Here is a 72,089-nt window from a genome sequence, read left to right as displayed (position 1 = left end):
AAGGGTTGCAAAGGGCCAGCAGTGCTGTGAGAAGGCGTCTTGCGTCGTTGACACGTGGTGCATGACCGAGCGTACTGGCGAACGTGCCGATACATGCCGCGCCAGTAGTATCTTAGACGAAGGCGAGAGTAAGTCTTAAATACTCCAGCGTGGCCACATTGGGGGTCATCGTGAAAGGCAGTGTAGATGTCCGAACGTAAATGACGAGGGATGACAAGGAGCCACCTACGGCCGTCCGTCACGTAATTGCGGCGACACAACAAGCCTTCACGGACAGCAAAGTGTCTTGCTTGATGAGAGAGGGAGCGTGAAGTCGTTTCTGACGAACTGTGAGAGAGGACGTCGAGCAAAGAATTGATCCAGGGATCCTTGCGCTGTTCGCATGGCATGTCAGTGATGCTCAACGATGACGAATCGCAAATAGCAGTTGATAAGCAGGCAAGGTCAGGTGGCAGTGGAGAACGGGATAGTGCATCAGCGTCTGAATGTCTGCGTCCTGAGCGATAAACAACACGGATATCGTATTCCTGAAGGCGTAAAGCCCAACGAGCGAGGCGGCCAGTAGGATCTTTCATGAACGCTAACCAGCATAAGGCATGGTGATCTGTGACGACATCAAACTGGCGTCCGTAAAGGTAGGTGCGAAATTTTCCTATAGCCCAAATGATAGCCAAGCACTCCTTTTCCGTGACGGAATAGTTGGACTCTGCCTTCGTTAGTGTACGGCTGGCATAGGCGACAACGTACTCGTCGCAGCCATCCTTGCGTTGAGCGAGAGTGGCACCGAGGCCCACACCGTTTGCATCCGTGTGAATTTCAGTGGGTGCATTGGGATCGAAGTGGCGGAGAACTGGCGGAGAGGTGAGTAGCCGGCGTAGCGCCGTGAATGCCTCATCGCAGTAGGAATTCCAGCCAGAGAGGTCCGCGCTACGGGAGAAAAGCTGAGTCAGAGGGGAAATTATAGAGGCAAAATTGCGAATGAAACGCCGAAAATAGGAACACAAGCCTACGAAACTACGAAGCTCCTTTAGGGTAGTAGGCTTGGGGTACTCGGCAACGGCACGCAGTTTGGCAGGGTCTGGTGATATTCCTTCTTTTGAAACGACGTGGCCGAGAATTGTGAGTTTGTGGGCGCCAAAACGACATTTCTTGATGTTTAGTTGCAACCCGGCTGCCGTAAGGCACTGGAGAACTTGTTCCAGACGGGAAAGATGAGTTTCGAAATTCGCCGAGAATACAACTATGTCGTCTAAATAGCAAAGACAGATGTGCCATTTAAGTCCCCTGAGGACACTGTCCATCATTCTTTCAAAAGTCGCAGGCGCATTTCAAAGACCGAAGGGCATTACATTAAATTCATATAAGCCGTCAGGGGTCACAAACGCCGTTTTTGGACGGTCTGGTTCAGCCATTGGCACTTGCCAATATCCAGAGCGCAGGTCCAGTGAAAAGAAAAACTCCGCACCTTGAAGGCAATCCAAGGCGTCATCAATGCGTGGCAGGGAATAAACATCCTTGCGTGTGATGTTGTTTAATCGACGATAATCCAAGCAAAACCTGATGGAGCCATCCTTTTTTCGCACGAGGACCACTGGCGAAGCCCAAGGACTGTATGAGTGCTGAATCACACCACGTTGCAGCATCTCGTCGACGTGTTGAGTGATGACGTCACGCTCAGCCTGCGAGACGCGGTAGGGGCGCTGACGAAGTGGAGTATGATGACCGGTGTCGACATGGCGAGCGACAACTGACGTGCGTCCCAAGGGAGGTTGTCCGTGGTCGAAGGAGGCGCGGAAACGGTCAAGTAGTTGAATGAGCTGATTGCGCTGGTCTTGCGTAAGGCCGGTGTCTACGCTGCGCAACAGAACGTCTTCGTCAGGTAGTGAGGGCACGGTGCCAGCTGTGACAGCATCCACGGATATCGGTGTCGTATCAGAACGGGCATCGAAAAGAAAGATGTCATCATAAGTGTCAAGACTCCCAATGCATTCGCCATGCAATAAGGTAGCGGGACAAGGGAACGGATTGCACACGTACACGGCACTGGAGCCATCGGCAAGTGTTATGACGGCAAACGGGACGACAAGGTTCCGGCGACGAGCGCATTCTTGTGACGGCATAAATAGGGCAGTTGAATCGGAAACGGAGTTGCACAAAAGAGATACCGCGGCATCCGAAAAAGCAGAAATGACGACGTCAGCGGCGACGACCACCTTTTTGAGTGAGCGAGGGAGATCTATGAATGTCGTGCTGAATGGATACAAAACGAGTTGAGCACGAGCGCAGTCAACAACCGCATGATTAGCGGAAAGAAAGTTCCATCCCAGGATGATTTCATGAGACACATGCTGAAGGACGACAAATTCAACGATGTAAAGCACTCCTTGAATCACAACACGAGCAGTGCATGTGGCAGAAGGTTGGACGTGTTGCGAACTCGCTGTGCGTAAAGAAATTTCAACCAGTGGGGTCGTCACTTTGTTCAGTTTGTGGCATAACACTTCACTGATTATACAAATAGCGGCACCTGTGACGACAAGAGCAGTTGTGGCGAAACCGTCCACAAACACGGCAATCTCGTTAGGGGGCGAAGGATGAGGCCTTGGAAATTTCGTCGGTGGCACAGCTCTTGCCTCAGGAACTGCGACTGTTAGTTTTCCTCCTGGGCGTGGTTGGAACGGCGAAGCATGGGGGAAGGAGACCGAAGACGGGGTGAAGGAGATCGACGTCGGCTGAAGTCTGATCGACGTGAGCGGGGGTCATGTGAATCAGGTGTCACATGCGATTCTGATTGCCGAGGTACGTTGCCATAATGCTGCACATCATTAAAATAGAATCCACGGCGACGACAGTAGCACGCAACATGTCCTGGGATACCACAGTTGTAGCGGACGGGCCGGTTATCCGGAGTACGCCAAGAGTTTACAGGTGCTCGAGGTGGTGGAAAGGGCCGATTAACCGGATAAACTGAAACTGGTGACCTGTAGTAGTTGGTGGCTGGACTGTATGAAGGAAGCAGCGGTTGGGCAGGAGGTCGGCGGACGGCTTCTGCATAAGTCAGCGGTGCAGCCACTGATATTGGGGATGCGGTCGAAGGGAGAGCTTCGGCAACTTGCGTCTGAATAGCACGGCGAAGTGAGTGGTCCAGTGTTGTGGGCGTCTCGTTGATGGTGGCGACAAGAGAGAGCTGTCGAGCAACTTCCTCCCGGATGTACTGTTGAATTTGAGGCATTAACACGCTGTAGTCGGGGTCACTGCTTTTGCACTCCAAGGCCGAAATATCAGCTGTTTGCGTATTAGCGCGACGTGTAGAAACTCGTTGCTTGCGCAGCTCATCGAAACTTTGACATAACTGAATCACGGCCGTGACGGTCTGTGGGTCTTTGGCCACAAGCATATGAAAAGCATCGTCATCAATGCCTTTCATTATATTCTTTATTCTGTCAGCCTCCGTCATCCTGGCATCAACTCGCCTACAGAGGCTGATCACATCCTCAATGTAGCTCGTGAAGCTCTCACCATTTCGCTGAAATCGTCCCCGCAGTCCCAGTTCAGCACGAAGCTTACGCATGGCTGGACGACCGAAAAACGTGGTGACGGCCTCTTTGAAAACCGACCAGGTGGGGATGTCGGCTTGGTGGTTGGTGAACCATAGGTTGGCCAAATCCATCAAGTAGAAGATGACGTGAGTCAGCTTCGCAGGGTCATCCCACTTGTTAATCGCGCTGGCATGCTCGTACTCTGTCAGCCAGTCCTCGACATCTTGATCTTCAGTGCCGTTGTATACTGGGGGGTCACGCAGACGAAGTACACCAGAACACATGACAGGTGGCAGCGTGGAAGAGCCTTGTGGTAGATCGACGCGCTCGGTCATCGCGGACTGAGATGGTAGCTTACGGCTGCGGAGCTCCAGGACGTTACCCAGCACGTTTCCACCAAATGCAACGAGCTAGGTTGCGTGAAAACACAGGTTATTATTCCAGAAACGTTAGCCGCAACAAGCTGGTACAGGCAGGAACCCGGCAAGCACGAGCCACACACGGACGTCAACGTCTTCTTTCACGCTGGCACAGAGCTGGCGCCACTATGCTTCGGTACAATATGTGTGTGTGTGTGTGTGTGTGTGTGTGTGTGTGTGTTTGTGTGTGTGTGTGTGTGTGTGTGTGTGTGTGTGTGTGTGTGTGTGTGTGTGTGTGTGTGTGTGTGTGCGTGCGTGCGTGCGTGCGTGCGTGCGTGCGTGCGTGCGTGCGTGCGTGCGTGCGTGCGTGCGTGTGTGTGTATGTGTATGTGTGTGTGTGTGTGTGTGTGTGTGTGTGTGTGTGTGTGTGTGTGTGTGTGTGTGTGTGTGTGTGTGTGTGTGTGTGTGTGTGTGTGTGTGTGTGTGTGTGTGTGTGTGTGTGTGTGTGTGTGTGTGTGTGTGTGTGTGTGTGTGTGTGTGTGTGTGTGTGTGTGTGTGTGTGTGTGTGTGTGTGTGTGTGTGTGTGTGTGTGTGTGTGTGTGTGTGTGTGTGTGTGTGTGTGTGTGTGTGTGTGTGTGTGTGTGTGTGTGTGTGTGTGTGTGTGTGTGTGTGTGTGTGTGTGTGTGTGTGTGTGTGTGTGTGTGTGTGTGTGTGTGTGTGTGTGTGTGTGTGTGTGTGTGTGTGTGTGTGTGTGTGTGTGTGTGTGTGTGTGTGTGTGTGTGTGTGTGTGTGTGTGTGTGTGTGTGTGTGTGTGTGTGTGTGTGTGTGTGTGTGTGTGTGTGTGGAAAGTTTTGTTGATAGTCCGACTCGTCTATGTGTGCTTGTCCCGATTTTCCACAAAAATCAAGCACGACAAACAGCAGAAACGCGAGGCGAAGGTGCTGGATTGCAGCGGTTGTGGGCGCAAGGTGAGGCGATGTCCACACCTGCGTACGTGTTATACTAGAATTCGCGTCTGCTAGCGTACAACCCGCATTGCCTCTAGCCCGTAAAATAATCTCACTTCAAGTTTCCGCACGTAGAATTGGTCCAGGGCTTTGTGTCTACAGTCGTGCGACTGTAAATGGAGCAGCCATAGAATTAGTCAGAGCAGTCCCATAGGTTGCCTCAAAAAAAAGGGAAAAGGGGGTGTGGGGAGAGGGGGTGCAAAGTATGCCCCATAGATTGTCTTGATAGGGAGGAGGGAGAGGGGTGATGCAATACAACGTTATGTAATCAACCTGCGCACCCCCTGAAGGGTAAACATGCGCATGGCTATGCTGATAGATCCTCTTTTTGGGAATATTATACACAAATTTAGAGGGTGGAACGCATCTTCCCCTACCCAAAGCTTCCGGAAACAAAATGTGTATTTTCATCGATTAAGAACTGATGCGAATAAAGTTGATTCTCCTGCGACTTTTAGTCTCTAAAGTATTAAAAACTAAAAAAAATTGACCCGACGTTTCGGAACCCATTCGGTCCCTTCTTCAGGGATGACTCTTTCTCGGTGGTGTTATATCATCTCCATCGTCCCCTTTCCCGCCGTTCTGCAGCAATTTCTCCCCATGTTCCGTATAGACCGTGCACGCATACACTTGTTGAGGTGAGGTCCCAGTTGACCGGTTAATGTAAGGTCCAGTATATGGTCAAAATGTACGTCAACATGGCAATTCGCTGTGGGAACTTCAATGGTGTCGCCACTTGCATGCTTTATCCGTTTAGAAAGAAAGTGTAACAATTTAGAGTACTTCGTACTCTATATACTATGGTAGAGCAGGAAGCCATCCCGTTATTGGCGTGTCCCGTATGATCAGGTTTTACGAGTTGCCAATTTCGGTGACGGTGGCAACCCGGGGTGGACGAGTGGCCAGACGTGTGGATGACCAAAAACGCGGTCCTCGGAGGTGCGCCGGTGTACATGCATACGTATTGGTGGGCACCTCTCTCGATTGTGGGCTTCGTGGCGATCAGCCATTTCTGATATCGAAACCTGATCTCTTAAGGCCAACTGTCACCCGATATTGTCTCAAGTCGCTGTGTTTGCATCCACGTTGCCCCATTTCATTCGGGTCCGAGTATCAGCGCATGACCACCGTTCTTGCCTGCAGCAACTGCTTGTCTGTAGCAACTGTGGTGTTCAGGGTTGCGTTGTTAAGTACGTGGATTATGGTCAAATTTTTGACATGGAGGAAGGAAAAAGTGAGGAGGGGTCCTTACGTAATCTGAAATAAATAAAGGAAGAAGAAAAAATAAAGTAGGAAAGAAACAAAGCACGACAGGCTCGCACTCTCCATGCTTCCACTATTAAACGGATAGAATGAAAGACAGAAAAGGAGGGCACAATGTGTCCTTTTTGTTGTCTTTTGCGCTACGTTTTATAATGAAACATTACTGAGAAGTGTATCTTGCTGGGCAACTCGTCCAACAAGATACCCTTCCCAACGCTATGCTTCGCTTGCCCTCCACTCTCCCCAATTTTTCTCGTATGAAGAGGGTTCCAGAATTTTTTTCCGGTTCCATCGCGGTTCCATCGCTTACCAGGCGCCTTCTCGTGGCACCAGTCATGGTTAACCATGACTCGTGCCACGGAAGGCATGAGCAATTCGGAAAGAATAATGTACCATAACGTGACGTATAGCCTGTTGTTTCTCTTTGTCGTTCCCGTAATTTCTTCGTTCAACTGCATGATGTGCTTACTGGCGTGCTCCCGGGGGATGATGGACCTTGTGCCTCGTCGCTTCCTACTGGTACACCGGAGCCGGGTGACCCTGCCGAGACGTCGGTGGAAAGTGGGCGTTGAGACCTTCCCCGATTGGTGGCGTGCACGCGGCCGCTAAGGTCTTTGGCGTCGTGACGGTGGAACATGAGTCCTCTTCGGTGGTCTGTCACCGCTACGTGGCGGCTGGTGGTGGTCGTCTCTATGCGTCCAGCGCTTGAGGTTCCAGCTTCGCGCACGGCTGAAGCCAGTAGCATCCAGTTGGAACTGGCGGCGAGACATATGGTGGCGGCCAGCAGGACGGCGCCGACCAAGATCGCGGCGGTACAGGCCCAAAAAAGGGAACGCCCCGTCTTCCGGCCCTGGGCAGAAAAAAAGGGCGAATTTATAATGCACACATTGCTTGAGAACCGTGGCTTGAATAAAAAAAGACCCTCACGGGTTTCCTTATGCATTCGTATAACACAACACGAAGACGAAATGCATTTTAAGAAGCGAAACACCTCTGACTCACGTATGTAACGACATACGTACGTGCGTCCGTATGAACGCCCCGCAACGTGTTCCCCTTAAAAACAACAGTCGATATCCGATATACAGCACTTGAAAACAACAGTCGATCAGTCGATATCCTCAGCTTTTCTGGGCCTAGCCGTATGTCGGATTCAATACGCCTTTTCCATGATGCCAAGGTGCATGTGCCCATGCCTAGAGGAGAAGTCGCGAAACGACTCGTGGTCTCAGAGGCCTTCGTCCTAGCCAGTTCTCCCGGCCCCTACCAAACCATACCAAAACGCCAGAGGGCAGCACAGGAAAATGGAAAACGTGGATTTGTGGTGTCAAACGAGGTGCTTTTTTTAATCAATCTAAGAAATTCTCTTCGGCACTCTGAAGGCACCATGCACTTATAGCCAACAGGAAGGGCGAAAATATCTCAAAATGATCATCCGCGCCGTCTTATCAGCATCCGCCTGGCGTCTGCATGAACGCGTTGGGTGAATAAAACGAGCAGACGGCAACGTCGTAAAACAAAAAAGAACAACATGACGGCACTTATCGTAGCTGGTGCCTTCCACCTCAAAATTTTACGATGTCATCATCGTGCGTTGTGTGACCCGCAACTTCTGAACTGATGATTGCATTTGCATTAAATATATGACCTGATGCTTCGACACAAGTGTGTGCATGACTGCATAGCACTGTTTACAAGCACAGTTACCAAAGTCGCTGCTTGTGAGGGTTAGCAGGCAAGGCTAAACAGTCAACTGATCTTGCCATCGACAAAACGTGAATATATATCGACTCGGCGTGAGATGGAACAAAGCATGACCTCGACAAAGCGATGGCTGAATTTTTGGTTTACTTTTTGTTGATTTAAGCGCGATAGACAAGTAGCAAGCGTACGCTAGCATCGAAACCGGTCGCGTCGCATTTGCAAGGGCGCTGCTACGTTGATATGTAAACACAGTTATCGGTGGGTATACGGCTACGACAACTGATTACACACAACCTACCTGCGAAGAATGGACGTGTCACGTATCGGTGCGACGTGACACGAGCCAGACGTGTGCGGAAATCCGCACTCTGTCAGTGTTAAGGTGTCTGGAGCTATCTTTTGCTGCGCAAACGTGCCACTGGCTTACACTCCGTTGCTTTAGTGCTGAATGGTAGTGGTGAGATGGAGCATAATGGTATCATTTTCAGTAGACGTAGCGTACCGCACGTGAAAAAAAAAGTCAGTGAATGCGTACCTCGGAAGAGGCTCTTGTGTCTGACGACTCCGACGCACCACAGGGCGGCCCGCGAGCCTCGCTCCCCGGGGTCCAGTAGAAGTAACCGGTGTCGGCTACCCAGGGCGCGATGCCCGTCGGAGCGGCTTCTTCGGCGGCGGGAGTAGTCTCGGCTACCCGCAGCAGGAAGCCCAAGGAAGAGTTCTGCGGTGCAGCCATTGTTGCGATCGGGAACGGGCAGCGTCGAAACGGCCACCGTCGGCGAAAGGTCAGGCTTCTCCTCTTCTTTGCACGCGCTACCGGCTCCGTGCAGCACGAGTGGTTCGCGCCGCGCGAGACGACGACGACGATGATGACATAACCATTTCAACAAAATTACCCTTGCAATGATAAAAGTACTATACGACATTTCCCCTCATGAACTCTGTAATATGGTTAATTACTCTTTGAAAAATGCTTGTATACCTGTGGATTGGAAACATTCCAAAATAATTCCAATGCCTAAAAACAGGGACTCGGGTTTACCATTGAGAATGTAAGGCCAATTTCTATTACATTTAATTCGGTTAAACAAATTAAAAAGTTTTGAATGCACGTATAATAAAATACATTGAGGAGAAATCAATACTGGACCCTAGTCAAATTGGCTTTAAATCGGGATGTTCCATCTGGTGTGCGCACGCGGATTTGGAGAGTCGTATACAGTTGGCTCGGCGTAGGAGAGAGTATTGTGCATTTATTACTCTGGATTTGGCCAAGGTGTACGACAAAGTGGAGCATAATATACTAATGCAGCAGATGAAAATGTATCGCTTACCAAACTACGTGACAGCATGGGTAGCAGAGTTTTGAGGGAGAGAGAGTTTTATTGCTTTCAAGGGGGTTGTTTTTCTAACAGATATGGGCAATACCGTGGCGTACCACAGGGGGCAGAGCTCTCACCGGTGTTGTTTAACATCTTCCTCAGTTCGATTCCAACACATAGTGATATTCATTTATATGTGTATGCAGATGACAAGATGACCTGAACATGCAGATAACAGAATTACCTAAACATGATAGAGAAAAGAATTGAAAAAAATTGAATGCCTTTAAACGTAAACAAAAACGTGCTTTTAGCATTCTTGTTTAGGGATCTTGTCAATATTTCCCTGATGTATGACACAGAGCTGATTACCCAAGTGGATTCGCTCAAATACTTAGGCATCCTATATAACAGCTCGAAAATTGAAAAAAAGTCACATTGATCAAATTGGATGCAAGGCAACACGAGCCATGTGGTGGTTACGCAAGCTTAGCAACAGAAAAACGGGGTTGCGAAGAAATACATTGGTAATGATCTATAAAATGTACATGCTTCCTATCATAGAACTTGGCCATGCTTTATTTTCGGACAGTGCGACTTATAAAATGAGACCGCTAATACTATTGGAAAGGGAAGCTTTACGATTGTGCCTTGGACTGCCCAAGTTTGTTGCTAACAATGTGCTATACATGGAAGCTCGTCTAACTTCATTGTTAAATAGATTCAAAATACTCACTATCCAAACATTTTTAAAACTATACAGGTCGCCCCAGAGAAAATCGTTTTATCATTTTATTAAAAGCCAAGCTTATTTTTGAAAAACTCGGTTGTCGTGATTCCACTACCCACAGATCATGTTCGTTCAAGCGTTGCTAGAACCAATGAATGTCAAAATCAAACATATCTTTTCAACAAGTAACTTTAATTTAAACCTTCAGATAGAATTGAAAGATATTCACACCTCTAACGCAAAGCAAATGCCATTTTAATATTTAAATGATCAGTTTCAGGATTATTTGGCACACGTGAACATGAACATCATTGCGACTGATGCATCTGTATCAAATGATAATGCTGGGGAAGGTATCTTTTCACGTTCCCTTGACTGGTCCTTTTCGGTTAGACTCCCAGATTGCACACCGATATTCATAGCAGAAGTATTCGTTATTGTACTGGCACTACGGAAACTTCCCTTGGGCGAATCAGAAGCAGTCGTAATTAAAGATTATATTTCAGTATGTGCTGCTTGGTCTTCGGGAACCAACATTTATGCACATGTTTTGACAACTCATATGGACAAACTTGCAAAAACTTCACCCGTTATGGGTACCAGGCCATCGTGGCTTATATCTCAATGAGATGGCGGATGCACTAGCCACAGTATCTCTTACCGGTCACCTTATCCCGATTTCGCCTGATACAGCTTACGCGACAGTAATACGGTTTTAGAAACCTGTGCTTGCATGAAATCAAGTCCTATATTCTTCTGGATAAATTTCGAGATTTCGCACATCTAGGTTGTAGAATTCCACAAGTGAATTATTATTTACATAAAGCTGGTCAAAAGGCGTCACCTTAATGTCAGGTTTGTGAATAAATGGAAACGATAGATCATTTCTTTTTATTCTCTCTCCGCTATTCTTATCAGCGGAAAAGATACCTGATAGCTCCACTTGAAAAATTAGGATTAGATGTAAATGTTGCAGTCATTTTATCGTTTGGCATCATTAAATACGGCCACAAGGGCATCTGCTCTGTGGTATTTGACTACATAATTGAAACAAAGTGATTGTCATGTTAGAGTGCATATATATATATATATATATATATATATATATATATATATATATATATATATATATATATATATATATATATATATATATATATATATATTCAGTCCAAAATTAGTTTGTGTTTGCAAAACCATAAGCCTTTTACTTAAAGATCCTGTTCCCCTTTGTGGGTGTGCGCCAGAACAACAAGGATCATCATCATCACCACAATTTTCAACCATTGTCCCATGAACTGGAGTGATTATAATTATGCGGCCGCTATTATTAGGAGAACCACTGCTAGTGCGAAGGACAAAATTAACAATGAATGATGTGAGCTCCTTTCAAAGCCGGTCAATAGAAAAGCACTTTTTCGCTTTCCAAAAATAAGAAAGTTCTTCCAGTACTGTTTTGGGTCCCTTACTTTTTTTAATATATATTAATGATTTGCCTCATAACATTTCCTCCTCCATTTGTTTTTTTGCTGACGATTGTGTTATTTACCGTGAAATTTTGACCTCTAACGACACTGACATTCTGCAATCTGACCTGGGCAATATTTCTTCGTTGTGTAATAATTGACTAATGATACTTAACACAAATAAATGCAAGTCAATGAGGATAACTCGTAACCCTTCAAAAGTTGCAACCCCCTCGTACCTACTTAATAACACTCCCCTAAACAACGTTTCTTCTTACAAGTACCTCGGTGTTATCATTTCTAACAACCTCTCATGGCAGGCTCACGTTGACTACATAACATGCAACGCTAATTGAACTCTTGGCCATTTACTTCGAAATTTTTCTCTTGCTCCAATTAACCTAAAGCTTCTCCTGTATAAATCATTAGTGCGGCCAAAACTCGAATATGCGTCCTCTATCTGGGATGCTCGTATTAACATGCTCATAGACAACATTGAATGCATTCAGAATCGCTCAGCACGTTTCATATTGTCCAATTACTTTCGAACTGCAAGTGTCACATTAATGAAGGCTCAACTCAATTTGTAAAACCTCTCAATACGACGCAAAAATTCACGTCTCTGTCTCTTTCATAAGATCTATGATCATAAGATCTCTGTCTCTTTCATACGCTCTCTGATTCACTGCTTTTTCTACCAGCCTACATATCAGCACGCAATGACCATCAATATAAGGTTAGGGTTCCCTTCTGCCATACGAACCAGCACTTCAACTCTTTCATCCCTAGAGCATGTACTGACTGGAACCACCTTCCCGCATCGATCGCTTCTATCACAGACGCCAACGCGTTCAAATCAATCATTTTTGAAAGTGCATTATAATTTATTCTAATCATGCTGTTTTGTTTTACTTCTTATTGATATTTGTTGTCCCACTCCTCTTTGTAATGCCCAGTGCTTTGAGCGTAAATAAATGAAAAGAAATGAAATGTAAAATCTGTAGTATCATCACCAGTTGAGCTGAAGGCCTTTCTCGAAGATATAGCTGAGGGCCTAAAAAGTCGCTTTACGACAATTCTCGCATACCAAGCCCAGTACCCCCATCGGGCTGAGGACTTTGAAGAGGTCACACCTGCACAACTAGTAAACGTAGTCAGAACACTACCCCATTCTGCTCCTGCTCCGGGTGGCATGACGACTTCAGTGTTAATACCAGTACCCAAAATATACCCCCTACTCGAAAATATAATCACTCACTTAGAAGCCCTTGGATTCTACCCGATTGGAGAAGGGCAAAAGTGATTCCATTATTAAAAAATCAAGTCGCTGGGTTCACCTTAGACAATATCAGGCACATTGCACTTACATTGAACCTAGTAAAACTCGTCGAAAGTATTTTATATAGACGTATAAATCGATGGATGTCAGAAAAAGTGACACTGAGCCCATGTCAAATTGGATTCAGACATGGTTGCTCCATTTGGTGGGCGCACGTTGATCTCGAAAGCAGAATTCAGCTTGCTCGATATCAAAAACATTATTCCGCTTTGGTAACCTTATATATCAGAAAAGCTTATGATAGTGTGGAGCATGTGAAACTGGTAGATTCGCTTAAGATCTTAGGACTGTCTGAATACTTTGGGGCCTAGATCAATGCTTTAGGTGATAGAGAATTTTATTGCTCGCAATATGGTGCCAAAACTTCAATACATAGGCAAACGAGAGGTTTACCGCAAGGGTAAGTATTATTGCCCTTATTATTTGATGTACTACTATGTACCAGTACCATACAGCAAGATGTACAGGGCTATGTGTATGCCGATGATAATGCATTTTTTTGCTGTGTCAGCGGACATTCACACAATGTACCTGATTCTGCAGACATACATGAATAGCCTGAAAACGTGGCTAGAGGATATCAACTTATCCCTCAATATTTAACAAAAGCACGATCATAGTTCTCGCACAAAATGCCCCAGTGCGAATTTCACTAATGTACTGGCAAGACGTCATACCTCAGGTCGAGTCAGTTAGGTACTTGGAGTAACCTTCACCGGAACACTTAACTGGAGTCCCCACATAGAAAAATGCCTGCTAAAGGAGCACGCGCCGTAAAGATGCTGCGCAAGCTCACCAACTATTGTTCCGGTTTGCGTAGAGACGCACTCGTAATGATATATTGCATGTACATTCGACCGATATTAGAGTTCGCCTGTTTTTTTTTTTTTTTTTGGCGCTCTGGCTCACAATGTTTGACCACTGCTTCTATTAGAACGCGAATCATTACGCTTATGCCTAGGTCTACCTAAATATGCTGCGAACAATATTCTATATGAAGAATACCGCCTGCCTTCTCTCATCAAAAGAATGCATATTCTAACAGTACGAACATTCCTTAAAATCTATGCATCACCTCAGAGGATGTCACAGTATGTGTTAATTAACCAGCAGACCTCATTTTGCAATCACCAATGGTCTAAATTACTGTGCCCTCACGTTATATTTACACAGAAACTTTTGCACCCCTTAAGAGTTAACCTTTGGGAAATACTTGTACTCAACACTGTAGATGATATTAGTATTGAATATATATACACTAAGAATGCAAAACAATCACCATATCAGTATATAAATACATGGTATTTTGAAAGATCATTTGGCCAATATAGAAAAATCCACTGTGATAGCCACTGATGCTTCCGTTTATGAAGAGAAGGCTGGCGTTGGAATTGTATCATCTTCTCTAGATTGGGCTTTTTCCATTCGATTACCCGACTTTACCCCTATATACCAAGCTTAGTTACTGACGATAGTCCTAGCGTTGCGTAATGTGTCCCAACATCTATCAGTGGTGATTGTTCTAACAGACTGTCTCTCTGCCTGTACTGTCTCTCTGCCTCTACCAACGTTTTCCTTAAAAACTTTCTATTCACTCATTCCTAGACATGTGCGACTCGTTCGACTAGTTTGGTTACTAGGCCATGGAGGTTTCGCTCTGAATGAGCATGCAGATCACTAGCTGTATCTTCTCTTGATTGTCCTGTTTTACCTATTTTGCATACTTCTGAATATATCACAGCAGCACGCTTTGAAAAACGCACAATGGCCAATCACTTCGAAAAAGTTCTCTTGGAAGAACAAGTGGTGTTCATCAAGAAAAAAAGAAATAGTGATTACAAGGCTGCGTTGTCGAGTCCCTTCATTGAACTTTTACCTTCACAGGTCGGGTCTGTCACAGTGACCTTTGTACTTTAACTGTAATGAGAGGAAATCTTTAGAGCACTTCTTTTTGTCATGCAGAAAATTCAAAAATCACTGAAGGAAAAGACTACTAGAAGAACCCCTACGAAAGTTGGGTTTGAACTTGACACTTCCGGCGATTCTTTCATTTGGTGAAATCGCATTTGGTTTCAGCCACAGGAGCGTTTTTACCGCTGTTATAAATTCCTTACGAGAATTTTAAAGAATGGAACGCTATACATAGCTAAATTTGGTTGTTTTATGTATACTTTTTTTTCTTTTTTGCGTGTCTATTATGTTAAACTTCGCTGGTTTTTTGTAGAAATTCAACACATTTAAATTATTACTTATATTACGTACCTTATGAATTCAACCCTTAGTTTCAAGAAGTGAATTAATTCCCCCTAGGTGGGTTGCGTCAAGTTGTTGAAGAACCAACAAACCAACTTTAAGAAATACTCGAAAAAAAAAGGGAGTCGGGAAGTTATTTTTAAAATGTGAATGAATGTGAAACATACATTCCAAATTAATCAGGCTTGGTAAACCCAGCTGTATGGTTGGCTCCAAAAAGCAGATTATCGTTATTATGTTAGCGCTGATTTTCTTGTTTTTTTTTTAATTTCTCACTCTATGGATTTTTATTTTTTTTATAATGTCTTCCTTCTTGTACATCATTTTTTTTGAGCAATCGTGCAGTCACCGTCCATAAGACACTATATGTTTTCTGGACCAAGACTCGTTCGCAAACTTTTGGTAATATGTTTAACAAAGCGTTTTAGAAGAGCAAATGAACAACCAGGCGTCACACAAAGTGAATCACATAAAGAGTGGGGGTCGTCCAATGCTCCGACACACTACAAAAGCTTGTTCTTCATCACCTATTAACTGTGGCACACACCCACTTCAGGCGGAATTCTTCATCGTCTTCAGCCACTGAATACAACACAAAATTCGTTACATGTGTTTAGCGGCTACCACGCTTCTCCGAAGAATGACGAATGATAGTATAGCTATTGCCGGCCTCCTATGCTAAAATTACGAATATTTATCAAGTAGTGGGTACTCAGCAAGTGTGCTTTTAGAATTTATGCGAAGAAAAGGCTCTGAAAGGCCCCTCTTCATGCTTTCGCTGTGACTCTGCTGGGCCCTACGCGCAGGCCTGGCTTTTTTTTTTGTCTACCGAGTTTTTTTTTCTTATTTTGTGCGATAGTGGTTACCGACACGGGCGACAGCGGCGGACAACTACAGCGTGCACGGAAACCGTGTAGTGATTTAAAAATGATTCAGAGTTTTTCGCTGGTGGCGTTATGAATGACAGTCTTATTTTTCGTATTTTGTTGGCATGCTATCTCTATGGCCTGTTCTGAGGGCAGTGCACCCAATTTTCACCGATCATAAACTAAGTATGACCTAATATGCATGCTGTCGAAATCAGACATAACCAAGGCGTTTGTAGCAGAATTTTCGTAGCTTAGTAGAATTTGTTTCACTTTGTGTCCTTTTGAAGCGAGTACAGTTCAACATAATTACTCTATGCAATGAAAGCAAATATACTGATGAACTAAGCTCTATTAGTGGACTACCTCTGGTTTCTACACGACCATTCCAGCGACTATAGGCGGTGCAACGGTACGTCGAAATGGTGGACGAGACGGTGATTTCGCGAGCGTGCACGTCAGCGTCGCAGAGCGTCAAGACGCGTTCATTGGTTCACGACTACCGAGAGACCGTGCCGGACAGACAAGGAAGCTGTTAATTTCTCAAGCAACCAACTGGGACTTGGGTTAAACTTATGAACAAAGTCAATCCTATCGATACTGAAATGCGATGGTTTTCTGCGCATATGGGACAAGTGGACGAAACTCTGGTCAACCTCAACGAGGTGACGAATGACCTGGCACGAGGACTCGCTTGCCGTGCCGGTCAGACCCGATCCGACGCCCACTATCATTCCGGGGGCTATAAAGATAATATAATCACAAAATATTATTACTTGGGGCGTAGGCGATTCCCACTGCCAAACGCAAAATTGAACACGGCTCAGGCAGTCACGCTAGGTTTACTGCAAACCGGAGCTTACCCCACTCCGTATTTTCTACATAAAGTTCTCCCTGACAGTGAAATTCAAGACTAGTGTGACGCGTGCGATGGCATCATTAAGATCAGAGACATGCTGGCGGGCTGTCCCGCGACTCTCGCCGACCCCGAAGAACAATGGCTTTACTGGCAGACGATGGTGCGAAGCGCGTCTTATCAAGACCAACTACGGGCAGTCCAGAAGGTCCATGATGACGCCACAAGGCTCGGCCTGAAGGTAGCGACGTGGACGCGGCCCGCTTCGGCCTGAAAAGACCGCGCTTCAGGACACAGTTTTTTTAATGAATTAATGAAACGCCGTATCCGCCACTATTTATTGCGAGATAGACCATAAATACACAGAAGTTGCCTTAATTGTATATAATTATCACCCACGCTTAAAAATGCGGTACGACTGATCTCGATTGAGACGGTATAAGAAAAAATAATGTTCTAACGAACACAACTATACCACGTGGATACTGAAGGTCACATATACCACCTCGTTCATTGTTTGCAGATTTATATTATCGTTTACGTATACCTATAACGAAAAAAGCACCTCTGTTATCAACTACGACAACTACTAGCCTGCCTCAAACATTGCACAGAATATTCTCGGTAGGTTATTACTATTGCTACAAAAGACTAACCGAGATCTACTTCAATTGTTTTCGTGGACGTAACGAACGGGATATAAAAAGGCGACACTAACTAGTTGAGAACGATAAGCCGTAAGCAAAGTGAATACCCGTTGAAGTCGATGTATTGTGCGTGTTTCAGCGGTTCACAATTCACTGAATCGTGAATTACCAAGCGAATGCGAAGAGAGACGTTCCCGTTACAAAACGCAGCTATACGATAAGACTCGTCATCGTAGCCTTCACACGCTCCCGCATGCAACCACTCAAGGCTATCGAATACAAAGGCAGCAGAGCCCTGTCAGAGCGTCCGTATTTAACCCAGGGCTCCCTGGCCGTCACTTTCACAGTCCACAATATACAGAGATAGTGTCGAGGATCAAGAAGCGAGGATCAAGAAGATCACTGGCGCGGGATAATTGCGAAATGTCGTCGCATCCTCAGATTGCGTCGCCGTCACTTTCCTGATCAATCCACGTCATTTTGGCAGCGGACCTCCGGCGTCTAAAATCGAGCATGCAATCCAGACCCGCCATAGGAGCTCCGGGACTACACTTGAACGCCTCGGCGAACTGGCTGAGGTGCTTCAGGGGCACGTTAACCGCCTGCTTCGCCGAAATCCTACCATGATGGAAGGCCGGGTCCCTCGACTCACAGTTGTCTAGCGCGAAGTAGATGAAAAACAGTTGGTGTGCCGTCACGTCCGGAAGGTTTTCGAGCCGGAGGTCAAGCCTCCAAATCCGGCGGATGGGTAGCAGCTGGTCGAAGGCATTGACCGCCATCAGGAGCGCCGTCGTGCGGTCCAGAATTGCGCGCGCCGACAGGAGAGCTCCCGGATCAAGGGCCTGTTCTCTAATGCAATCGAGTATCTCGGCCAGCCGGTGGCCGTAATCTTCGGCGAAGCTGAGGGGTGCCTCGCGCTCGTACGAGTTTTCGTGCAGGAACTGCGCCAGGGCACGGTAAAAGCGCACCGCAACGCGGGCTAGCTGGAAGATGAAGATGGAGCTTCCGGTTGGCACCGAGTCGTTGAATATCGCAGCCGGTACGTGAACCATTTGGAAGTCGCGACGGAAGGAGGCCTCGACGGACAGGTCCGTGTGCCCCGAGCCCCAGACGCGGTTTCTCAGTCGGTGTCCTCGCATCGACAGGCCTCGGAGAGTCTTGTATTGCCTCTGCTTAGAGACGTTCCAGAAGACTAGGATTGGGTTTGATCCCGCGGGAGTGAGGCCGCGAGCGCAGTCCAGCTTCATCGAGGGGCCGACTTGAATGGTCGATCGCCTCTTGAGCCTGTAGCGTACTAGAAGCGCCGATAGCTCGCCGATCCAGGGTAGGTCGGTGACACGCTTGAGGAACACCATTTCCAGTTGGTCGAGCCACTCCCTAGTGACGACGTCACGGCCCTCTGAGTGGCGCCACATGCCGATGGCCTTGGCGACGCAGTCCGGCAGCACCTGGTCTATGAGCCAAGTGCAAAGGAAAGGCGTGTCTGCTGCGACGTCACCGAGCGTGTGTCCGAGGACGGTGTCCGCGAAGAGGTTTCGCAGGCTTCGCATGTCGTGAGACAAGAATGGCGCGAGGTGAATGATCACGAGGAATCCGAAATAGTTGACGGTGTCCTCGAACGGGAAAGAGCGCAGGATGCCGTGTATGTCTCGTTGAAAGTACGCCTCAGACCGCAGAAGCACGTTGGTCTCGCTTGTAAGCTGTCTGGGCATGTCAGAGAGCAGGACGGTCAGGAATGCACGCAGTCCTTCGCTCAGTTTGTCGAACCGAACGACGAGCTCGTCTTCGCCGTTGCGACTCAAGCTCTTCACGTTCGCGAAAGCAGATCGCACCATAAACAGGCGCTGCGCGAAGTCGCCAACGACCGATGCTTTCAGCTCACCCACGACCTCAGCGACGGCTTGATTGAAGAGCTCGGCCGCGTCGCCCTTCGCGTGGTCCGCTTCGGATAAAAGAAAGCGAGGCAGTTCGAGTGTCACCACGGTCTCATCGAGGTTGTCCGGATTAACGCTGACGCCAACTCGCGATATCGTCGCCAGGTCGAAATCGCGCGCTAGTTCTGCCGCGAAACGCCACACGGCCACCTCGCCGTCGTGCAGTGCATCGCCACGGGGCCATGATGTGATGGACCACTTGGAGAACAGACTATTCAGGCTTTCCGCTGCTGGTGGAATGCTCGCTATGCGATCAACGCAGTCACTGTGCAGCTCCGCTGCCACTCCTATGTCATGTCTACTCTTGGCGCTTTTGAGCTGGTCTAACAGATGGCGCGTAAGCGCCATTTGAATCATGGTGTCCTGGGATACGAGGGATCCCGTGGATGTCGAGCGTGCCGGATGCTGCGACACCCAGGTGGTGCAAACGTGGTCGTAAAAGTCGTCGCATGGACTTGTGGTGGCGCTAAGAAGGGTACCTATGTATTGGCCCTCTCGTTTGCAGTAGCTGGATGTGCAATAGTAGGGCTCGAGTGGCTTGGTCGTGGTCCGGGGAGAAGGCCGCGTCCGGTGCTTTCTGGTAGATCTGCTGCTGGAACCCGTGTGGCCGGTGCCCTTGCTCGTAGCGGTCGAAGTGGAATCCGATTTCGGTCTGATGATGCAGGTGTAGTATGCGGCGAGCGCGCAGACGATCAGTATCAGCATCGCGAAGATGGCGAAAGCCAAACAGTAGCACGCGTACCCGCCAGCGTAGCCCACCTGTTCGGTCGCTTTCTTGCCACCATGCAGCCGTCGCTTCTCTGAAGCCCTGGTGGAGTGTGACCTCTTCCTCGACGTCCCGTGCCTCTTGCGATGCTTCGTGCGCCGGCTCCTTTTTGCGTGGGACCTCGATTTCCTGCCACTGCTCCGGGGTGATCTGCTTTTCCCCCTGCTTCTCTTGCCTCTGTGTCGCTTCCGACGTCTTCCGTGCCTCGAATGCCTACCGTGCTTGCGCCTCGAGTGTCGGCTGCTTTTGGATTTTCTGCTGCTTCGGCTTCTGGATTTCCTTCCGTCTCGGCTTCGAGATCGCTTGCTTCTCTTGGTACCTTTGGACACCCTCATCTCTGACCACCTCTCGGGACTTACGCTCTCCCGACTTCGTTTCGAACTCCCACCAACTTCGGGGCTCTCTTCTGACTTTCTGGACTTCCTGTTGCTTTTGCTTCTAGACTTGCCTTTCCTGCGCCCTTTCCCGCGTCTTTTTCTGCTCTTGCCGTGGCGGCTCCTGGACTTCTTGCTTGCCCTCGACTCCGATCGCTCCTCGGTGCTTATGGCGCCTTCGGGAGACTTCCTGTCGGGGCTCTTGCTATCACGCTTCTCGACCAGATCTCCTCCTCCAGCCTGGGTGCGCCCCTCCTTCGACTTGCTTCTAGACCCAACGCGGCGAGATCGCATGCTTTCTCGACTACGTCGTGATTTGTGCCTCTTTCTGGACTTCTTCCGAAGCTTTTTCGATCCGCTGGAAACGTGGAAGCTCGCTGTGGGGCTTAGGGAGTCGTCTCCGTCGAATTTTTTGCCTCTGGACTTCCTACTCTTGGACCGGCTCCTTTGTTTCGACCTCATCGAGCTGTGGCTTTGCGTTGGTGATCCGTCTCCTTTTCCCTTCTTCGTTCGGTGTTGAGATTTGGCACTCGGAGTCGGAGAACGCTTTTCCACGTGCGCGTACTGCGTAGGGTCCGGGTAACGTGACATCGTGTCCGTCGGTGAGCTCACCGCGCCAGCCAGGCCTTCTGGACTGGCCACTTCATGAGGGCTCATTTCTTTTTCGCGCTTTCGTTTGCTTCGGTGCCTGTCACGGTGGTGCTTGCGGCCTTTGCGTTCTCCGTGGTCCGGTCGATGTCTCCGCCGCCTTTCGTGGTCCCTCTCATCCCCGCGGCTCTTTCGATTTCTGCTTTCGCCCTTCCCGTGGTGGTGACTCTTTCCTCGTCGTCTTCTCTTCGAAGAGGAGCGTTCGCGTTCCCCGTGTCTCTTCCTCGACGATTGGCGATCTCTTTTGTGGGCCCCGTTACCTGAGAAGTCGGAGGACATTGCCGATGGACTGCGCGTCGTCGACAAGACTCGCGGTGAAGGTGGGCCGCTCGAGTCATGCAGATACGTCGTGCTCCATATCAGCGGCACGCCAGCGACGCTCGGAATCTCGGAGGTACGCCACTCGAACACGTAGGCTCCCGTACCGTCACCGCGTGCTGGAGCACCTATTGGACTGTATTTTTTCTTCTTGCGTCCGTGTCTTTCGCGTCTTTGTTTGTTGCGTCCTCCTGAGCTTGTCTTGCCTGGTTTTCGGCTACTACGCGATCTTTCCCCACTCCCGTGGTGCCTGTGCTCTGAATCGTGTCGTCCATGCCCCGAACCGTGATGTCTGTACTCCGAGCCGTGCTCTGAGCCATGTTGTCTGTGCCCGTGGAGTTTGCACTCCGACCCATAATGTTTATGCTCGGAACCATGCTCCGAGCCACGCTTCGAGCTACGGTGCTTGTGCTCCCAGCCATGCTCCGGGCTATGGTATTGGTGCTCCAAGCCATGATCTGAGCCATGAAGTCGATGCTCTGAGCCATGCTCTGATGCGTGATGACTGTGCTTCAAGCCATGATGTTTATGTTTCGAGCCGTGCTTCGACTTGGGCTTGTGGCTACGCTTCGACCTTGACTTTCTGTGTGAAGTCTTGACGTGCGACTCTTTCGCGGGAGTTGAGGGGCTGGTCTCTGCTGGCGGAGATAATTCTCCCTCATGTCGCTGTCCGAGGCGAGATCGTTTGCTCTTCCTGTCATGCCCGGGCTTTGCGCCGCGTTTAGACTTTTCCCGGTGGCTCCTATGCTTCGACCTCGACTTCCGGTGCGATGTCTTCTCGCGTGCTTTTTTTCTTGACTCTCCCGCAGTACTTGGGGAATCGTCCATTCTGGGATGAGCTCTTAGTTCCGATCTCGTCTCTTGATTGATGAGGGGACTTGTGTCGGTGCCGTCCGCCGGAGACGCCCTTCTGTCCTGTGACGCAGGCGACAAAGGAGACGGAGGGGACCCCGGTGACACAGGCGATGCGGGAGAGGTGGCTTCCACGCTGCGAGGGGAAATCGAGCTCTCGTATGCATGGGTGACTCGACTCGTCGTTGACTCGCGCCACTGGTTGGAGTTGAAGCGGTGTTTGCTGGGCCGCGTCAGCTCGGGACGAGGCAGGGCGCCGCGAGTGAACGGTACCATGGCGATCTCGAAGCTGAACTCGCGGGATGCCATAGGGCTGCCAACCTCGTAGGTCGAGCCATCGGGCTCATCGAAAATATCGGCACTGTCCTCCGTCTTGTCTTTGCGTTTCCTTTCCTCTCCATTGGATGCACGTGAGCTGCGTTTCCTGTCTCCCCGTCCACCTCGTTCATGGTTGTGTCTCTTGCTGAAAGACTTGGACTTACGTGCCCTTGCGTCACCGTCGTCTTGCCTGTTGTCTCTATGTTTCTTGCTTTCTTTTGATTTCTTCTTGCCGTGGCCTCGTTTACCGGGACTCTCGTGAGCGGTAGTCACTACTGTCACTGTGTGGCAGAGCGGAATTGCAGCTTTGCTGCCATGAACGCCACAAGCAGGTGGTAGAGATTGTTGACGACGTTGTCTCTGAACGTCTCCGCGACCATCTGCAAATGAAAAGCCCGTGAAAGAAAACTCTGTCGTGGTATTGTCGAGCGGAAAAGAGCCTTGAACTTGTTCCACTTTTTCAGCTTTCAATTCGGCGCATTTGCTGACAGCTTGAGACCTTCGCGACCATCCTTCGTGTGCAGCGACTGGGTCAGCGGCGACGTTCTGAGAGATTTTGGAAGAACGTTGCATCGCTGTTTGAATCGGTAGACGTTCTGCTGTTAGCGGGAGGATTTTATTGACGACCCCGATACCACGTCCCGTCTGTCTTGATACGTAGCCGTGTGGCTTCCGCTTTCGGCTGGATTCACCTATCGCTGTCGCTTCTTCAGGGCTGGAGGCTTCTGGCTTCGGTACTCGCCCGTATGATGGCCTTCCGATTATCTTGCCAAGGAATGTCCCTAGACTGGACGTGACGCCTCGTAGAAGCGACGTCTTTGGGCGCTCATCGTCCTCTGACTTCACCGTAGACGACTCACCGAGCCGTTCACCGCAATCACGACCACACGTAGCCCCCAGTTCTCCCGACAACTTGCTTTCACTGGTCTTTAGAGCTGGTCGACCCCGAGAGGATCTTCTGGTTGACACGCCAGACGGTTTCTTTCTCGTTGGTTCTTCCAGTGATCGCCGCTTTATAAGTGGCTCTGTAGGTAACGTTCTTGTTTCCGACGTCTCGTCTGCTATCGGTGTAGACGTCATCGCCGCTTCTGCACTTGCTGACGAAGAAGAGGCGTCTAGGAGAAGCGTCATGGATTTGACCTTGTCACCTCCTCCCGAGACTGTCGATGGTGCCGGGTCGACGCACGTTGGGCTTTTAGAGTTGACCTGCCGGGCCCGACTCAAGCTGGAATCCCAGCTTGCCAAGAACTCTGGAGGCTTGCGCTCCAATCGGCTAGCCTTCTCGACGTCCCGCGTTCTCCACACCTGCTTTTGTCGATGACCTAGCTGAAATGTGCTGGTCAATGGTGAAGCGCTGGCGCAGTTTGGTGTAGAGCGGGTAGACTTGCTGAAAGCTCGTCCTGATGACTCAGGTCTGTGACCATCGCTAACGGAGCTCTTCTGGGGCTGGGCTGGTAACCGGGTCGTGCCCGACGCCGTAGCGTAGCTCACTGCTGGTCCTTTTCTTTCTTGTCCACCATCACGGCTGTCCATGTCAGGTGCAGGTTCAGTGGGTAGGTCTCCTGGACGTTCTAGATCCATGGTGTCGTCAACTGAACGCGACCCTACCCTGTGTTAGAGGTTCGAGGACGATTATGAGCTGTCGCCTTGCGCGTTCCGATGCACGTGGCTTGTGACGAGGCGTGTCACGCGCGAATGTTGTTGATGATGATAGGCAAAGTGGCTGTGGCACACGCCTGCAAACAGGCAGGAATCTAGCCAGACATCATAACGGTTAACCGGGCAAGTTGGTGTGCTTTCATCTCAAACGAATAAAACAGTCCGACAGAAAACAAGGATGAGATGGAGAACGACAGACACCAGTACGCCTACATGCATCACCTGCATGTATGGCTCGCGTCCACTCTGGGGTTTCACCAGCGCTGTTGTGACCTTGTCCTTGTTCACCTTAAACTTTGGCTCGAACCCACTGTGGGGGATCGGTAAAGAGGGCAGTGGTCTCATAAAATGTTATGGAATGTTTTTTTTAATGCTGGCGTCTCTTGCTTCTTTTCTTGCAACCATTGATTTTTTCGAAAGGAGAGGACGTGCAAATCCTTCACTATTCGAGAAAAATATCTATTGAATGCGAAGTATTTCTTGGCGTACTGCTGGCACTTTAAGCGTTTAAATATATCTATCTATCTATCTATCTATCTATCTATCTATCTATCTAATCTACGCCCGTGTGCGCTTGAGATCGCCAAGTTAACTTGGGGTCGACCAAAGTTAATATGGGAGGGTGAGAGGATTCGACGGGTATGTATGACCGGTCATGATACGACTGACGTGAAAACTCCGTCGCTTACGTCGTCTAACTCATTTCTCCAGACACCCGTGGCTTATTACCCATATAACACGGGCCCTGGTGTGCGGGTATGCGCCACAGGCGATTGACAGTTTATATCTGCTCAGGGAAAGGCGAGGACAGACATTGGTAACTTTAATGCGCGAGAGTTAAGAAAAAACTGACATCGGCATCGTTTACCCGACGCATGCAAAGAAAATGAATCGGAGTCCCAGCAGGAATCGAACCCAATCATTCTGCATGGCAATTAAGTATTCTGCCACAGAGCCACGTCAGATCTCGAAACCGCTTCGGAAAAATACCCTATGCAGGCGTAATGTTGGGGGAACGTCAATTTCAGTTGCAGTGCTGGCTATCTAATTTTAAAAAATGCATACTTACGCCTATGAGAAAGAGGTCATGTCGGCTTATCGTCAGATGTGTACTTTGGCGGTGCGCTCACGTAGCTGGTTTACGTATACTATTCAGTGCTAAACCATCTTCGCAAGCACAATTAAGCGCTACATATGAGCTTACTGCTTCTGGGTTTGTTAATACCCATGTTCCTGTTGCCTTTTGGCATGTCTATGTAACTGCAAACGACTGCTTATATGAGATGCGTGTTCAACATATTTCCCTGCGTATAATGTTTGTACAAATATTTAGCGCCATTTTTGTAACGTTTCGCTCAATAAGAAATGCAACCCAGTCACATCGCCTTCGTATGCTTCGCATAACATCCATTTCCACTATACTTGGGATCTGCCTGATTTTGTAAAATTTATTCCCGACAAAACAACCCCTGTCTTCAATCAATCGGTGGAGGGGGGACAGCTTTTCCTGCCTGGCTACTTGAAACTATCAGTACGTAAACAAGAGAAAAGTGGTGTTTGAAGCTCTATAGATGAAAACATAAACAAAATAAAAGAACAATGTATCCATTATACCAGTCAATAGATAACGCTAATGTTCGAATAAAGACAATATATAGAAAGTGTAATTCGCATCTCGAAACTGCAGCGACCATATCAGTGCCTTTATAAATACTATAAATACTTCTTTATAGATGAAAGGTGCTGTTTTACTTTTTGTTTTTGCTTTTTAAGTTGCTGCTGCTGATGATCGTATACAGAAACATTTAAAAAAAGAAGTTGCTACGCCGGTAGAGGTCTAATTTAATGCACTGCTCCTGAGAAGTCGGGAGTGTCAAGTCATATAATGTATAATGGTTCCTTAATTGATTAAGAGTATCAGGACAGGAAATGTTCGTCGGTAGGGAACCGCTTTTTAGTCAGAAATCATTGTTAGCGTTCTTAAAAGAAATTCATAGTTTTCATATCATACAACCGGGCATTGCGTAGCGCAGCCTCTCCAGAGAGGTTTTTGCTGCGGTGGCTACACAGGAAAGCACTTGCCTCACGGCCCTTGGACGCAAGGGTACGAACGAGTGAGGTACTTGTGCTAATGCCATACATGTCCACCATCGTTTTTGATTATCACCAACTTTCGTCACCTATTCACACCACACACACCTTTCACGGCATGGTCATGACTTTATTACTTGTATGGTTTTACCCGCCTTACCGCGAGGAATTTTATGGCCCTTATACAGCCGCTTGTCACAATCATTGTCCATATTTTTAGTTTGATGAGCTGGCGCTCTTTGGCCGTGAAATGGCCCTTGCACCACAAAACATCAAACATCATCATCAGTATCAGGACAGGACGAAATAATTATGAACTAACCTCTTAAAAGGTTGTTTCATCGAATGTATAGTCTCTGAATGTGCACCTACTTGAGACGATATATAAACTGCTCTGTACTTGCCATGCTAAGTGTCTGCCGTGTTGGCATGTTCCGCTTTTTGGACATTACGAGATAATTACAAATCGTCAAGGTATTCGAAAGATCTTGTGCTAGGATGGTCGTGACTCATTGCCGGGGGAACCAGCTGCCATTTCATATTGAATTTGGTGCTTGGCCGCTGACGCGAAGGTCGTCGGTTCGATTCCCGGCAGCTGCCGTGGCGGCCGAATTTCACCCTCCGCTGCGGTGGGCTCCGAAATTAAATTCTCCGAAATGCATCTGAAATTCTCTCTCGTATTGCGGATTTGAGACACGGGACCCCAACAGTCTTTTTTTCTTATTATGCGCTCGTGCATTCAACTGGGCACAACCTGTGTTTTACTGTATCAAATATCTTGGGCCATTTCTGTTTTATTTTAAATGTGATTTTTTTGTATGCTAAGCGAGAATGGGTCGAACAATTCGATCATTATGCGGATTTATGGAAGCCTGCTGGATTTAAGGGTTGAGCAAGTTGGTTCGTTGAGCAAAAAAAAAAAAGGTGAAAACAGCGCCGAACTTCTGTCACTGTCTGTCTTTTTTCTTTGTGTTCATTTGAAATTCAGTTCCTTTATTTGTTATTGAAGCCCACCGTATCGTACGAATAAGAGTGCATGTTATCCGATTCTAGATTTTGGGAATGACGATATTCTGCCGTTCTCCGGAGAGCACTGAATACCACCTAATCTGACATGGAGAACCGATACTGTCGAAGGATGTCGCACCTTTAGAAGCACTCCTAGAGTAACTGTATACGGTCCCTACATATACAGTTACTCTAAGCACTCTCATGCGTGACGTCGCTGCTGCAGCGTGAGAGGGAGAAATAAGAGAGGAGAGGGTGTGTCGCGTAGCGGTATATGGAGGTTTGTGTAGCGGTGTGTTTTGACTATGTTTGCTTTTAGGGTAACATTTTAGGGCCACAAACGGGTGTTAAGGACATGCTAGTAAAAATAAAGAAAGGTGATTCCACGTATTATCGAACGAAGCATATAGCTAGCCGACCTTTTAAATTTCTTTCAAAATTTTATATATTGTTGCCTGATTGTGGAAAGAAGAGATGTGAAATCGGGTTTGCTGTAAAAAGATTGAAGTACGGTGCCGGTGTGGAAGGAGTGCCCGATCGGCAGCTGCCGGCGACCGTTCTTATATATGCGCGGTTTTCCACAGTAAACGAATAAAGTCGAACAGGTGGAGTTCCACGCTTGATGATTGATATGTCGGGTTTTAACGTCCCAAAATCGCCATACGATTATGAGAGACGCCGTATAATGGAGGACTCCGAAAATTTCTCTACCCGGGGTTCTTTAACGTGCACCCAAATCTGAGCATACGGGCCTACAACATTCCCGCCTCCATCGGAAATGCTGCCGCCGCAGCCGGGATTTGATCCCGCGACCTGCGGGTCAGCAGCCGAGTACCTCAGCCACTAGACCACCACGGCGGGGCGGAGTTCCACGCTTACCCGCTCTGCTGTTTTTTTTTCTTTCAATTTTGGCGATGAATTACACAAAATATGTGAAAGCTTCGTACCTAAACTTGTGTGTTTAGCTAAATATGAGCGTACTTGCGCTTGCGTTCATATATATTTAGATGCTTTGCGTTGTGTAGATTTTTCGATCAAAATTCTCACATTCGACCTAAGAAATTTTTTTTTGCCTTGCGTGACAGTTTAGTTGCGAGGCAGGATCCACGCGATAACCTAAACTTGTAAAGATTGATTAACTTTGGCTTTCCTGATTGGTACGTACAAGCCGTTTTCCCATTGGTGAAGACGTAAAGATTGATTAATTTTGGCTTTCCTGATTGGTCCGTACAAGCCGTTTTCCGATTCGTGAACAGCGGTGGTCTTTCACGTGGTCCACGTACCCGTGGACGCTGCGAAATCCCATTTAAGCAGCGGCACAGGTTACTTTCGGGTGAGTGGACTCGGGGGGGGGGGGGGGGTCAACAGCGCATGCTCACCACCACTGACAACGGCACCAGTCATGCGAGCCGAGGCCTATGCCATCATTTTCTCAGTTTTATATTTGTGATTCTGAGTGCAGTGTAAATTCCAGTTATGATAGATAAATAAACCGACAATAAGTGCTCCCCAAAGTCATCGTATCGACTTGTCATCGCCTGTCTGTGCGTACTTGCTCCCATGCTTCTTCGTCACCGGTGATCTTCAGGTGTGTCTTGCTTAGGCACCCGAAACTTCGCTATACAGTATATAAAGTTTTGAAAGGAATTCAAACTAGCCGTGCTTTGTTTGATCTTACGTGGAATCACTCAGAGGAAGAAACAGCCATACATACATGCCACCTCCCCCACCATCATTAGGGCATGTAGCGCTTAGGCAAGACAACGGCTGCCCATTTATAGTGACAGGCTGGATTCTATGAGAAGGCAAAAGCGCGACAGGAAGCAGATTAAAAAGTTCGCTTATATAACGTAGCAGCAGCAGCATAGAACCGGGTTGAATAACGGAAAATGGCAACGGCCTTTAAGGCAACGCTTTAAGATAAGCCAGGCTGATTATGATAACGATGATGATGCTCTTGGAGAGCAAAGGGAGGCAGGCGAAAATTTCAACGCACTGTCACCCCCTCCCCCAGCTTCACTCTAGGCGCGTACTATAAGACTATAAATTCTGCAGACAGGAACATATCAGGCACTGCGCCGTGCTCCCGGCCGGGCTGCAGAAGTAAGGTGCCTTTCTCTTCTTCTAACCACTGCCCCCCCCCCCCTAAGGAACATACAATGACGCGCTGAACGTTCTAGGCCTTTCTTTCACGTGTTTCATACCTGCGTACTCAGTGGTACAGGTCACTCAAACCGCAGCTATATATGTACAATGTGCTGCGCGTATTCCGTGCCGACCGGTTGTGCCCTCACGATCTCCGACGTCAGCGTAGTTCTGGCTGACTGGGCTGGCCCTACGCCATCTCCTGACGCCCAGCTTCGACGACAGCGCAGCTCTGACCTACCGGACTTGCTCTACGCCATCTCCTGACGCCGACAAGAGCTCTCGCAAGTGGTGCCCCGTCCTCGCACTCCTGTGACCGTGTTTCCATCTTTCCTATCTCTCCTATCCCCTCGATGTGTCGTCGCTCTCTGGCTTAGCTCATCTATCTTTCTCTCTCTCTCTACACCTTTATTCCTATCCTTTTAATCCCTCATCACCCTTATCCCTTGTGAGCTACTTTCGAGGTGTCGCACCTTGAAGCAGACAGTTACGGGGCTCACTTTTCTCTTCCTTTCTCTCTTAGAACCGCTTTGTGTATACAACGAAAAGATCGAGTGCTTTCAAGCGAACAGCCTTTCTTTCTTTCTGAGCTCTTGTGCATTTTTATTGGGACATTCATTTTGGCACGTAGTCGAAGACGTCCACTTTCTCCTTGAGCGGCTTGGAGACGTTGATCTCGGCGCCATGGCCCTTGCGGGCGTCCAGGTCACTCAGGGTTGGGCAGGTGGCTCCGCGGAGGCATCTGTAGTGGCACTCGTACTGGTCGCAGAGTCGCAGCGTACACCTGCACACGCCGCATTCGTCAAAGCACATTAGAGTCTGTGAAACAGCGCTGAGTCTACATGCCCGAACAATAGCATGTCTCCTTTTAACAGCCGGAGGCTTTTCAATTAAGATATCGGTAAACTGCGCTCCGTTGAGCGAGAACTTGTGTTTGTTGTTGTTCACCTATTGATAGTGGCACATACCCATTGGCCCAGTGGAGCCGAGAACTCCACTGGTGGGTATGCACAACGGGAATGAGGCGAGCTCCACTAACGGATACAACAGGGGTGAGCGTTAAAGGGACGCTAAAGACAGAAAAAAGATGTTTTTTTGCGTATTACTAAAGCACAATTTGACAGTCCCGAAAACACCACCCTTACCGCGACACGACTATTCGTAAGGGAGAAAAGCGTTAAAAAATGCTTGTGGGAACGCCACCTTGAGATTCACGAACCAAACACCGTGACGTTACAGATTTCGAAGGCGTATACTGAGTCTAACGTAGTTTCAAATCGATAATAATGAAGTAGCATTGTCATCTGTGGGTGTCATAGGCCTAGAATTCGAAGTTTCCGAAAGTTTCGACTAGAGAATGCTCAAAAATACGAAAAAAAAACATATTGAAATGCCTATCGTCACGCGCAGAGTCTTCGGCGCGAAATGTAAAAGTGAAACTCCAACGTTGATTTTATTCACAAATACTGAGCTCATGATAGTGGAGCTCGGCATTGGAGTTCTCAGAGTGCAGTTTGTCGATGTAGACTATTTATTGTTTTGTGTCCCTTTCACCGAAAATTCAGCTCGGTGACTTGTGGACCGCGCGAAATGCGCGAAATACATGAGAAAGAAAAAGAAAGAGAAGAATTTATGTAGAGAAATGAGCTGCTAAAAAGAAAGAGAATAGTCTTTTGGCCGATCCCTCAGAGTGGGTGTGAGCCTTTCATATATAAGCCACCACCACCACCACCGTCATCATCATCATTCGAGAGAAATAAGGGGAATGAAAACACGCAATGACAGAAAGACAAATAATGACACAGAAAGAGAACGAAAAAGATAAAGAGAAACAAAGGAGGAGACATGAAGAGCAGAGAGGGATAGAAAAAGAGATAAAAATAAAGATCCAAAGACAGAAAAAGAAATCGAAAGAGAGGGAAATAAACAGGAAGAAAAAAAGAGTTGGAAAAGCTGAGAGCAGGACGAAAAGAGAAATACTGCAGCAGCAGCTGCCGTGTAAAGGGTGCGTGCTACGGTTTACCTGGACATGCGGGATTGAAAGCGTGTGCATGTTTTATTGAATACTCTAAAAGTGGTTCATTTTTCACGAGAGGTTCTGTACCTGAAAATGAATTCTCTGCTTGTAAGGCAGTGGCAAATGATTTCCTATATATGGCTCTATACTTTTGTGCATTGTAGGACATGTAACACTGTCAGTGGCTCACCACATCTATCGCGCCGAAAAGAAAAAAAAAAATAACGTGGCTTCGAGTCGTACGAGTTGAAAATGCATGATTTGAAAATGCAAGGACGTTGCCCTACCTGTAGGTGCAAGGGCGCTGATACGGATATCGGCCGCCCGGGTACTGGGGCTGATGCTGCCATCCGGTTCCGTGCGTGGGGTAGCGCCTGCGTGGCTCGGGCTCTTCGGCTACGACTGCCGCGCACAGCACAGCTGCCACCAGGAAAAACACGCCCGCAGATGCCATCTTCACCTGCGGCGCGAAAAGCGTTCGGAAGTTTAACCTAACAGAGACCGGAAGCAGTTCGTGTTATTTGGGTATTCGTGTTTTAAAAGACACTGCGAACAAACACGGACGCCAAATAGAAAAGTAAAATGCACCACAAACGCGCACTAACAACTCCAAAGTTGCGCAGTGGTGGAAAAAAAGGTAGACACAAAATATTATCTGTTCATGCTCAGGCAAAAGGCGGCACGTATCGATTCGGCACAAGGGAGAGGGAAGAGGTGGGGGGGTAAGTGTTACGCAGTAATCGGGGACTAGCAGTCGTAAACTAGAAGTTGTAATGGACGCAGTAATCGAGGACTACTGCGTAACACGTGATATGTAAGTCCGCGGGATAGGTTCGGGTACTCCGATGCTTCGTTATTCGAGTTAATTTTTAAAACACGAACTAGTGCAGCACAGCCTGAAGCCCGTCGATTTTCTGTAAGGGCCCTTATAGAGATGCGTGTGACAGCTTTTCTCGTGGAGCATCCCCCCAAAAATATGTCGAAAAAAAAGAGCATTGCGATTATTGAGGTTCTGATTCTAGCTGTTCAAACACGACAGTTTCACCGAAAGATGCGGGCCTGTGGCTCCAAGTCGGCCACATTTGTCATTCTGTTGGGCCTGCGGCGCCAATGTTTTTTGCGCACGGTTATGGCCATGCAGGTAGGTTTCTGGTGACAATGCCTACAGATGAGTCGGTCCCTGCTGCCGCGTTCCAGGAACTGTTTACTTCCCATCTTTATCGCAGAAAGGCCGAAAATCCCTCCACCCCTCCACACTCTTTGATGGAGAAACCTGCGCACGCATATGATGATACGAACTCACTCTGTACAGTGAAGATGATTCTCATGGGCATTAGAAATGAAAATGCATTCTCCGCTGATCACAGCATCTAAAACAGGGCTCGAAAAATCACAAACTGTATATATCCCTTCACTCTACGCCCTTCACTCAACGCTGAACGTTTTTGTTTTTCAATGTCCCGTGGGAATCTTTTTTTTTTTTACTTGTGGAAACGAGTAGCAGTTTTATCCCGGAACTTTTCGCTTCCAACAAGGCTGCTAAACGTTAAGCTTCGAGTGCATAGTCAGTTGTTACTATAGTTACTTCTCGACTATTGACGGTGCAACCTGCCGCCTCTTCGTTGTCGTCACTGCCATACTGAAACTACTTGAGTATCCCGATCAGCCAAGGCGTAAGTGTTTCTTGGCGCGCAAATCGAAACCACGTATACGCGAGGCTTTCCGGCGTTTTAACGATGGTATTATCCAAGCAACGCGAATGTACGATCGTATTAGCCGTAAGAAAATGCATTAACTCTATATGCATCTGTAGGAAATAAAGAAAAAACAAAGAATGGATTATGCCGAAAAACGTGTTAAGCGGGATCGTATCAACGAGATTTCGCTGTATGACTTCTCCCAGCGCCCATCCTCATGAACTCACCACTGCGAGAAGTCCGTGGATTCCTCCTTGAAGTACGGTGCCGGTGTGGAAGGAGTGCCCGATCGGCAGCTGCCGGCGACCGTTCTTATATATGCGCGGTTTTCCACCGCCTTATCAGCCGGCTGCCCGGCGGATGGTTTATCCACCAGCCGACGTGCCATCCTCAAACCTGCTCTTCCGGGTTTCCTGGCCGAGACTCGGAGCGATGCAAGTGACTTTGAGTTGTTGTCCGCGTCGTTGTGAAATTTTATTTGGTCACATGCACGCCCGCGCTTAGTGCACTGCGTTTAGCACGCACTATCGAGATGCTGAAGAAGAAAAAAAAAAGAGTGGCGTTGGTTTGGGGCCCGCCACAAGACCGGAATACGCGGCCAAGGGCAGATTTATGGGCGAAGATTTCGAAAGCTGGATACCGGAGGTGCTTAATGGTAAAGCCGGTTACAACCTAAAAATAAACAAAACCTCCGCCGACGGAGCTGTTCGGCCCGTTTGTCAGTGGCTATGCAAGTAATGCAACAAATCGGGCTGGTTGGTTCAAGATGGCTTATAGCGACGGGCTCATGTTAGGGCAACACACTATAGAGAGCACACGGAAAACAATTCAACTGGATGCGTTTGAACAAAATTTCGGCTAACTTTACCTTTAAAAGAAAGCCATTCTCATATATTCCGGAGTTTACTCCAAATGTTTCGAATTTTTAGAGTATGTCTGTGGTCTGTACACGCAGACATACACATACAAACACACACATAGGCGGTGTGCAGGGAGGGGCGGGGGGGGGGGGGGTGTAGTAACCGAATAAGGGGAAGCCCCTAAAATCTGCCCCACATACTGACTTAAGGGTGGGAAGGGGGCGCTGCGACGAACCTTCGCCCCCCCCCCCTCCCCGTGATAGGGATTCCTGCACATCAACACACGCGAAACATCGTTGGACCCTCGCGAAAGACGCTGCACGATCACAGCGAAAGGTCCTGGAGTCCTCCCTAATTTCCAACGGGCAACACGAGTATACACTTGCAAGGTGCGCACAACACCACAAATCGTAATTTCTGCGTATTGGGGAAGCGTACACAATATGCCATTATTCGTCAATTTTCGGAAAAGCCTGGCGCGCGCTATATACACACCTGTAAGTCGTCACGTGCACTTGGTTGACGCTGTAGCTGATGAAGATGCAGAATTATGGCTCATCCTCTCGTGATGGGTTGGGAACGCTCTATAGCTACGGTTCACCCGTTACGCACTTCGCATTTTCAACTCGCAATTCGCAAGCCGAGAAACCATTACCCAAACTTCAGTGCATACTTGGTCGTCATCATTTTTTTCCCTTCTTTTAGAGGCCCAAGAACTTTTCTGGAGACGCTCACGTTATTTCTTTAGGGGACACGAAGGCAACGACGAGAAGCGGAATTCTCGGCACCGACCGGTCATGATTGGGCGTCTGACGTTCGTAAATCCAAGTGGGTGAAACGCAATCTTAACTCGGCCAAGAACGCTGTTTTTGCACAGTTAACAGGGCAATATACGTGAACGCATCTGTTACCCAGGCAAAGCGCGAGGAGCGACTTTCACCGTAGGCAGCCGAAATACCGACCACGTATGCAACGCAATTTAGGAAAAAAAGATCATTAGTTTTACGTACAGTTGCTAATCGCAACTTTTCATTACAAGCAGCTGGTGTTGCTGAAGACTGGCAGGTCACCGGTGTCACTTTCAAGGTGGCTATAACGATGTAGAGTCCCACTTTCACTGATCATATCACTCGCACACAAATTCTAGGTGATAGCATGTGTGGGAAACAGAATATTTCACAACACACTGCTGCCTTCGTTTCTCACTGCTCGATGAATACAGATAACCTAATGAACACGCTCACAAGCTGCGACGTCAATTTGCTGCAACTACAGAACGAAATACTTCTTTCTCCGTGGCTGCCCTAGCAGAGAGTATGACCATAGGGCCAGCTTCTAGGGATGAATCTCTAGGGCTGTGTGTTTAGAACCAGCGGTTAATGATTTTGAGTACTTGGTACTTTACAATGGGAGAGCATAAAGCCGTCCCAAGGGCCTCACAGTTTAGGGGGGGGGGGGGGGGTAGAAAAAGTGGGTAATGATTTAGAGCATACCAGGTACTCTACTATGGGAGAGCTTAAAGTCGTCCCCAAAAATTCAGTCACAGTTTATGCCCCAAGGGGGGGGGGGTAGAAAAAAAGGGCAACGATTTAGAGTACAGGGTGCTCTACTGCTAAGAAAGAGTGGGTAACTATTCAGATTACTTGGTACTCTACTATGAAGAGCTGAAAGCTGTCCCGTTGGCGTGACAAAAACTTCAGTATTGCGTACCTATAGACTCGTGAATGCGCGTAATCATAACTTGAATACCCTACTCTGCAGATTCTTCATAAACGTTACAGTGAAATATGTTGACTTTGTTTACGTAGTATATTCAAATCTTATTCGATTCAAGCTTTTATTCAAGCATTTTGCAACTATTTGACCACTGCATTGTTGCACTGCAACTATCTGACTCACGCTTGTTTGTGCTTACCCCGCTTTTTTTTTTTAATGTTCGCCAGTCGCGCCAAAGGGGAGCACAAAGAAACGCGAGGGTGCACCGGCACAAATCAGATGCCGCGCGAGCGACCACGAAACGCGCGGAGTTATACGTTTTGCCGGCCGAACTACTTACATAGCTTCAACAGCGTCGCACCTGATATATGAAACGGAGTATAGTTCGATGACTCACTTAGCAGGTGTGGACGGGTGGACTGACTGACGGACGCACTGAAGCGAAAACGAACGAACGGACGGATGGACGTAAGCACGGACGCACGGATGGACGCTTGGCATCACTCATTATCATTCACTCCGTGGGTAAGCTGTGATTTTTTGTTATCTCATTAGCGCGTGTCAGCACAGAAGAGGACGCAGAGTCGTTTGGTCCCCGCATCATTTTCTGATCACCCGACCTTCTTCGGTTGGCGAGTAAGCGTGTGACAACTTTTATTCCTCTAAAGGGTGAGCGATGAGGGAGGCTAAGTCAAGTAGGCTGCCAGGCCGTGCCTCTCGATCACAACTTGCGCTCGTTCCAGGATCCGTGTTTCTATGTTTCTGTCGGTGCTGCAAAGAAGAACCTCCCATTGTTCTTCGGGTAGGGGGTGGGTGGAAGAAGTTTGCGAGGCGCGGCGAGGGTGGAGTTACTGTATATATGCTCCCTACACTAACTCTAGGTGAACGATCATCGCAACACCCCCCCCCTCCATCTTTCCATCCCTATTACGTCAAAATGTGGCGCTAAGAAAATGTTACTATGGTGCAGACTTCGCCGCCCGCTTCTTGGGTGACTGGAAAAAGTGGGTGGTGGGGGAGGGGGGGGGGCTGCTCTTTTTGTGCACACACCTATATGCAAAGAAGTCTTTGCTTAAGATGATCCATTATTGTACTTCTGCTCATCATTAAACACTCTTTGTTAAGCTTATATAAGTAGCGCGTGATAGCGGTGTGACTATGATTATAACGCGGGTGCCATTTGTTGGACTAGTTGTCGCCTTCTTTCATTTTAGGGTAGGTTGTGTGTAATGGGATTTACCTAATTCATGTGGCACATAAGACTTTATGATGGTGATGTTTAATTTTCTGGTGGACTGCACAGATTTCTGCGGCACACACACACTTTTTTTACGCTATAACTGTTGACTTCGTCATTTTTAGTGTGCTGAGCATGAGGCGTAGGCAAAAATATGTTTTCGGGGAAGGGGGGGGGGGGGGGGGGCACGGGTTCCGTGTGCCACCCTTTGGCCATGCCACTTTAGGGTGCTGATTGTATAGTGGTGTGGCGCATACCTGCTTGGCGCATGCCCACATGCGTTACCACGGGTCCCACACACGTGAAAGACTGGACCGGGACAGCTCCGCTCTTCCTAAGCTTCGCAATAAGCGCAAAAATGAAAATAAAGAGATGTGACGTGCGTTTCAGGGCGGCATGCTTTTTGTCCGCCGCCTTGCGGCTGTAAACGTGAGAAGCAAGCAGTTTTTGAACGTAACGTGAAATGAAGCCTGTCCTCGGTTGCCGTTATAGTGAAAAACTTCGGTCAAATGGCGGAACAAGTCCACCTGAGTAAATGTGGGTGCAGACGTGGCGCCCGTAGCTGCTGATTATTAGAGGTTGAGGAGGCACTCCCCCCGCCCCGCCTTTCTTGTGGGCACGCCTCTGCAGCTGCAGCCAAATCATTTTGATGTTGTCGGACATACCATACACGTCGGTACGTTCCACAGTGCTCATGGTCTCCTCTGACCATGTCCCTTCGGTACAATCGATACTGTGAACAAAAAGAAAACTCTGAATTTCTTTGTTGTTTATCGGTTTATTGCTCCAAGCGTTCACACTGTTGCTGGCTAATTCAGTAAATTTAAAGATAAAGTTTAGCGCCCGTCATGGACCGTTCGCGTGATCTGTTTTTTTTTTTTCAATTTTTATAAGCATAACGAAACAAAAAAAATGTGGTCGATGCGTCCTAAATATGAAACGACTGGATCACTATTACGTGAAGGTGAAAGGTGTATTCTAGGAGTTAGTTAATTGCTTGTTTCGGACGTTAAGCAGTATGTATAGTTGAAAAATTATTACAATTCGCAGTTTGAGCAGTATAATACCTAATATTATTGAGTTTCAACGCACCATTGAAACTCTTGATATAGCTGAGCAAACCTGTTTGCGCTAAATCCAGATCTTACCGGAGAACAGGCAGGAGAAGCGAACACGTACCCTCACTTACAAAAAAAAAAGGGGGGGGGGGGGGCTGTACGCGTGGGGTGAAAGAATGAGGCTGTGGGAGACCTGTTTCAAGAGGGGCGGCAAGGACAGCTGGCTATGCTGGACCAAGCGCAGTGTGCCGCAAAGGCTAGCGGAGTCCTGGACTGAGGACTCCATCCACTTGCCAGAAGAAGCTTTAAGTCAATAAGTTTCCTTAGGTCCTCACGATATCCAATGCATAGACCGTGCTGTGTCCGTGCATTTGTCTGTTCGGCCAGTCTTCCACTCACCTGTCTTCCCTAAAGTCCCTGGATTTTCCCTTGTTCTTTCTCGAGTACCAACAGCCATTGAAGCGCCATCAAAGAATCTCATTGGCTAACGCTCGTTTTCGGCAACCATGTTCTTCCAAACGCTTTGACAGCACCCGGTGAAACGAGTGCCCCGCTCACTAACGATGGAGCATGGACCGGAGGAGAAAGGCGCAATCGCGTCCGCTGGAAGATGATGGGCTGGCTCAGACCCAGTAGTCCAGTTAAGGGTTGTGGAGTGGGCCACACACGTCGCCGCCCACCTTGGGTTGATGACCATCTAACACGGAATCATCCTCAGTTGCTTTCTGACGAAATAAAGTTTTACCATCCATCCACGGGCTAATGCACTCCGACATACGTGACTTATTAAATCTTCCTAGTTTGAAAACCCGGCTGCACGTGAGAGAGGGCCGTAAGCGAGGCAGTTGTCGCTACTTGGATAAAAGGAAAAAATTCTAGACTTTTGTTTTCCGTTTGTACTAGTCGGCGACTTCAACATACCTTAGGACCTAGTTTTGCTCCATCATTAGCATTCGCTGCAGAAATTTTTCATCAAAACTCAGGGTTCCTTTAATTCTCAAGTGCTGTCAGAGCACATCTATTCACAATTTACAAGCGAAGGGTGTCTTTAATCTCTTTCCGCCTGGGTCGTTAAAAATCCTCTGATATAACAGTCAAATGCAGCGGCCTAAACGATTGCGAAATATCATTATTGCATATCAAATTTAACAGTACATCAATACACTATATTAGCAAAATAAACCACTGTTACTGTCTCACATATGAAGAGTATGTAGAGTGGCATACGGAAAACGTCAATGTTGAATCATTGAATATGTAACATTCTTCGCTTTTCAGAAGAGATGTTTTCAATCAAGAAACTCACAAACGCGGGTGGCTGTTAGCTTTCTCGTGGTAAAGAACCTATACTACTCCAAATCGTTACCCCCTTTTCCAAACACAAGGCCAAGGGACGGCTGTCAGCTCTCTAGCTCACAGTAAAGTATCGAGTACTCCAAATCATTAACTACTTTTTCTAAAACCCGGCCGTTCGTCGGGCAGGCGTGCCGCAGGATTTCGCGTGGTGACTTAAGCTGTTTTTTTCGTCTAGAGGGCCTCATCGAGTGTGAGGTCCTTGAGAAAGCTTTATGCTCCCCCATAGTAGAGTACCAAGAACTCAAAATTGTTAACTACTTTTTCTAAACGGGACGGCTAACTGATCTCCCACAGTGCAGTTCGAAGCACTCGACACCTTTTCTAAACATACAAATTTTATTTTAAGTTCTGAAGGAAGGCGACTCCTGTTTTGCATTTTAGGGACGGCTTTCTGCTCTCCCATAGTACTTCAGAGTAACAAGTACTCTGGATCGTTAAATACTTTTTTCTAAACACACGTACAATTAATCTTACTCTCATGTTAAGTTCTAGACTTCTTTCCTCTTCACCGGGACATCTTATGGCTCTCCCATAATAGAGTGCGTCTAGTGCTCTACGCGTCGACAATTTATTCTAAACATGAAACAGGAGATATGACACCGGCAGAAATAATACCCTGAATACCGATGTTCGGTGCAGGGTGTTTTTTTTTCTAGAAATTTTAGGGGCGAAGCTCCTTAGGCCGTGGGTCGTTCTCTCCTCCGTATGTAGCCACTTCTAGTTTATGACTTGGTCAATAGATGGCGTTTTGTGTATGTGTCCTTGGGAATGATATAACTAGATGGGGTTAGTGGTTTTCACAGCATATCCACGGAGTGAATGATGAGTGGGGCGAAGTGTTCCTCCGTCCGTTTATCCGTGTGTCGACCTGTCCGTCTGTCCGTGCATGTTTCCGTGTGTCTATCCATCCGTGCATGACCACAGCATACCCAATGAGTGAATGATGATGAGTGGGGCAAAGGGTCCGTCCGACGGACGGACAGCTGGCTCACCAATATTGCAGGGAATATGAAATTACCTCTCTGTTAATCAAAGCGAGTAGCCATATTGTGATTTTGGCTTCTGCAATCCATTATGGTGCATGTAGCAAACAAGGATTGAGTTTGGTTATTGATAACTATAAGGAGCAACTACTAACTTTGGCTGTTTAATTCGAAATTCAAGTATGAACAATGTACTTACCGCACATGAGTTACCTACCAAGGCCCTCCTCCTTTGTTTTGCAGAATCGCAGGAATTTGAATAGTATGCTATGAAATACAAGTGAAATGACAGATGTATTACGTCATTACAGATGTATATATCTATGTGTGCGTGGACACTCACGTCGCTCATATTATGCAGGGACATATATTGTAATTTTGTTCAAAGCGTGCAAGAAAAATGGCCCACAGGGCATTCTTATGTCCCTAAATGGGAATTCGTCGTCTTAGTTGAGAATGTCTCTATATTTCTGAACAATGTTTCTGATGACCGCATCGAGCCAAACCATTGAGAAAGGGAATTCTCTCCTCTAAAACGCCATGATCACGTGTTCCGAGATCCTGGGTAACTTTCCGAATACAACCAGGGAGCTAGTGTTTACAAACTGTTAACGTAAGTGATAGGCTAATTACAAGACAACAGGGAGGTGTTGCTAACTAAAGCAACCTAACCCATCAATGTCACTACTGGGGGCTTGACCTTTGAAAAACGTTTGTCCAGACTCATCGAGCATATCTGTTTACAACCCACATACAACCCATATACAATCCTTATTTAAGGGCCAGTAAATAACCTTGTGGTTTGAAATGTCTGTTGAAGAAATCACATGGGATAAATAACTGTGCATTTGTACAATATAAACATCCTGGCACAAAAACTCTCTCATTAAGTGCAATAATGGGGAAGTTACAAAACATGAAAGGCCAAAGAACACCTCGCAACAAGGACTTGCAAGTATCTCAGTTGTCTGGTTATCCAGATTTAAATAAACGGGAATTCTGCTTATTCGGTTTGAATGAACATACACCCGCTTATTAGAATATTCGGAAACGAATATTTAGTTTTGCTGAGAGCTTATTAATAATAAGGTCGATAAAAGCACATATCAGACTTGTATAAATGGTTGCAATGTTTACTACAAACATGAGAATCCAAGAAAAACAAATATTTATCCTAGCTTTACAAAACGAAAATCCGGTTATGTTATTATCCAAATATCACTGTATTTTTAACCGAATAACCAACCGAATATCCGGTCAATCTGGTTATCAAGTTTTTGAAATTGAATAACCGATGACTCAAATAACCAGATAACTGGTTTTGCCGCAAAACCGGTTTAATGTTGATGCCCTACTTCCAACATTCGGTCATCACATAAACACAGCAAACATGTGGTGGTAAGTATGGGTCGTCTGCTGCTTGAAAACCTAAAAAGTGGTGTCCGACCTGACGCATCGCAGCACCACATTGTGGCTCAGTTTCAGCGCATAATACCCATAAAAATGCTGCTTTTTTTTTCTTAACGCGTGAACGTTTCGTTTTGTCGCTTCAGATTGTATATTCTTCGCTTCATATTGAAGGCACAACTTTCATTCCAGCATTTCACAGCAGCCGGCGAATACGCCCGAAGGTTGCAAAATGTGCTGTTTTCATTTTTCTTCAGAAAGAACCACCATGGTGTAAATATGATGGTAGGGTGAAGCATGCCCAAGTATTTCCAATTTTTTCGGCTAATGAGTACTATGCTTATAAAAAGGGCGGTGCCACCAAACTTGAAGTTCGCACGTTCTTTGCTGCAAGCGTTTCATATAGGGACGCTGCTGTCTTATAGCTACGGGAAACATGATACACGCCCTAAGGTTTATGTATTCTTGCTAAGGGCCTGTACACGCGCTCTCCGCATGGCCGTACAGCCTGTGGCGTGGCGCCTGCCGTACGCAAGTGGATGGCTAAAGAGCGTTGCCGATTCACTCTTTCACCCTCCGCTTGCATGCGGCAGGAGTCACGCCAAGTGTGGTACGGCCGTACCGGTACGCATATACAGGGCCTAAATAGTTTAATGTCGCCTTATTTATGTGGAAAACTTTCGGTTCAGGTTTCTGGGTGCCGAGTTGGGCAATGACAACGTAGCGGTGTAAGTGGCTTGGTCATATGACGACACAAGGCTGCGACGCATGTCTTGTTGAGTATCGTCTGTTCTCGCACAAACGTGCCGCACAAATACAAGCAAAACAAATGCACTAACAGTTGCCACGGCTAAGTGCAGCAGCCGCGAGCAACGTAGCAACCGATGCTCTGCCGGTACGTGCGTTGCAGAGATGACAGAAGTTACCCACATCACTACAGATCTGGTGTGACTTCACTACAACTTTCGTTGCCCTTCTTATAAAGCTACGTCTGTGTTTGACGTACTATTGATGGGTCTCGATTGAGAAAATGAGCGTTTAGGCACACCTTAGAAATGAATTAAAATATATTCTAAACGCTTGCTGTGTCAGACCCTACGTGTGGAGTGTCCTTTCATACAGAGGAAACCCACAAAAGTCTTGTTATAGCCTCGAAATTTGATGGGTGAACATCCAATGGTTCGACTGAGCAGCAATATCGAAATCTCAGATTAAGCTACACAAGCATGGCAAAGTTACTGACCAAATATGAATGACACAAACCTGCTCCTGAATAGGAAAATAAACTATGGGGACTATTCTGTACACTGTCAATTTGAGCCATATTGTCAAATTTCATAATGTAGACATTTTAAGCCAATCAGAGAAGCTGTAGTAGCTCTCCAGGTCAATCAGTGTTAATTTATGGCAGATTTCGACAATGTGGTCATATTTGATACATATCCAGAATGGCATCCATCTGAATCACCAAACAAGTACGTAACGCCATAGAAAAGAAACATTCATGCGCATCGCTGTGGGAGGGACACTGATAACTGAAATTTTATCTCAGGTTGTAACTAGGGCTGTGCGAATGTTCAAAAATTTCAAATAAAATGAAACAGCTGTTCTCAAATCGAATAGAGCACATTCGAAATATTGAACGTCTTTCAAGTACTTTTCGAACAATGGATACAGACGAGAAGACTCCAAAGAAGAAAAAACAACGTAGTTATAGTGAGGGATGATTTTTGCTGCTTTAATTTATTAATTAAGAACTAATATGCATGCAACCTAAGGTTTTATGGAACTATCAGGGCTGTATGGCACACTGGCTGCACATTCTCTTGTCCAATGTCACCTAAGCAAACACTTAATTCATAATCATCGTAATGTAACTCAGCATGACATCGATTCATCAAACTTTTCATGTCACCGTTTTAATTAAAAAATCCTCACAAATTGAACACTGATTAACTGGTTTGGTTCAGCCTACAACTACCAAATACATCGAACGTACGCAGTCACTGCTATATTCGAGCTCATGACAGTGTATATATTTGTGGCTTTTTTTTGTCGGCTAAATGCAATCTTAAAAGCATGTTCCCACATACACATCATACACCCGTGCACAGTATTGACTCCTCCAATAATTTAAGTGAATTTTCCAAATAGGGATATTAAGTGAAATCGTTTCACATCTGCTCGATGGCCAGAACCAACAAGATGTGACAGTGATTGACAAGAACAGAAAGGCTGTGGTAAAAACAGTGCACCACAACTGCGCTGTAAACTTCGCAGCACTCTTATCATGAAAACTGTTCAATAAGTGCACCTTTTGAACCAGAGCTGTGGGAGCTTATCATCAATGTCACAAAATCACTTCATTTCTGAATCAAATCTATCACAATTCAACTACTGCCCTTCGAACAAGTATGTAGATAACCAACACAAATGGTAACGAAACGCAACTTTATTTACTTCCGTCTGCTAGAAGCATTTATATCTATTGCTCTTATGAGGTACAGAATGGAAGGTAGATGACCTGCTGGTCGAGATTCAACAATGAAAACACCAGACACCTTGACAATACTCTGCAAGTTACTCGACACCTCTTAAGGCACAGGTTAAAAATGATTAGAAAACCCTTCAAAAGTTATCATTTAACCCTGATAACGCTTTTGTAGACAGGTTACGATGCTAGAACACATCTTAGTGAAAAGAATTTATTCTGAGATATCGTATGAGATAACTACTTTGCCATCTCTACAGAAGCATATTTTATTAATAAAGTCCTGTAAAAAACAAAAAAAAAAACAAAAAAACTGGCAGCTGCATGAAAATTACAATGAAATTGGGATGAGATGTTGGCTATTTGGAGCAACTCGGCAGCATGATGGAATTTTTTTATGTGCATAAAAGAGGTGCGTATGTTAGGCCTTTCCATTCTAGTACTTGATGCCACCAGCTCTAGTCCAATTCAGATTTTCGATATTTCTATCTGGGAGCGATTCTTGGTCATCTAACCAAGTGAATAGCTGCAAGTATATTTAGAGCATTATTATCATCATAATCATCATCATCAGTATAGCTGTTTGCAGAGATAAAAAATGGAACAAGTTTATACATATAATATAAGCAGTGCGACTGCCATGGGCTGCCACATGAGACCATGGACGATATACAAAATCCTCAATATGCGACGCGAGTATTTTTTTCTTGCAAGCTAGCTGCCCTGTCTTTGATGTGCTTGTGACTGAAACGCACATGTAATAAAAGCAAGAAACAGATCTCAGAGCATAGGTGTAATTGACGCGATGATTGAAAGCAACAGCAGTTAGGGTTGAGATAATCTTTCCATATATGGGATCGTACTCTAATACAACTTTTCAGAGATGTGGCTTTTTAACGCCCATCAATTCCCATGCTGGGGAAAGATGTACAGGTAGTACTTTTCATCGCTGGACCAGCAAAATTATACGTGAAAATTAACACTGTCGGCGAAAGTGATTGTCTCAGCATACGACCCCTTCGCTTGTACGGCAGTCTGACGGATGCTCTGGGTATGTTACCACCTTTCTAGGCCATTCGTGAGTGGCAGCTGATAAGCAGATTTTCGCCAAATGAGCCCTTGTATCAAACCATCTTCACGAAGCGGTACATTACTCGCAAATGAATTGAGGCAGGTTTAAGCGTAACGAAATGAAATTAAGTGCTGTTTTTAAAATGGCAGCATAGCCAATCATTCATCATAAGATTGAAATATAACCGCTGTGTTTAGGAATGTTCTTGGACAAAATCTTGTTTACATTGACAAAGCAAATGCACATGAAATAGTAAAAATGCCCTGAATGTGTTGCTAATGATGTAGAGGAACATCAATAAGTCAGAGCTAACTTTTTAACAATGGGACTTCTATTTCCCAAACAATTTTTTGGTATTTCGATGAAATCAAGTCGCCCTCGTCAAAATCCTGACTCAAGGGATGGCCTTCATGTTACCACAGTTTTTCACTACTTCGCTCAAACTTCAACGAGATTTTCAATAACACTTTATATGATACAGTTTAAATTAGGATAACATGCATAATGTAAAAAAAAACAATGGCGCCCCATCTTGCAAATGGCAACCACCGGCGAGTGTTAAGGTTGTGTTCTATCGAGGCATTACGCATTTGAGCTCTTTGGTAAATTTTCGTAGCTGGGACGCAGAGGTCACACCGAGCATATCTCGGTCAAGTTGCATGAAGTGGCATGCTTTTTGAACAGGTCCACAAAGGTCGTGAGGGGGCAGTGCACGGTGGGGCAGCCGGGAACTGTCACCGGTTGCTCATTGAGAAAGGTCACGACCTTCTGCTGGTCCGCAGCGCACTTGTAGAGGACGAACGCTACGTTGCCGTTGAATGGGCAGAGGAGGCTCGACCGCCAAGCCCGGTTCGCCTGTGTGCACAGTCCATCAGCCTTGAGCGGATCTGCATCGCGATTGAGGCCGAGACGTGCAATCACTTTCTTGAAGCCACCCGCATGCGAGAAGTAGAGGATCTTGTTCGGGTTGCTTGGATCTTTGGCCATAGCTCTGCGGAACAAATAAAAGGGAGGTGGCTTGAGAACAATGCAAAACTGCAAACGATTGTCATGAAGATTCCAATTTTAATTGACGGATAGCTTGAAACGCATGCCTCCTCCCACGCGAGCCAAGCGTATTCATACATCAGATGCAACACTATGGAAGCTGGCAAGACTACTTGCCACAGGCCCGCTCAAACCAAGAAAGAGTTAATGATACTGCCACCTATAGCAAATTTTTTTCGTTCTTAGGCTCAGTAATAAACGAGGATACCTTGTGTCTCGTAAATAAACAAACCCCATTATCTATAACACTTTCAACAGGTTATTCTGGATTACCTAGCTTTTTTGATTTTTGTATTGTGGCTTCCATGACTAGTTCTGGTAGCAAACAGCCAGAGCAAACTGTGAAAAACGCGATCAAAATGTAATACAAGCACGACGCATGGACTTACACATTTCTCTTACTGAACTTTTTCTCTAACTTCAAGAGCATTGGACCTGATGCATGAAATTTAGCATAGATGGGAAAAAACTGGCTCAAAGAGCTTAAACAGTAAAAACTATCTAGTGGTTATTCCATACAAATTTTGCTTCCCCGAATTCATTCAAAAAACTAGTAGTTTAGCTTTTTCTTCTGCAAAAGGTCTCATGGCATTATTTTTGCCTTAATATGCCTCTGAAACTCCACATTGCTTTCTTTGGCATTCGCCCCCGTTTTCGTTCTTTTGCAAGACAGGGCGCCGCGAAAACCTATGCCCCGAGCTGCTACGACTGCAGCACTGAGGTTGACCTGTTATCTATTGAGGAAAGTGTGGCGTTCTCCAACACTGCCGATTACAGATGAGTGAAAGAGGCAGAAAAAAATGCCAGCCCTACGCGGAACACACAAAAAATTGCAGCTAAATCTAGTGCAGTGGCCCTTCTAAAGCCCGTTCTGAACTCTCTTGCAACGACTACTGCAAGCACAGTTGCAAAATACTCACTACGTCATGAATCATCATAATTTCGCGAAGTAGGAAAGCAGCCACTGTACCATTATTCATCATTTCGTGAAGACATGAGGTAGCTGCTATGTGTCTGCAATTAGGCTTGTGCGAATAATGACTTATAATGAGGTTCGAAGCAAATTCGAAGTGAGTAGTGATTTTGGTCGAGTAATTCTGAATTGATTTTGAATAGTATATATCATATATAAAGAAAAATGGGTGTATTTATCATGACCTAACTAACTTGCAAAATATATATTGATATGTGGGGATTAACGTCCCAAAACCACCATATGATAATGAGAGACGCTACAATATATATATATATATATATATATATATATATATATATATATATATATATGTATATATATATATATATATATATATATATATATATATATATATATATATATATATATATATATATATATATATATATATATATATATATAGTTTTAAATTGAAATAGGGCCTCTATGCATATGCCTTTTTTTTCGTTCAGAGGAAGACAGAACAACTCTGAGTAGTAGCAGGATTTGACTTTGGTAGGATGCGAGTGATAACCTGCGAAATACGTAGCATTTTAAAATTTATTACACTTAGAGCATATAAGCCATTATAACAAGCTTTTAGGCTTAATAATATGATGAATTGGTTTGAGGGCAATATGCTCATTTAAAGGGGCCATGCAACACTTATTTGCTTTATGAATTCACCACTGCAAAAATTTCAAGAGTCCGTCCATTACGAGTGGAGTAGCAAAAATTTGTCGCACGCTGCATTTGCATTTTCTCTTCTCGGTCTGGTGAAAGTGCTGGAAGCTAAGCAGGGAGTTATGGCTGGGGGAAATAAAGTAGGTGACACACCTCGTGACCTTGAGCACGTGCTCTCTCTCTCTCTCTTTTTTGGAGTACGCGGCTTTTCAGTGAGATCGTGCTCGCACGCGTGAGTAAGTGGCGGCCTCTTGCGGCGGCCCTAGTAACGACCGAGCGCACCACACTCAAATCGGCGAACGGCTGGTACAATGGCTGTGACGAGTGATCTTTCAACTTGTGGCCTCATTTGCCGAGAGAAGAGAGCAATTTTTTTAGCTGACTAAGAAAATTTATTGTGAATTGCAGGTAGCGTGCTGTGCTATAACATTTGGCTCGCATGTACTTGGTGCTCTCGACTACCGATCAGCAGCCTTTTGTGACCGTGCTCATAGAGTGTTGCAGGGCCCTTTCAAGTTTTAAGAAGGGCTTCGCGGCAAGGCGAATTTTTTTTTTTTTTTATGAACAGGTGCTTTCACGGCTTAGCATTCCTGCACTGCAGTGAAACCACCTTTGCAAAAAGTTGCATGCAGATTAATATACACTTACTCGTTCATTGCGAATACTTCGAAATTTTATATAATTTAAACTCGAATCAAAGCAAATTATAATATTCTACTATTTGTTCGAATATTCGAAGCATTCGAATATTCGCACAAGCCCATTTGCAATGTGTTATGTATGCCTTGCTAAAGCTGTGGCTGGAGATGGTGAAAAATGATCGCTGAGCTCTTCGTGATGGGTGAGAAGCTTTAAGCTATTCACTTATTACACAGTGCACATTGTGTATGATGCCTGGTTGTTATTTTACTTTTTAACAGGCTATATTACGTCTATTAATGTGATTTCTTGCCCTGTCTAGGGTCTTTTTACGAAGTTTCAAACACTGGATTGGCTCTAGAATAGAATACATGATTGCACCGCAGAGGGCCCGTATTTAAATCCCGCTCGACCGTAGATATTCCTTTCTTACTGAGGGCGACAGTGGTTATGGAACAACTATGCAACCAAAGACGATTGTTGTTGCGATCTTATAACACCTTTCACTGAAAAAAAAAAGAAAAAAGAAACTCACTCCAGTCGCTTCACGAGCTCCTCAATGACGGGGCATGCCTGGGCATAGTTGCGCTCGAGGCCGTACCCATCCTCGTAGTAGTCGTCCAGGTCGTCCTTGAACTCAACGGCCTTGAGGTCGTCCTCAGTGAAGACGGAGCACTACGGGGATTGGTCGAAGATGGCATACTCAAACGTGCACCCACGCAGCAGCATCTTGAGGTCCCCTGCACAGCCAAACTCACGGCCATTGGTATTGTTGGACCTGCCCTTACACTCATTAAAAGTTACCTCTGTAATAGACAACAGGCTGTTTATATCCACTCTACTTTATCAGATTTTCTTACTACTAATCAGGGTATTCCTCAAGGGTCCATTCTTGGCCCGCTTTTATTTTTAATTTACATGAATGACTTTCCCCTCTCAGTTACTAACTCTCTGCCTTTTCTTTATGCCGATGACACTACAATACTTGCCACTGGTAAATCAATTGACTCTTTAGCGCTAAAATTACAAAAAGATCTAAATAACATCTTAAGCTGGTGTCTCACGAATTCCCTCAGTATTAACCCTAAGAAAACTAAGTTCATGATATTCCACTCAGCTAACAAAGTTCTTCCCTCCCAGATTTCTATTAAACTAAATGGCTCACTCATTAACCCTAACAATGAATGCTCTTTCTTAGGAATCGTTCTCGACAGCAACCTAAAATACTCTAATCATGTTATTCATTTGCGCAAAAAACTAGCATTTGGTGTCAGGATCCTAATCAGAGCACGTTACTACTTTAACATTTCAACTCTAATCAAGTTATATTATGCTTTTATTCACAGCCATATCAATTATTGCATCACCACTTGGGAAAATACATACCTCACCCACTTATCTCCCATTCGGCACATTCAAAACCAAGCCATCAGACTAATGACTTTCAGTTCATATCGTTCTAGTGCATCATCATTACTTCGTAACTTCGAATTACTTTCTACTGTTAGTTTATTTAAATATCACCTCATTATCATGCTGTTCAAATCCTTGCACCACCTTGTCCCATCAAGCGTCTTTTATTCTAATGCTTTGTCTAACTTAAACTGTACTAGATTCGCTTCAAATGGAAATTTTATTTTCCTACTATCCGCACTAATTTTGGTCGCCACACTGCATATTTCTCGGCATTATCATTATGGAATTCATTGCCATCTCACATCAAGCAATGCTCGACTATTGGCACATTTAAAAAACAATTGTATTCGTACTTGATAAACTACTAGATGTTTTTATCTTGCTATATTGTTTATTCCACTCGGCTTTTTACTTGTTTCCTAGTGTTGGTTTTATCAATTTACTCATCTCTCTGTTTTCACTGCTACTGCTAATTGAGTAAATTTTGTAATCCCATTTTGAACAGGAGGTCCCCCTGCAGCCTTGTGCTTTCGGACCTCCTCCTGTATATATACTTTGTATACTGTTCCTTTTTCTGTACTAATAACTGAAATAAACTGAAAACTGAAACAGCGACATTACTTTTAGTGGTAAAAAAAGCAATAGACTAACCCTGCGTGAAGGGAATCTGTGTTGTATAAGTTGATGGTCAGTTAGAACAGCCCAATGCTGAACAAAAAGCTTCAACACTTGCATAAAAATGACTCGGATAAACTTTTACGATACTACTAGAAGTTTTAAAAGACACTAAAGAGAAAAAATGACCTTGTTTGGATTGACAAACTGCACTCTGAGGACTGTAATGCCACAAGTTTCACCATCATAATTAAATAATAGTGGAGAAAATCAATTCGTACTAAAATCCCCGCACGTGACGTCAAGAATTTCAAAATGTATTTTTCGTATTTTTGCAGCATGGCTTGACGAAATTTTCTGAAACTTCATATGCTAGAGCTATGGCACCAGCAGATGGCAATGTATTTTATTTTTATCCGTTAGAAGCTATGTAGAGCTCAGTAGACGCCTTCGAAATCTATGACGTCGCAATGAAAGGTTCGGGAATCCTAAGGTGACGTCTTGACCCGCATTTTCTTTTTGCTTGTTCTCTCGCTTACCAAGCATAGCCCTTTGATAAGAGTGGTGTTTTTGGGATTGTCAAACTTTACTTTGCTAATAGGCATAAAATAATGTTTTTCTTTATTGTTCGTAAGATATAACAGGGTAAAAACAAACGACACATAGGAAAGAAGGAAACAAGTGTTTTTTAAGATATCTTTAGGCTCTCTAACACCTTTTTGCTCCCCCGAAACTTTCTAATGCCATGTTTTAACAACACAACAAAAGTTTAAACAAATAGGGTGAAACAGAACAAATCAACCAAATATACTTAAAGGGGGAACTATTTTTAGAAGAGAGTTCTGGTAATGCGGTGTATGTAATAACATGCACACACACAAAAAAGATACAACCTATACTTGTAATGTAAGTGACAAGAAGCTTTCCTTGAGTTAATGGAATAGACATACTAACTGATAGCATCAGTGCAGCTTTGTCACGTGAAGGTTTTAGCTATCTAGTGTCAAAGGGGTGAAATGATTTCTATATAGCTATAATACTGGCAAAGCCCTTTAAATAACGAATCACATATGACATTTTATTTCCCTTTAAAGTATTCAATACATGTTAAAAGCACACATACTCGTTCAGCACACTCAAACCTCATAGTAACGAAGTTGGATCATACACAAAAATAAGTTCATTATAGAGGTATATTCCTAATACTATCTATCGCAAGAATTTTTTACTTTGTTATAAACAATATTTCGTTATATCTGGATTCGTTACATTGAGTTTTGAGTGCACTAATAGTGGCAAAGAATTTCAGACTTAGTTCTTTAAACCCAATAATTCATCATATCCAGGTTTCTTTATTTGAGGTTTGATTACTAACATGATTTTTGGGAATAGATGGCTAAGAAGCAGCAATAGAGTAACGCAACGTAAAGCATGACACACCTTTGGTAACGTTGAAGCCCAGTCGCCAGGTGAGTCAGTCCATCAGTCTTGACATGAACGGCCCCTTTTCGAAGGCTGCGACGGTGGCTGGAGTGCCTTCCTTCTTTTGAGGGCAAACGACGAAATAAAGAGGGCGAGTGTAAAACAAAAGAAAGCCTCTCTATATTTAACTACACGTTTAGCAGTACACTCACCACATTGCAGTACACTCAAACCTCATTAAAACAATGTCGCATCTCACACAAAAATAAGTTCATTGTATCCGAAACTTCGTTATGAGGTTTATTCCTAACATTTTATCTATTCCGACTATTTTTCATTTACTTCGTTATAACCAATACTTCCCCATATCCGGGTTTGTTATATCGAGGTCTGAGTGTACTTTTGCTCCATCCAGTTGACTAGTTTATTATACGGCAAAGCATTCACATCCTAACCTAAAAAAAATGTATGTCCGCTCCACCCACAGCCAACCCTGTCCCTCCCACAGAATTTGCACAAATGCTTTATCGAATAGCAGCTAATGATTCTAGTGACATTAAATGTTTCTTAAATATTTCAAAAAGCTTATTTCCCAATATAGATACATGCTAGAGTCTCTAGATTTAGATAGGAAATTTCATAATGTCCTGGCAAATCACGTCAAACATTGTGGCAGCGCTGTTCAGCCAAATATGATGCTTTAGGTCATGGTTTCTCAAAGTGGGTCCCACAGAACCTAGGTGTTCCGCCGGTCCCTTCTCTGAGTTTTTTTAGCCAGTGACCAATTTTTCGCAGTTCCGCACCTGCCAGGTCACTTAGACGGGGAAAGCGAAGTACGATCGATCTAAGATACCTCCATTACTCGTGCCTGAATGTTAGTAAGCACATCTCGGTTCTTAATAGACACGCACAAGCTGCTGTGCGTGTCAGCAGCTTGTAGCCAGCCAGACTCCGAAAACGGGCCGCGTGTGGTTGTGCTATTGCAGTTGAATCCCAGATGCCTTATGTTACCCCATGTGCATATCCCCTGTTTGAATACAGGAGCCAAAGATAAGGCAGTGGAGGTGCTGCAGCCATGTGCAACAAGATATGCTTGTGAGCAGGCATTCTCGACACTGGCCTATCTGAAATATAAGTAGCTATCTGAATCGAGCAGATGACATGCCACTGACCCTGTGCGTGAATGCACCCCACATTGATTTTTTGCTGCAGGAAAGAGTTGAATTGCACGTCAACGAATAAGCTTTTTACATACCCTTGCTTTTATATTTATTGCACGTGCATGAAGCAAGAAACGAAGAAAGCTTGCATAAAAGTGGGTAGGTGGGAAGATTTCTTGGCACTCAATGGAGCTTAGCAGGTTTCCCTTAAACCATAGGTTGGCGAACTCACTTATCAATCGATTCACGCAGACTCACATCGAGCCGTGAGTCTGAGTCCGAGTGAGTACAAAGCGCAAGATCTATTCCTTCATTGAGCCTGAGCCAGTTCAACTTTTTCTGCTTACCTATGACCGGGACCGACATGCTTGAGAAGCCCTGCTTCAGATGGGTAGTACTGATGAACCTTTAATATTTAATATGCACAGTTACATTAGTTGAGGAGAGGTACGGTACTTAAGGCTTGAGCAAGCACTAGTTAGCACCACAGTCTTTCGCTGGTGTACAAAGTGCACCACAAGTTCTGCGGGTGGAGCTTGCGTTTCTTCTTAGGTTGAAACCAAGCATAATTGTGATCAAAAAGCATGGCACAACGGCATGAAAGTTGTCCGTTCACGACAGCAGGTCCCCAAAGGCAAAAATAAAGGCAAAAAAAGCAACAAACAGAAATATAAACCATAAAACTGAAAGAACAAGCATTCCACATTTGGCTTGAAACGCAAACTGTCTTTAATTGTGGCTTCACAGTAGTAACCTTCACATCTGCACCAAGATGCGCCTCAGCTAAAACCAGTTGTAGAAATTGGCGATTAGCGGGGGCCAATTTCAAGCACATTTCAAGTGCAGCTATGAACTGGTGTGGCTCGAAACAATCCACAAAGAACAACGACCGTGCTGAGACTCACAAAGATTAACTATAAAAGCATGCATATCGTAGCACTGATTCTGAACATCGCAAAGTGATAAAATAATCTCTTAAGTGGCTATACGAACCAGGAGTTTAACTTTGCCGGCGCGTGTTCATACAGTGTGTGGTGGTCTAGAGATGAAAATTTAGGTGCCTTGTTGCTTGACGTTTATGAATTACATTTGAAATTGGATTTTAAGTGCCTTACTGAACTTGTCTCTACTCTAGTGAACTCTTCTATGTCACTGTAACATCGATTGGAACTGCGAAAGTGCCCATAACGTCATCACTATAAAATTTTTAGGGCTGACGTCGAGCAATACACACAGCACCGTCTTGGAGAATATCACACGCTCACCTTGATGAGTTTGTCGCACTCCTTGTGGAACTGCAAAAGGTCATCTTGTGGACTGAGAAAATTTTTCTCGACCTCGAGGTACTCTGCGAGCAAAGCGATGCAAATAAGCATCTAAAGGGCAGAACACACAATAAATGACGGATACCTGATTCACAGCTGTGACTAAAGTGCCTGAATGAGTGGCAAATTAACTTTGTTGGAATTTCTTCTGGTGAAATTGTAACGAATAAAAAACACCTTTTCTTTATTTTATAGGGATGCTTTTGGGAAAGGTTGTCGCCATTCGTCAGAAAGGTAAGCCAGGATTTCACAATTGGCAAGTCCCACGATGTCCCTCATACAAACCATCGCTGTCGCCAAAGAACACCCGGACAAGCTGCAAAGTTAGCTCCTCCAAAGAAACACGTATCGAAACGAGCAGGACCTCACTAACACTGCAGATCACCTTTTCACAGGTTTTCCTTCTCATGACCAATTCGCCCTCAATATCCTCACTGTCAATTACAACCGTAAAATAAGCCTGCTTGTTGGTATACTGCAAAACACCAGGTGTTTTCTTCTCTATCTCTCTTGCCCATCGTCTCCGTTGCTCTTTCTTGAACATGCAAAACTTTTACTTTTATGAAAAAATAACACTTGTGACGTAGTGTTTAGCAAGTAATGTGCCTTTGTGATCCATCTTTATCCTACTGTTATATTCCGGAGTTTTTTCCTATTTCTTTCTCCCTACATCATGTATTTCTAATTAGTTAAACACTTGAAATGATTGGTTTGACATTTGCAATGAAACGAATAGACAAGAACAAAATGTTTACCCTGTGCGGAAAGGAGGGACTTGAGGAACGCCTCGGCGGTTTCCCGCGTGCGAACCCGGCTCGTAAAGCCCACCACATAGTCACACGCCTTGAAGTTGCTGAAGAGTTGCGGGAACCGAGTCACGAAGCGCTTTGCTGCAAATAAAGGCACACGAAGTGCTCGCTGCGACCCATTGACAGGTGGCAATATGCCCGATATGTTAGAAATCAGAGAACCAGTTTTGTTACGAAAGTTCGTGAAAACTGGCACGAGCACTAAGTAGCTTTACGATGGTTCCGTGAAATAGGATGACAGAGATACGATCTAGAGAACATTATATGAAAGAAACTTTTTCCCTTCTAAACATCCTGGAAGAGTTGAAGAGCTTACAAAATGCTGTAGAAGGTTGGCTAACTTTTGATTGCATAGTTGAACAACATAACTACTGATGGCTGCAACACTCCTGAAACACATTTTCTGAAACATAGAAACTTTCACTTTTCGTGTATCACTTTTACATTAAACACAATTTAGAAGGGCTCTATTGCAACCTCTTGTGATAATATTGTACCATAGGACATCATTGGTTAAGGAAGTTTAAATGCCTAACGAATGTATTTGCAAACAAATACATAAACTGCAATTATATAAAATTAGGCTACTCAACATATGCTTTTTATTTAGATTAAAAAGGCTAACTTCTCTCATCAAAAATTAGTTAAAAAGTAACATCGTTTTGAATGGAATGGTAAAAGTTACAGCAATTCTACAAAACTGCAATACAAACTACTGGAAACTTAACAGTGGTGAAGCAGTCCTATCCATAGCCATCTGGGAGGCCACTGCTGCCATCTTATTGAATAGATTTGAGCAAGGGCCCAACATCCTGTTTGGCGGGACTATAAAATTGCGACTGATATGAGAGTGCCGTCTCGAAATCCTTGAAGGGCACGGTATTGTTAGACAAAGGTCTGAATGTTATGCTAATAGGTCGAAGATTCTTGCGAACTTCACACCAATAACGGCTCTCAGTGAAGTTGTAACAGTAGTTGTACTACATTCACACTGTTAAAATAAAGGTACCGCATACCTTGGTCGGCTGAGACTTCCCTGCCCGATTCAGTGACGTGGTTGTCATCACTGGGCTTGAATATCAGCGTCCAATTGGAGAGCGCCTGCACGTCTTCCTTGCACAGGTGAACTGGACAATAAGGAAATGCCAGCAATAAAGCAATACTATTTCTTCGTTACTCAAAATTACTTAATCCGGCCGACACTGAAATCAAGAGAATCAAAACACGCATGTTGCTGAAGACTAGGAAAGAACAGTTAAACCCATGGAATACACCATGCAACTGGGCATGCCATGTTATTATTTCAAAATCGGAAGTTCTCGTCGGCAACACAATTTTTGCTGATTACCCACCTATCATGACACGAGTTTCTACTTCAATCTCGAGTGTGTGCTACGACCAATTACATTGAAACAAGCCTTAAAGTTAAATAAAGTGAAACAATAAATTAGTTCAGATTGATAAATCTTACTGTGAGAACTATTAAACTAATGTCATTATTCTCGCCATCATACCTTTAGTATGAGAAGAAAAAATCAAGGCCGATCACAGATTTCTAAACTGTTTATATTTTCACGTGCGACATCATGAAATTCAAAGTGCATTAGTGCATTCTCAGCTTCTGGCGACATTGACCAACGAAATATCCTGAAACTCTGTGTGTTACGTCTATGACCCTGTCAGAGGATAATGCACTCCATATTTACCAACTAGGAACAACGTGAATCCTAGCAGACACCGGGAAAGTCCACGACATCAACGCAATTGGTGTGGAAACTTCAAGGTTGTTTTGCCATGTGCATTTTTTGGGCACATACTATTCTGGCTTAACAAATACCTACTATTTTTTGATACGCACGGTGATAATGGTTTGTGAAAGAGCAGTTTACAATTACCACGAAAATATGTTTTCTCTTTTATGTCCATTTGAAGGGACCCTGGAACGGTTTTGACGATTTTGTGCACCCACATTGGGCAGGTAGACCAAGCCCTAAGAGTCATTTACTAACAAATTTGAGCTCTGTGCGTACACTGCAAAATTTATTACAACGCTTTAAATTTGCACATCGCTGCAACTTGACCAAACGCCTTTTCAACCGCCCATTCACGGAGCAACATGCTCTGCCCGCTAGACGTCACCGAGGCTGCTGATCTGATTGGCTGTATAACACGTGGCACAGGCCCCAAGAAGGCGGAGCTTAGCCCCAAGCGCTCGAAGACAGAGTTAAAATAGTTGAGGGTGAAAGGCGGAGCAAAAGAGGAGGGTACCTATCATTAGCTCCATTAATAAGGGGTATTTCGATGAAATTATGATATCAACGATTTGCTCCAGTAGTAATGGTTGAATAAAACAGGTCACTGACCAATGTCAAACAAAACAATGACGTTTCGGGACTCGTACGGATCCCTTGTTCACAATGGAATGACGGCTGAGCAACAGGTTCTTATGTAACGTTGAGCGCATGACGCAAAGTCCGGGAGTACACGTGGTTTAGTGTGCCAGATGATCTATTGATTGTGTTACCTGTCGTCTGAATGATTAGTGATTCGAGGTTCAGTCTGGTTGTAAAATTCTTCTCCGTGGCCATGATGCGTGCGTTGTCCCAGCTTATCTCGTGGCCCGTCTTCTCGGCATGCTCTGCGAGTGCATTTGTCACTGTGTGGCACTTGGCGACGTCATTCTTGTGTTGCATCAGACGTCTGCAGTAATTTCCACTCGTGCCAATGTACACTGATTCGCAATCGGCGCATGGTATCTTGTAGACCACACCAGGAAAGTGTTGCCGAGGGAGAGGATCCTTCACATTTAGCAACTCAGCCTTAAGCTTGCTTGTTGGAACATGCGCGATCTGTACACCACGTTTTCTGAATAGACGGGCTAGGGCTTCGCTTACATTTCAGATATAAGGAATCGATGCACGCTTTTGCGTAGACGATGTGTTATGCATGGCTTGACTAGTTGACTGCAGTTTATGCATGACGGATTTAGTTGTTTTCCTAATAAAAATCTTGGGGTATCCATTCCTGATCAGGTCATGTTCATTGGTCCGGAGCTCCTCCTGCAGGCTTTCTTCATCGGAACAAATGTGAATCGCTCGTTGAACTAAAGACCGAATCACTGAGCGTTTGTGGGCTACCGGGTGGACTGACTCATAGTCGAGGTATCTACCGGAGTGCGTTGGCTTTCGGTACACAGCGAAGGCGAGGCCTGTGGGAGTACGTTTTACAACTGCATCCAAGAAAGGGAGGCAACCGTCTTTTTCTTCTTCCACAGTAAACTTGATGGAAGTCTCGACGCCATTTAGGCAATCAAGGAAAGCTTGGACGTCTTTCTTCTTTATCACGCAGAAGCAGTCGTCGACGTATCTCATAAAAACCTTGGGTCTCGGCTGAAATGTTCCCATATGCTTTCTGCTCAATTGCTTCCATTGTGATATTCGCAGTTGTGACCGAAATCGACGCTCCCATTGCGGTACCGAAAACTTGCCTGTAGAATTCACCCTTGTACGAGAAGTAAGTGTTGGATAGGCAAAACCGTAACAAGGTGCACAGCTCGGTGACGTCGAACGGTGTGCGATCGGCCAATGTCGTGTCCTTGTGAAGCAATTGTCTGGAAGTGTCTACAGCAAGGTCGACGGGAACACTTGTGAAGAGGGAGCAGACATCAAATAAAACCAGTATTTCGTCGACATCCACAGTGATACTCTTCATTTTGCTTATGAAGTCATTGGTGTTCCGGAGGTTAGTTTCAGTAATGATGTCTGCTCCCTCTTCACAAGTGTTCCCGTCGACCTTGCTGTAGACACTTCCAGACAATTGCTTCACAAGGACACGACATTGGCCGATCGCACACCGTTCGACGTCACCGAGCTGTGCACCTTGTTACGGTTTTGCCTATCCAACACTTACTTCTCGTACAAGGGTGAATTCTACAGGCAAGTTTTCGGTACCGCAATGGGAGCGTCGATTTCGGTCACAACTGCGAATATCACAATGGAAGCAATTGAGCAGAAAGAATTGGGAACATTTCAGCCGAGACCCAAGGTTTTTATGAGATACGTCGACGACTGCTTGTGCGTGATAAAGAAGAAAGACGTCCAAGCTTTCCTTGATTGCCTAAATGGCGTCGAGACTTCCATCAAGTTTACTGTGGAAGAAGAAAAATACGGTTGCCTCCCTTTCTTGGATGCAGTTGTAAAACGTACTCCCACAGGCCTCGCCTTCGCTGTTTACCGAAAGCCAACACACTCCGGTAGATACCTCGACTATGAGTCAGTCCACCCGGTAGCCCACAAACGCTCAGTGATTCGGTCTTTAGTTCAACAAGCGATTCGCACTTGTTCCGATGAAGGAAGCCTGCAGGAGGAGCTCCGGACCATTGAAGATGACCTGATCAGGAATGGATACCCCAAGATTTTTATTAGGAAAACAACTAAATTCGTCATGCATAAACTGCAGTCAACTAGTCAAGCCATGCATAACACATCGTCTACGCAAAAGCGTGCATCGATTCCTTATATTCGAAATGTAAGCGAAGCCCTAGCCCGTCTATTCAGAAAACGTGGTGTACCGATCGCGCATGTTCCAGCAAGCAAGCTTAAGGCTGAGCTGCTAAATGTGAAGGATCCTCTCCCTCGGCAACACTTTCCTGGTGTGGTCTACAAGATACCATGCGCCGATTGCGAATCAGTGTACATTGGCACGAGTGGAAATTACTGCAGACGTCTGATGCAACACAAGAATGACGTCGCCAAGGGCCACACAGTGACAAATGCACTCGCAGAGCATGCCGAGAAGACGGGCCACGAGATAAGCTGGGACAACGCACGCATCATGGCCACGGAGAAGAATTTTACAACCAGACTGAACCTCGAATCACTAATCATTCAGACGACAAGTAACACAATCAATAGATCATCTGGCACACTAAACCACGTGTACTCCCGGACTTTGCGTCATGCGCTCAACGTTACATAAGATCCTGTTGCTCAGCCGTCATTCCATTGTGAACAAGGTATCCGTACGGGTCCCGAAACGTCATTGTTTTGTTTGACATTGGTCAGTGACCTAGTTTATTCAACAATGCCTATACCTGACCAGAGGGCATTCCGTCGAACTCTCGACTACTTCCAGTAGTAATCTAATCAGAAATGTAATGAGGAAAAACCGCTTCAGGAACCCTTCAAGTATACTTCCCACAACACAATTTTTTCACTAGGACACACACCACTGCTGTCAAAAGTGGTAAACTGCATTGAAGCTGCGTCACACCAGACAGGAGCAAGTCACCAGCAGTTAGGCCCCAAAAAGGGTACGTAAATATTACCCAGCTAGATGTTTCAGATAATTCTTAATAAGGAAAGGATCAGTCTTTCAGGGACCGAATGTTGTTTGCTATTGTGTGTAGGCTGCCCAATAAAACAAAAAATGGGGCTCTTTGTCATGGCTACTTGCCTGAAGCCAAACAATCTAAAATTGTGTCACATCTCAGTCTCCGACCAGATTACATTTGTTCAAATTTTACCAAATAAATTATTCAAATTACAAGAGAGAGACTGACAAAAGTTGAGTGGAAGTGAGAAAACCTTAACAGCAACAGACAAATCTTGTTATAGTGAACCTGAGAATGGAATGGAATGAAAAAACTTTATTTACCTGAGACTAATGATTTTTTCAGATTAACGAATTTTTCAAAAATTCCCCTCCAAATGTCTATTGGTTTAATGTAAAATATTTTACTATGAAAAATTTCAGAATAATGATTGTTTCATAGTAACGTATCAAATTTTATTCCTCTTATATCTTCACAACACTTCAAAATAATGAATTGCAATTAAAAAGTCACTTGACGCTGTAAAAATAATCCCCAGCTCCGTACCTGCCACTATCATCATCAGAACACCCGCTCAATTCTCTACCTCTCCGCCAAATTCGAACGTGCGATAGCTTCACTGCCGTCACTCTTGCCTGGTACTTGTTTTTTGTGTTAGGCTTTGCCCCCGTTGCCTTGTTTTTGTGGCCTGCACAGTTTTTACAAGGCTGCTTTCTAGCCTTTTGGTTGGAGGTTGAACGCTCAAGATGAGCTCCAGAAACAGCGCGAAAGGAATGCTACAGCAGTGAGAAATTCGATGCGAACCACCTATGGGATGAAGTCGCCCATGATTACCTAAGCATGCTTTGACATTGCTCGATCACTACGCACAGTGCGACGATGAAGCAGGTACATCAGCTTAGCTGACGACGGATAAGATTTATACTATTTGTCATTAAAAGGGAATGGCTACAAGAGCGAACACAACATTGAAACAGCACGCGCGAAGAATAGGTATAATGGGTACCCAACGTGAAGAATGGGTATATAACACTGATGCTTTGCAGTGCGTAAGAAGGATGCACACACCTAAAGAGTTTGTCTTTCAGCAGTGCAGCTGCCCCACATCAGGATAAATCGTGCTCTAACGTGCACTGATTCCTTAATATTTCGTGTTTGTTTTTTCACGCTTACCGTAATTACTCGAATCTAACGCGCACCTTTTTTCCGGATAATCGAGTTCATAAATCGCATGCGCGTTAAAATCAAGTGCGAAAAAAAAATGAATACCGTCATTCTATTGCCATCGACATTTCCAAAACGGCCGCCCCCTACGTGCTTCGGCATGACGCGTCGGCCATTTCTGCCTATGTGTTTCTCATGTGCGGCACTTCGTACGTGTGCTGAGGAGTTCGTCATCTTGTTGTTCATTAGCATCGAGGGCATGAAAGGGCCGACTCCAGAAACTCGACGAGTGCACCACGATGCCGCTTTTAAAAGAAAAGTCATCGCATGTGCCAAAACAGACGGAAATCGGGCCGCATCGTGGTCGTTCGGAGTTCCCGAAACGTGCGTGTGGGACTGGCGGAAACAAAAACAGAAGATTGTCAAAGATTCATGCAAATGCTCCAGTGGACCACAGCAGGGCCGGTTTCCGCAAATTAAAGAGCTGCTCGCCGAGTATGTGCTTGAGCAGCGAGCGACACAGCGGCCCGTGACGACAGAACCGCTCTAAGTGTGGGCTATGCAGTTAGCTTTAGAAAAAGGGCTAACGCGGAGCCAGTTCAAAGCGAGCAGGTGCTGGCTAACTAACTTTATGAAGAGGAAAGGCTTTTCCCTCCGAAAGCGAACGGGCAAGCGCCAAAACTTGCCGGACGAGTACGAAAAAAAGCTTCACAGTTTTCAGATGTTCGTCCTAAACTTGCGGCACAACAATGGCTACCTGCTTGGGCAAATCGGAAGTGCCGATCAGACGCCTCTTCGCTTCGACATGCCTGGCACCACAACCGTCGAGAAGAAAGGGGCGAAGCAAGTTCGCATGCTGACATCGGGCCACGGTAAAACAAGAGTGACGGCAATGCTCAGTTGCACGTCAGATAGGCACAAGCTTCCCCCGTACCTCATATTTAAACAGAAGACACTCCCGAAAGGAGTCGTTTTCCCGACTGGTGTGATCGTGCGGCCCAACGAGAAAAATGGGTGCGCGTTGCAATCGATGTCTTACTTTTTTTTTTCGTCGTGAAAACCGAGTGCGCGTTACAATCTAGGGCGCGGTAGAATCGAGTAAATACAGTATTTGAGCATAACGGGGTCTTGAATGAACATACAGCACAGGTAGGCATCTCAAGTGTTTGCGTTTACAATTTTTGTGCAAATTTTTAATACTAGCACTACAATGCCTTTTCAAAAATATGAATAATATTTAGCGGTCCCTTGAGATTCGTTGTATTGAGATTTCAGTGTATAACAGTAACACATGTCTGTCGAGTCAAGCTCACCCTTGCTGGCACTAGCCGAATCCAAGATGGCGCGATGCTGCCGAGACATTGCTTCCACCATCTTGACAATGTCGTCCCGATCGGGGTAGCGTGTGGTGTGGCGGCTGTAAAGGAACAGCCCCTCCACATTGCACCCTGTTTGCGAAAAGGACGTGAGAAAACATGTAGCACTCGTGGCAAAGAAATGACGTGACAAATCCTCAATAGGGCTAGCTTTGTTAGAGTACTAAGACAAGCAACATAAACGACTTATTTCAAGAGCGTAAGGGAATGAAGGTGCCTGTCACAGTTTTCCCTTGCCCCCCCCCCTTATTATTCTTTATGCTATAAACTTCTAGCATAAGCGAAAGGGAATGAAAAACTAAATGCCAGGCCTGCACAGAACATGCAACAGGGTCAAAGTGAAAGCTAGAGGAATGGCCTTTATAGAACCACTGTAAACTAAAGAACGCACGCAATTTCATAACTTTGACATTATTAATTATTCTGCAAAGCGAGAAATTCACTCTTTCTATGCGGGGCATTATGTGCACCCCGTTGATGCTATGGTTGATGACAAAGAATGATGTCTGAGCCCTTTATAACACGCTGCAACCTTTCTAGCGAAGCCAGTGATATTAAAAAAATGGCTTTGAAGCGTCTAAGGACAGTTTGATGCCAGCTAAACTCGAACAGTGGTGCGAAAATTCTCAAAAAAGAATGCAAATAGCACTTTTTGGCAAAAAACAAGAAGCTGAGGCCACAGGACTCCTTGAGATGCCGAGCTAACGCAGTGATGTTGTCCTCTGTATGCCGTGTTATATGAAACATATATATTTATAATTTCACATACGATGTATTCTGGCCAAAACACTCTGGTGGTCTAGTACTACATTCCAAATACTGCGTGTGGAAGGTCGGTACACTCAATGCTTATATAGTTACGACAGTCACATATGTGTTTCAAGAAAGGGGGAGAGGAACGAATTCGTGGGGGAAGATTCAGTGCAACGTGTCCCGCCCCTCTCACCTACATCCTCCCACTGAAGTATTTAGGATAAGTATGTGATGCAAAAACGAGGTATTATGAAGGTAAGGGGGTCAGACCCATTGTCAAGAGAATGTCAGACGTACCACTCGAAACGTGCTGTATCAGCGTCAAATGAAACCCGAACAGCGGCAATCATTCGCTATGGAAAAGTGGGCGCCCTCCAGCTATCGCCGTGGACTGGCGCGCATACGCGCAGTGCTGTCGAACCTAATGCGCGAACCTGTCAGTATTGACGACTGGAAGTCGTGCACTGCACCGTTACACACGTTTGCCTCTGTTCGGGTTTCATTCGACGCAGATTGTGGTACACAGCCACACCCGCTGCCGGACAGCCGACCGCACCGCTGACGTCACGCAGGAAAGTTTCACGTGAGAACCTGTTCCCAGTTGGAGCAGTGCGCGTCTTCAAGGAACCACTCCAGGAACCGGTGGTACGTGAACTTTCACCCGGAGGCCGCGTCTTCGTGCAGCTTCGAGCAGAGCTTGCACGCTGCGCTCTCGTACTTCAGCTCGGTGTGCTCCTTCCAGAGGAAGTACGAGCCGTACCACTCGGGCCGGCGGGCCACCTCTTGCAGGTATTCGCCCACCCTCTCGGGGGACTCGAACTCCAGGGCGTCCACGTACGAGCCGGGTAAAGCCAGGGTCGAGTAGTTGGCACCGCTCATCACCACAGGCACGACGTCGAACAGGAGGGGTCGGTAGAACTTCTCTGTGACGTAGTCGCGACACAGGGAGTTCTCGACGGAGAGGTCGAAGCTATAGTTGCGCGCCGCCTCCCGCAGGCAAGCGTCCGACGCCTTGGGTTGGCACACCAGGTCGCCGCACTTGCCGAACACGTCCACCCCGATGACTTTGCGGAGCCGTTCGACGTACGTCTCTCGCCTGCTGTCCGTGTTGCAGGGAGACACCATCCAGACGGCTATGGCTTTGCGCCTCTTCCCCGAGGTTCTCTCGAGGTCACCTCCGGAGAAACGCTTGGTGACCCGAAGTTTCTTTTCTGTCTCGCTCTGAACTTATATCCGTACCGCGTCGTGACGTCTGAGTCGCTCCTGTACGTCATTGTGACGTTGAACACTCCGTCCCGCTTTCGGAGTACGTGTACCGGGGTGGCCGTCGGAGGTTCGAGGCTGAAGAAGATCCAGCTCTGGTCGGGGGACCGACGCGGGGGCATGTCGTCCATTCGGATGTCCTTGCCGTGGAAGCGCAGGGCGCGGCTCGAACTGAGGTAGCCGCGTTGGCGGGTGAAAAGGCACGAGTGAGCGCATGTCGGGTCCACTTCGTCTTCCCTGAAGTAAGGGTAGTCTTCCTTGCCGCACCAGGTGGTCCACAGAAGCACCACCAGAGGTCTGTTAGTGGTAGCCGCGCGGTGAGTGACATAGACGGTGCAGAGGGCGATAGTGACCAGACAGGTCTTCACCAGGGCGAATTTCCTTAGCGCCATAGTTAGAAGGCTAACTGACTCATTTACAAATGCCGATTGATACACGCCAGTGATTTCCTCTGATGTCGCATGTTGTGACCATCCGATGGTTGATCGAATGCTGTAGTACGACGCAAAGCTATCAGACGCACTGCACGCGTACGATTGTCCATTTTAATAATTCGTATTGCTGCAATCCGGGGGACAACAAAGAAATCACTGGCGCGAAACGTGCGGAGTGTGCTCAAGGTATACGCGGAAAACGTCGCTATTCATCACTGTAAACACCTCACTAATATTGTAGACACCATTGTTGGAAAACAACCACATTTCTTGCATCTTCAAGCGCGGCGTTGATTTTTTTTCTGCGGGGCCCCAAGTAGCCTGATCCTGGTACGTCCTCTGGTCAGTGAAGGGAGAACTCAATTCATGGATGATTTCTAGAACAGAATCACTGCAGCGCTCACGTTGAAGTATCACAAACTGCCAACACGAGTGCGCATGACAAATCCGCAGCACCGCCTTTCGGATGAACTCACGACGAAACACCACAAAATTGTCGACACATGTGTCAGTTTTTTCGTGAGCAGGAATCAATGTATTTCGGTCGAGAATTGCATCACTCGCTACAAAAGCGTATGCGCGTGGGAAAACGCTGGAAACGCACTCTTTCAATGTGCCACTACGCGTCGCAGTTCCTTGTAGCCCGAAGTCTGATGCTCACAAGGGGGACACTGCATGCGCGCGTGGGCAACGGCGGCGAGATACGACTTCCGAGTGCGAACCGGAAACGATGCTCGATAGCAAGCTCGGTCGTGCGGCGCCAGAAATGTAGGCCGGATGCGGAACTTCTAGCTCGCACGCAACGTTACTAATGAACCAAGCGTGACGACTGATTGATTGATATGTGGGGTTTCACGTCCCAAAGCCACATATATGATTATGAGAGACGCCGTAGTGAAGGGCTCCGAAAATTTCGACCGCCTGGGGTTCTTTAACGTGCACCAAAATCTGAGTTCACGGGCCTACAACATTCCCGCCTCCATCGGAAATGTAGCCGCCGCAGCCCGGATTCGATCCCGCGACCTGCGGGTCAGCAGCCGAGTACCATAGCCACTAGACCACCGTGGCGGGGCAGCGTGGCGACTGCGTACTCTCCTGTCTAATTGAAACAGAATTTATATTTCGAAATAATACGCAGGTGAACCGAAGATAAATTTAATTTACGTTTTCAATGAATGAATAAAACTTATTTAAAGTCTGGCAGTTTTCTTCGGATGAAGCGGGGGGGGGGAAGAGGGCTGCAGCCAGAATTTCTTTTCATGTCAAAGGGGGGGGGGGGGGTGTCAAAGGGCTCTGATGTACATGTATTCCTTGGTGCGCTTAAATGCGCTTGTAGATACAGTCGCAAATTATTATGAAAATGTGGCCCCCACCTTCCCGAAGGGAATCGTCAGGAAATGCGAATGCGTTTTTTGCTCCAAGAGTACACGGCGTTGTAATTTTAATGGCGTAAATTAATGACCATATGAGGACTTGTACCGTAACCATTTATTTACGCATTCATAAGCCAGCGAACGGTTTATAGTGAGGCGATCGCTTCACTCCATTTATACAGGGTGTTTCAAGAAATGCGTCCAATATTATTTAAAATCAGAAAAATTAAGGCGCTATTCGTTCGTAGTCTTCACAGTTGCTGTTTCTGTAGTGGTAGGCATATTAAGGGGGTTCAAGACATCATTTGTAACAGTAATTAGGAAAGTCGAAATAATTAACCATTTTTTTGGTGGAGTTAGGCAGTCAAGTCAAATAAGAGAATTGAAGTCCTCCATGCGAAGAAGCCGTTGCCGCTTTGAGATTTCGGAAAAGCGACCTCTAGTAATAACTGCAGATTAATGAAACTCTCCGGAATTTAGCGCGAAACCAAAGGACCGATGAGCGCAAGAAGCAGACAACTACGATGACGTCACTGCGTTGAAAACACCGGTTACAGAGGGGCAGTTTTCCCCCCGTTCGACAACGTATGTGCGTCATGCGTGCTGTGATTGGAAGTGCAGCCAACACACCCACACAATGAAATCGGTTCATGGTTGATATAACAACGCTCTCTCATTTCGGGCGTCTCAGACGCAGTTGCGCTCTTTCGCTTTTCGGTTTCGCCGCAGAATTTAGGAGAAATCCATTATTTCGTAGTCATTACTGGAGGCCATTTTGCCGAAATCTCAAAGCGGCAATGGGATTTTCGCACGAAGCACTTCAGTTCTCCCGTTTGACTTGACTGCCGAACTCCACTAATTAAAAAGTTGTTATTTTGTCTTTCTTAATTGCTGTTAAAATGATGTCTTCAGCCCTTTTAAGATGCCTGCCGCTACAGAAAATGCAACTTTGAGTACTGCGAGCAAATAACGCCTTTTCGTAACTGTTAAAGAATATTTGACACATTTCTTGAAACACCCTGTGTATGTGTACGAGCGAGCGGACGGGAGAGTAGGGCACAGGGAGGAAAGCGAGTGAACGGCGAGAGAAGGAGCAGCGAAGCACTGCACCTACTTTCTCCTACACTGCCTCCACACACACGGGAGCTCCGCCGAGCTCCTGCGATGCGAGCGCCCTCGCATGTCAGAGCGCGCCCATCCTCTCCACTCACTCTTCGCTACTCTGCCCGCACCACCTGCTCCGGTTAGTAAGGGCAAGGTTAAGCACGCGTACCCGCAGCTGTGATACGGGAGAGAGAGTGAAAGCGGAGAGATAACATCTTCTGGTGCGCGGACGCCGCCGGACGCCTGACATAGCTCGACAAAGAAATGCATTCGCGTTTTAAAAAAAATGCACTACGCAAGTGCATCCACTTGGAGCACTTAGAGCACTCTGAAGAGGAGCACTCTGAACCGTACTGAAGGCCACTGGAGAAGCGCGCTGTGACAGACGACAAAATCCTGGGGCCCTGGCCTACCCGATCTCCGACTTCAGCTTCTATGAGGGCGTTGCTTCGGTTTGTTCCAGAAGCCGGATTCAACGAACAATGACAGTTCACAGGCAGTGCTGTCGCATTTGCAGGATCCTCTCGTCCTAACTACCTACATTGTCACGCATTCTGCCTATTTCATTATTTCACCACCCCCTTTCCGCCTTCCCAGCTATACGGAATATTCAGCCGCAGATCTGTTATAGTTCATCTGCCCGTCTTCTTTTTATTTTCACATTTTATTTGTCTGTGCGGCTACGGTATGACGTAATGCGTGACGTTTCTGCTGAGATCACATTATTCCGAGCTGTTGAAGCGCAAACTATGGCATCCCATGATATCTTCACTTGAAGAAAGATGGGCCGATCCCAAAGGTAGTCCCAAACCACGCGGTTGCCGGAAGATAAAAAAAGTTCGGTAGCGGATGGGGTCGTATCAATACAGCCGATAGAAGACAAAGACAGAAATGGCCTTCGCTTTTCCGTCGTCGTAGGCAGATGCATGAGGCTTCGACACAAGTGATTCAGAAAATCACCACCTGGTGACATCGGCACACGACGTCATCCCGCTGTCACAAATAGCCGTGACGTACGCATAATAATGTGGCGTCCCATGATGACGTCATCACGTGAAGTCGTCACTTGGTCAAAAGTAGGCTAATAACGGAGGCAACGCAAAGCCAAGCGAGGGACAGAAAGCTCGCAGTGCCCACGATCTTGGATGCGATTCAAAACGACGTTTTGGACGCAGAAAAGAAGGCGATGCAGAATCGATTAGTCGAGTGAGCTGACAAAAAAGGCGAAAGGACTTTGTGATTGCTTTTTATTTTCGTTTTCGCGCACCAGAGGGGAGTCTAAATATGGACTGTCACCGAAAGCCACACCCGGGGAAGAAAAGAACGAGAACTTGTCGATATTTACTTTTCAACACCACGCGCAGTTAACGCGGCACTCGCATCCTATACACATGTCACTTATTCCGGTGAGTGATGAGTTTTGTTCAAAAGACATTCTGTACAGCCACAACCCGAGGTACATGTGTTGCTTTATACATTGAGACTGCTAGTTGCCACAGTGAAGGTTGCAGTTCGATCACTTAGACTTCGGCCGCGTCGCGGGCAACGGACCTTCTTGTGAGCACTTGAGAAATCTGTGACGTAAATGCGACACGTACTTTATATGTGACGGATTATAATGCCTGCGCTTCTCGTATCTGGGCCGCTGCGGCGATAGTGACAGGAGTTACCTTCTGTCACTGGTTTTTTTTTTTTAGAATAGCGTGTAGAAAGAGACTACTTGACGGATGGGCTTCTGCCTCGCCATATTGGGCCGCAGCTTTAACAACTAAACGAACCATTCTACAGGGTAGAAGCATGCGCGGGAAAGAGGTCTAGTGCGCGCGTTTCGCGTTTAATGACATTATCAAGTCACGTAGACGTGTACAGAAATCGGAAAACATTCGTCAAACATTCCTAGGCAGCCGCACCCATGTTTCTTACGTGAAATTGATTGATATGTGGGGTTTAACGTCCCAAAACCACCATATAATTATGAGAGACGCCGTAGTGGAGGGCTCCGGAAATTTCGACCACCTGGGGTTCTTTAACGTGCACCCAAATCTGAGTACACGGGCCTACAACATTTCCGCCTCCATCGTAAATGCAGCCGCCGCAGCCGGGAATTGAACCCGCGACCTGCGGGTCAGCAGCCGAGTACCTTAGCCACTAGACCACCGCGGCGGGGCTCTTACGTGAAATCGTCGATGCTAGTCTGCTTTTTTTTTTCATAAATACAATAGAAAAATACTTTCAGCGTGGATGACGTCATAAGTTAATGACGTCACGGCTATATAGGGAAACTCGAATGTGAAGTTGTCGGCAACTCTCCTCTCTTCTTTTAATGTTGATTTAAATTGAAACTTAAAGCACTCATTTTACTGTGATACACTTTGTATCTTGGAGACCAAGGCTTGCGAATCAGCTTAGAAGTCAACGCAAAATGATTTGCCTGCAAATTGAAAAAAGAGTAACGCTCTCGTGATGTAAATTTGGGCCAAATAACATGCATAGGAAAAATGTTTTTTTTTTATTAACAGCTTAACATACTTATTTTACTTTCGTATACAGTGAATACAGCTTTAAATATTCGAATTAGGTAACTCTGCAAATTGGAAAATAAAAAAGTCCAAGCATATTCACGTAGTGAACAATGATGAGCGGGGTGAAGCGTCCGTCTGTCCGTCTGTCTGTTTGTCCATTAGACCACGCATCGGATGAATGGATGGACGGATGAACAGACGGATGCTTCGCCCCACTCGTCATCGTTCACTCCAAGTATATGCTGTGAATTTCCTATTATACGAAAACGACTAACGTCATCTAGTGATATTATTTCCAAGGATGGATGGATGGATATATGGATATGGCTGCATCCTTCAGATCAGGCGGTGGCTAGCGCCACCAAGCCGTAATACTTAATGAACCCAAAACTATATTTATTTATTTTTTCTTAAAAAGTGAGTTTAACGATTCGTACTTTGCAGTGAAGAGTTTAATTTTCACTCGTGCCTTGACTTTAGCCACCAATCAGATAACCCACTTCTAGTTAAGTCTACTTGCTTAAAGTCTATTTTGCCCTCCCGGTCCCTAAACCCCAGTGCTTTGAAAAACTCTGCGCCATCATCCTGAACTATAGGGTGAAGCCCTTTACAGAACATTATCAAGTGTTCGGCAGTTTCTTCTTCCTCTCCACACGCACTGCATACTGTGTCTACCCCTTCGTATTTGGCCCGATATGTCTTGGTTCACAGTACTACCGTCCTTGCCTCAAACAGTAGAGAACTACCCCGAGTATTATCATAGATCGTTTCCTTGGCAATTTCCTGCTTAAAAGTTCGATAGATCTCTAGTGCGGACTTCTTAATCATGCCCATTTTCCACATGTCAGTCTCCGTTTCCTTCACTTTCTTCTTAACCGATAGTTCTTTTTGGTTTGGCCACCTGCTGTTTTCTAAGTATTTACCAGTCAACTTCCTGGTTCGCTTCCTCCATTTTGTATCGACATTCTTCATGTACAAGTAGCTGAAAACCTTCCTAGCCCAACGCTCTTCCCCCATTTCTCTCAATCGCTTCTCAAATTTTATCTTGCTGCTAGCTTCCCTGCCCTCAAATGATGTCCATCTCATATCACCTTGTACTCCCTGATTTGGTGTATTCCCGTGAGCTCCTAAAGCAAGCCTACCTATTCCACGTTGCTTAATTTCTAATCTTGCTTTAACTTCTGATCTCATGCACAAGACCGCATTGCCGAACGTCAGCCCAGGAACCATGACCCCTTTCCATATTCCTCTCACAACATCATACCTATTGTAATTCCACAGTGCCCTATTTTTCATCACTGCTGCATTCCTGTTACCTTTAGTCGTCACGTATATTTCGTG

General features: G+C 46.0%; 4 protein-coding genes across 4 annotated transcripts; all 4 read right to left on the bottom strand.

The window, feature by feature from the left end:
- Positions 1–17,025: 17,025 nt before the first annotated feature.
- Positions 17,026–24,139, bottom strand: LOC142784044 (uncharacterized). The gene has a single exon (XM_075882673.1). It carries the CDS (start codon positions 24,137–24,139, stop codon positions 17,786–17,788), a length of 6,354 nt encoding a protein of 2,117 aa, XP_075738788.1. The 3' UTR covers positions 17,026–17,785.
- A 5,902-nt stretch (positions 24,140–30,041) lies between these two features.
- On the bottom strand, positions 30,042–33,499 carry LOC119179393 (uncharacterized). The gene is made up of 3 exons (XM_037430460.2): positions 33,403–33,499; positions 31,766–31,938; positions 30,042–30,245 (listed from the first exon to the last, which is right to left on the bottom strand). The coding sequence occupies exons 2-3, from the start codon at positions 31,930–31,932 to the stop codon at positions 30,077–30,079; spliced, it is 336 nt and encodes a 111-aa protein (XP_037286357.2). The 5' UTR covers positions 31,933–31,938; positions 33,403–33,499; the 3' UTR covers positions 30,042–30,076.
- A 10,727-nt stretch (positions 33,500–44,226) lies between these two features.
- LOC119179394 (multiple inositol polyphosphate phosphatase 1) lies at positions 44,227–64,436 on the bottom strand. The gene is given in 8 exon segments (XM_075886832.1): positions 44,227–46,346; positions 49,216–49,420; positions 52,152–52,254; positions 54,559–54,641; positions 55,374–55,508; positions 56,444–56,554; positions 63,237–63,371; positions 64,350–64,436. Coding segments are annotated over 7 exon segments (1,059 nt in total). The 5' UTR covers positions 63,298–63,371; positions 64,350–64,436; the 3' UTR covers positions 44,227–45,985.
- On the bottom strand, positions 64,052–66,398 carry LOC119180383 (alpha-(1,3)-fucosyltransferase C). The gene is given in 2 exon segments (XM_075886833.1): positions 64,052–65,214; positions 65,250–66,398. Coding segments are annotated over 2 exon segments (1,041 nt in total). The 5' UTR covers positions 65,708–66,398; the 3' UTR covers positions 64,052–64,631.
- Between the last annotated feature and the right edge of the window lie 5,691 nt (positions 66,399–72,089).

Source organism: Rhipicephalus microplus, chromosome 2, assembly GCF_043290135.1.
Source record: "Rhipicephalus microplus isolate Deutch F79 chromosome 2, USDA_Rmic, whole genome shotgun sequence".
NCBI classification, from domain to species: Eukaryota; Metazoa; Arthropoda; class Arachnida; order Ixodida; family Ixodidae; genus Rhipicephalus; species Rhipicephalus microplus.
Note: the sequence above shows the minus strand (reverse complement) of the source record. Positions and strands in the feature narration are given on the sequence as shown.

Bases quoted from the DNA above. Each gene is read 5' to 3' on its own strand.
- LOC142784044 (XM_075882673.1), bottom strand. From the start codon at position 24,139: ATGGATCTAGAACGTCCAGGAGACCTACCCACTGAACCTGCACCTGAC.
- LOC119179393 (XM_037430460.2), bottom strand. From the start codon at position 31,932: ATGGCATCTGCGGGCGTGTTTTTCCTGGTGGCAGCTGTGCTGTGCGCG. The intron at 30,246-31,765 runs GTAGGGCAACGT...CGGCGTGTGCAG, and splicing joins CAGCGCCCTTGCACCTACAG to GTGTACGCTGCGACTCTGCG.